General features: G+C 35.7%; 1 long non-coding RNA gene and 1 other non-coding gene across 2 annotated transcripts; both read right to left on the bottom strand.

The window, feature by feature from the left end:
* Positions 1–48097: 48097 nt before the first annotated feature.
* LOC125063784 lies at positions 48098–48605 on the bottom strand. Its single transcript, XR_007119567.1, has 2 exons — positions 48381–48605; positions 48098–48302 (listed from the first exon to the last, which is right to left on the bottom strand). It is a non-coding gene; the product is annotated as an uncharacterized LOC125063784 (long non-coding RNA).
* An 8889-nt stretch (positions 48606–57494) lies between these two features.
* Positions 57495–57567, bottom strand: Trnav-aac. Its single transcript has one exon. It is a non-coding gene; the product is annotated as a tRNA-Val (tRNA).
* Between the last annotated feature and the right edge of the window lie 14522 nt (positions 57568–72089).

The raw sequence follows: 72089 nt of genomic DNA, 5'->3' as shown, positions 1-72089 counted from the left end.
AATTTTGAAAGTTAATCCGTTATAAACAAACAGAAATGCAAATATTTCATCGTAATATTGAGAGATATTTTTTTTAAACAATCAGGGAGAAAATTTATGGAATACAAATACATATTATACAGTATAGGCATTAAAACTGCACACTAAATTCCACTTTAAACAACATTTTCCATTCTCCAAATATGTAGTATTTTTGTCGCAGTCACTTGAACTGATTATATTTACAACATAGTACGTCTCTTGTTCGTTTTATTAATCTAGATTATAGTATATAATAAGCGAAGAAAAACATTTACGAAATAATAATGTATTTGTCTGTGCGCTAGGTAAACAGTGGCGGGCAGTGAGCGGTGATCATTAACCCGTCATCGGGCGCCGTTAGCGTCATCATCTACTTGTTGCCACTCATACATACAACACTTTTTATTTATTTAAATTAATGAAAGACATTTGTGATGAATTAGCTGCATCTGATGCGTGATGGAAACGGAAATTGCAAATACGTGGAAAATTTTACTAAGAAAATGGATTGTTAGTAAAAACTATAAATAAATTTATTACCTACATTTTAGATTTTACATGATTTTATACCAGTAACTTGTCTTCGAACAAAACCTCCGTGCTGTTGTATTGGACTGTGTCGTGTTAGGGACTAGTAGGTAATTAAAGTTCATCAGCGGACGTCGAAATTCCACCCGTATCACCTCGACGTCCGCCGTTCCACAACTGAGCGGTTTTCAAGGCAGTTTCTGCCGCGCACCACCACTTTGTGGAACCAGCTGCCCACTGAAGAATCTCCGAACCAATTCGACTTAGGGTCCTGCAAGAAAAGTTCGTACCAATTCTTAAAAGGCCGGCAACGCACTCGCGAGCCCTCTGGCATTGAGAGTATCCATGGGCGGCGGTATCACTTAACATCAGGTGAGCCTCCTGCCCGTTTGCCCCTGTTCTATATAAAAAAAGTAAATGCAGTGCATCTTTTTAGTTTGATCCTAAACTAAGAGCTACTCTATTTATATTTACTTTTAGCCAAGTAAAGTCTAGTTGATACAAGGTCGGGAAAATAACCACGGCGAGCCAACCGGCATTTCTTAGTCACAGCCGTAGGAATCTCCGTACTATGTCCCATTGGGACTTCATATATTATATTTATATACCTATAGGGAATGCAATAAAAAAGCTAGCGTACTTATTGTAATTAAAATGGATTATTGAGCATAAAGATGTCATGCGTTTAGAAAAGCATGTTAAGTGATTCGTAGGCATGGTGCGGCGGTAGATTTACGAGTCGCGCTATAACCATAGTTATTAGTCGAGCGATACGCCATAATATTCCGAACGACTATATTTCACACATGTAAATCCGGTTGCCTCCGGGTCTCACTATATTTTTACGCGATTCTAGTCACAGAGTAAAACGAAACGGTCGCTAGAGACAAAAAAACAACTCATTGTAATAAACATTAAGCATATGTATTAAAATAACCTAGTAGTATTTGTGAATATTGCTTTGAAATAAAAAAAAACTGTTATTTAACTAGTAACGGAAAAATAAATAGCGCGTCATTTTCCTGTACACCAGCTATTTTCGTTATCCTGTGCCGCGCGTAGTTATCAGAGTGATATATTGTTTCTTAGCGTTTATTAGCGGAGTTATTTATCAGCCATACTTAAACGTATTGCCCGTCTGCCCGATCCAGTGTGAAAAAATGCTTAAGGATCGTAAATCAACGAGAATTTGGGCAACAATCTGCTAAATACAATCTGCTTAATAGAATGAGCTATAGAAAAGAGATGACAATAAATTGTAGGCGACTTATTGGAATCGGGCCCAACGCGATTGTGGACTCGATTACACTAACTATATCCCAGCTAAGGTTTACATTTGTTCATATTTAACTGCGGACACTAACCGGACCAAAAGTTCCGTCTCTAGTTTAGTTAGAAAGAAAGAAATAAAAGGCTTTATTATGCATTATAACAAAGGATGTTTAGTTAAAAAGAAAGTGCATTTTTTTGTTTATGTGTGTTGTTATTGACATAATATATGGTACATATAATTTTATAATTAAACTACTGTTGCACGATAAGAATACTTTCCGGCTCCGCAAAGGACAGATTGAGATATTGTTTAAAATTGTTAGTCAAGTTTTGAATCGTTAGTGAAAATTTTGTTTTTAAGATGAAAGGGACTCTGAAGGAGAAAAAACTTGAATATACTAATCCTTTTGTTTATACCGTCACCTCAACTACAAAGAATAATTAAGTAAATATCTCCACTAAAAACCATCTAACATTTAAGTAGAGATAAATTTTTGTCAGTCCCCTTTTGTATAACGACACATACCAATGACATACCAAGTTTACTAACCAGTATGTTTCCAGGTAGTCTAAACATAGGGCTACACCTATCTCGACAAAACTGTATAATAATTAATTTATCTAACAGGCCAGACTAATGCGCGTACATCCATTTCACCTTGCCGTTATAACGCGTTCTCAGAAATCTAATAGGAATATTATGTTATTTTAACACCAAATTAATAGCCCGAAGCTTGTTAGTATTTAGAACACTCCATAATTAAGATGTTTCAAGAATATAGGTATAGTAGCTTATTAGGGTACACACATTTGTGCAGTCACACAAACGCATTATGTAGTTAAACTTTTACAAAGGTTAATGCAAAATTGTAATTTAGAGCAATCTTCATACCAAAAGTGTAAATGTGGTTAAACGTTAATACATGTATAACAGACTAATAAAGAAATAAAAATCTAAACAAAGAACTCTTTCTTCTCATGGAACTTGACAAAAAAAAATTAAAAACCATAGAGAAACTTAGGTTTCCCTAAATTATCAAGAACTTATAAGTTTTTCACCTAAATAAAAATACCCCACAATAATTTTAAGGAATTTAAAATTACATTAATAACTGCAAAGTAATAAAATAAAGAACTTGTGAAATTTTGAAAATGATCACGAAAATCTGTAAAATTGCAAAATATTTGTAAACACTCGGTTTACTTTGATTCATCGCGCTTCGACATTTAAAATTATTTTGGCTCCGAATTCTGTCATTATAATTTGTTAACGTCTAATGATAGTTAAAAAACATTTTATATTGACTATGAATATCATTTGAAACAGCAAAATTCATTTTTTGATTTGAGATCCTAATAAATAAAACATTTAGGTATTCATAAAGAAAAGCGTTATCATTTTATTTGTTTTCCTAATGAAAATGTAATTAGTACGGTTTCCTATAATGTACCTACCTATAGATACATTTGCGAAGAAATTTAATTATAACTAGGATCAAATAACTGTAATGTTTTGTGTGCCTGTTGTATTCTTAACCAGCCCGCCAGGAAGTGCAACCACCTATCTTAAGCTAAGCAAAAATCGCGACCGCTCTAATCGCGACATAAAGAGCCTTTCATACGACATCCGCTGACTGCAAGCGCCGGACGCTGTCAAACTCCGCGCAGGCTATCACGTTACTGCCTACCAAATGTTTCATTCATATCAATCGTTAACTTATATTACAACTTATGTAATATATGTTATTTATTAAATATTTAAATTAATGGTCAAAGATACATTTAGGCCATTCGTCTTATATATTCAGAGGATTCGGAGGATTCTTATATATTTTTATATATTCAGAGGATCCGGACTAATCACAGGTATCAGGCGAATTAGTTTCTTCATCGGACGTCAAGGCAGAATACAAAATTCCATCCGTAACACCTCGACGTCCGTTGTTCCACAACTGAGCGTTTCTTAAGGTCGGCTTAGGGTCCTTCAAGAAAAAAGCGTACCAATTCTTAAAAGGCCGGTATCGCACTTGCGAGCCTTCTAGCAAAGTGTTTGTCTAAGCGCGGTGGTATCACTTAACATCAGGAGAGCCTCCTGCCCGTTTGCCTCCTATTACATAAGAAAAACATATTTCGAATTCATTTTTATTAAAAAAAACCCTTTCCCAAATCATTATATTATTTTTAAATTGGAATTACACAAAACGAACATAAGGTATTACAACCAATATATGTACCTATATATAATACAACTTGAGAATCTATAAAATCTAGAGATTAGTTTTGGCATTCTAATGCCAGTGTCAAAAAAGTATTTATTATGCTAAGATAAAGTCTTCATGTATTTAAATTCCTATAACCTCAATAACCTAGCTAACCTACATTCCATCTCGTAAAAATTCCGCGAAAACCCAGTCTCGGATAAATTAAATAAATACAGGTTTTTTAACTCAGATTTATTTGACGACAGAAATTGGATTTAGAACATTAATATTCAATTAATCTCTTTACTAGTAAACGTCTAGGCAATTAATGGTGTAATTATAGCTAGACACTTTCTTTTGGCCGACTGACAACAATGCGTACACCTTGATTCGTAAACAGTCCGTTGGTAATTGTTTGAATTGTTGTCTCTGGCCGGTTAACAACTAGATACTTCCTGTAGTTTTATAAAACTACATTAGACGTGTAAAAGCTTTTATGTGAAGCATTAAGGAATTAGTAATTAAAAAACAACTGTACTTTAAATATCATCTATAGTAATAGTAATAGTATAAACTACTATATATTATATACTACTACACTATACTCGTAGAGTCATAAACTTCAACCATTTATCCATTAACCTACAGCGCGGAGTGTTATCGTATCCAAGGAAGTTGGGCGCATCAAAATAAATTCCGTGAAGCATTGAATCTGCGACCAATTACGAAGCAAATGCGAGTGAGCTCGACCGGTCCATCCGGTGAGCGGTTCGAGGAAATCTCAAAATCGACGCGCCCCAGATATCTGACGGAGATTGAACGAACCTCACCTACATTCATAACTGTGTCGGATTCGATTTTTACACAACTAGTAATAAATGCCTCTGTTTATTAAACGCACAAGACTTCCACTCATGATTATGAACTGTTACTGAATAAAAATCATGTTTCAGGCTACTAGGTTCTGTATTAGTTTAAAACTAATTTATTACACTGATAATTCTAGTCTAGATAAGTATTTTTTATATTTATCTATAGCAGTGTAGTTCTGTAGATATGATCAACATAACAACAACTAAAATGGATATTGTCACTGTTATTGCATATATTATATTTTTCACAACGGCTTATTGTACCTACTGAGGATTCGGTTAAACAAAAATTAAAAGGCAAAAAACGATAAACAGATATTTTATATGATACCTAACTGAACTACTGTTAAATATAGGCTATATAACAAAATATCTGAAGAAAATAATATCTCAATTATAAAAAATCAAAGATTGAATAATGGAGTAACGCGGCATGAATGGCGCGTAACAAACTGCTCGCTGGTGTGATTAGTACGTCTACTTGTCACTAGATGACGGCACCAGCTTTCAAAATTATATTAGCGCTTCGGTCATAAATTATTTAGCCCTAAAACAATTAAATATTTTGAAAAGTTGCTTAAAAAAATAAATACAATAAATTATGTGCGAAGTGTTTTTATATTAATGTGTTCATGAATTAAACACAGTTATGAAGTTTTAGAAATTTTAAGAATTAGGGTAATTTACAAGACAATGCTAACACACCCAGTTGAGGTTCGCGGCCTGAAGTTCTGCACTTGAGAACCGCCTTTGCCACAGTGATTAATTCTTTCTTAGTGCATAATTACAACTTCTATATATGCGCGATATATAGAGCAGACATAGAAATATTTCCGCTCCATAGCCCGTTAGGAGAAGTACATACGTATTAGGGTGATTTTCGCTATTGGAATCACCTTTTTATTACGAAATATAATCTTAAATAATAGAAAAAATATATATAAAACTATACTTCCACTCAATTTTAATAACAAAGATAAATGTATAAACCTTTTAAATATAATCCCACTTCTAGTATTTCAAATGTTTAAATTTCTTATATACTTTAATCTTTAACCGCCACCGGTTTAGACAATATGTACTTATTAATTTAGTATAAAATAATAAAATTTGAACGAATACAAGTATGTATTATCAAAACTAATAAACAAATTTACAACGCGCCAAATGATCGGCATCTCAAAGAAACAGCTTTACCCCATCTCAATCATTAATAAGGTACTAAATTCTTCGAAACACACATGGGAAGAACAACGCTTTTTTATATTATTTCTACTTTGACCTAACCTAAATGAGTCAAACACGATCACGCCGAACTCGACCCTAAAAGCAGTACAATAAAACCGTTTTTAAAATGGCTTTAGTTTTTACATTGGTTTGAACGATTTTGGTTCTTGTACCTTGTTCATAGGGGCTTGTAGAACATGATGGACTGACTTTTATCAGCCGCAGTTACCTGAGGAGGTGAGGCACTTGTAGGTGGATACGGTTTCAAAATGGTTGAAACCACATTATGTTTCTAATAACAATAATTTCTTAAAATCTCAGATTTCATTTTTAGCCGACCTTAAAAAACTTTTTTTTAACTTTTGACGGTGTTCTCATTGCATTTACTTTAGAGTAGGGTTTGATTCTCAATTAAAAGTGAAAGTGTATATATACTCATATTATCTATAAGTAAGAATTTAGATTTAGTCTTAAGGACTATAAAAACAAAACTAAATTGGTAGAATTTAGTTTTGTATATTTATATACTGGATTTATTTAATTATTATACCACCGGTACTAATTAAAATACCTTAATTAAATTGAGGAAGGATATATTACTAAAACAATTTGAAAACTAAATAATTATACAGTGAGTTCTAGTAACACCTACAAGCGTGATAAGCGGTGACCTGGTTAACCTCGACTTCCTCTGAACATACCTACACACATATGAGTAACTTGAAATACCAACCAAACCAAAATAATTGTACCTTTTGTTATTAAACTAAATTGCTATTTACATGTTTTGAGGTTCACTTTTCGGTAGTACTTCGTGGCGTATTGAAATTGGTTAATTCTGTTAATAGAGCAGTGTTGGCCTAGTGGCTTCAGCATATGACTCACATCCCTGAGGTCGTAGGTTCGATTCCCGGCTGTACCGATGGACTTTCTGTTTATGTGCGTTATTTAACATACGTATTCGGTGAAGGAAAACATAGTGAGGAAACCAGCTCGACTTAGAACTAAAAAAATCGACGGCGTGTTTGATGTGTGTATATTGATAATATTTGGATTTAATCGACTCAATATATTATATATACTTTTGATGATGTCGTTTTTAGATTTATAATTCAGGTGTAACACTTTCTGTGTTATCTTCGAAATTACTTTTTTATATTAAGTAAGTGTTAGCTGCACGTTTCTATCACGACATTAAGGTTGAGAAACTCAGTCATTATTGTATGTAGATCAAAACAAATTACAATATATGTATATCAAATGTGTATATCTCTATATATAAAATTCTAGTGTCACAATGTTCGTTCCCTTACTCCTCCGAAACGGCTTGACCGATTCTTATGAAATTTTTATGCATATTCAGTTAGTCTGAGAATCGGCTACTATCTATATTTCAAAATGTTAAGAGTTAAGGTAATGTTAAGGGTGGTTAACCCCTAAATTTTACTTGATACAGCATGCAAAAATACAAACAACCCTTAATTGTTACCTCTCTACGATCAACACCTATTTTTTATTATAGTCGATTATTATATTATTTTTATTGAACTAAAAAGATGTTTCCTAGAAAATTATACATGGCAAAACGACATTTGCCGGGTCAGATAGTATTCTATATATTTCTATATACCTACCTCTGAACTAAAGCGAATTTAATTGAATCTAGAGCTAGGCTACGTGCGTGTCTGTACGTAGTTATCTACAACTTAGGTAATAGAAATAAATAATAGTTTATCGCTCCACATGTCACGCATTATCTGCTTTAATTTATTGAGGCTAAACAATATCAACCTGTTTTTGTAAGGTACCGGTCGCGACCTCAGATAATGGCTGACGATAACCGAGGGTGTTAGGGCCTACAGACATATGAGGACACCATATCGAGAGCTTAGTTTTTATATGTTTTAAATAGCCAAATAATTACACTGTGTCAATTAAACTATAATTGTGTCTAGTTGAACGATTTAGGATTTTTTTGAGAACATCGTACACATGTCTACGATTGTAGCGTTACGTACACGTGTTGAGAAAACAGTTAAATTATAAGCCGCGACACAAATGAAATATCTGTGGATAATGTGTGGAGGTACACATGCAGTGATGACGTCACGCGACAACCTGTCGCCCGCGACGTGTAATTAAACCCGCTCGAGGCCGCTAGTGATGTGCATGATGTCTCGATGTCGATGTTTTCGAGAACAATACCTAAAGATTATCAGAAGTATGTACAATCTGTCTATAGGTATCAAAAATGAGCATATTCACCATACATCTCACAGCTAGTAATAATAAAGATATTCGGAGTTCTAGATTACAAGTACAAGATTTGATAAGAGTCTTTTTTAATTTGAAATGTATCATTCAATACTTATAGGTATTCTTAATCTTTTCACTTGGTAGGTAATTTATAAAAATACTTTATGAGAAATATATGATTCCTTTCCAAACTAATCCTAAACCCTTAACACCGTAGCCATCGATCAGAGCTCATCACTAGCCCCCCGGCATCGTTTTATTAAGGCGTGTTTTTTGTGCGGACACACGTGCGGCCCACACCTCGGACTTATTGCACCGATGGCTCTCACGGTACAGCACTATTTATTTTCTTTGTTCAAGGTATCGGTTTAATTGATTTGAAATAGATTCTGGATTCATTCTCCTTTAGTTTCTACGTAATATTAAATTAGCTGGCTCATCTTTCCTATAAAATTGCTTCGTAAAGTATTCGACCGGTTATAATAAGTTAGTGCGAGGTAACGCCACGACAAATAGCTGAACTTAGGAAGCCATAAACGGAGCAAGTTTTCCAATCCGCAGTTCTCTCCTATTATTTTCTATTTTATTGCACTCCGCGATCAGACATTGTTACACTCGTAAACCATACTATTGAAAATTGTAATTTATTCCTCACAGACACCTCATCATTGTATAAACCTATTCCTAATAACAATACATTTTAGTTATAGCAAGCAAAAATGAACAACGGTTCGTTAAGTAAGTAGCCTTTAAATTTTTTGGACTTTATTTTAAAACGATTTCTGTTTTTTATATATAAAATTGATTTTTATAAACGTAAAGGTTTCGCAATATAGCGAGGAAATGCTGCCAGCGTTAATGGCCACAGGGACCAAACTATTTAAATTTGCCCGTTTATTATTATTACTGTGTAGGTTACGAATATTGTAAATTCTGTATATTGGTATGTAGGAAAACAAACATAGACATTAAATATAATAAATAATAAACGGCTCAAATATAATAGTTTTTACTCCTACTTTGATTTTGTTCCCTTTGGAGTAGAGTAGAGACTCCTGGGCCGTTGGGCAAAAGATTCCAGTTGGCGTCTGGTAGATAGTACCAGTGACCCCAGAGCTGGTGCTTTCCTCGCTCAACGAATAAGTATCGCAATACAGCGTTAAGGTAACACTGCCACAGGAACCAAACTTTTTAAATTTGTTTTAATTTCCTTTTTATTAGTTTTTAATTATTATTATTACTATGAAGGTTAAGAAAGTTGTAGATACTGTATATTTCATTGTTATGTTTAGGTTTTAATAAACTGAAATTTAAGAATTGAGAATAGAAGAACAAACAAATGTCAAGAATGACGTAATCGGGCATGATGGAAAACACAAAAACTATTATTGAGCAAATTAAACTATTCAATATTTATGAAATTAAGCGTAGTTATAAGATGGTGAAGGACTCTTTTTTCCACACATACGCCGAGTGTGCCCGTTTTCCATGATGTGAAAACTCTTGATATTTTTGAATGGAAATTCGTTAAAATAGGAAAGTTGGGAGCGAAGCGGTCTGCAGCGGCTGGCAAACCGGAAAATTAGATTTAGCGACACGTCCTAATAAGTCCGGCCTCGCCTTACTTCGAAGGTGATTTACGCAACATGCAAAAACGTCTCGTTTTTAAGAAATTAAATCAATATGTCCATAATGAAACGACAACTAAAATAATGTTGAAACAAAAAACCGTAGCTGTAAAGCACGCGAAACGTCGGATAAATTTAAAATTATGTTAAATAATTGTAAATTTATAGGTAAAAAGAAAAAAAAGAAAGTTTAAAAAGTTTTTTCTTTAAATATAACTCACTATTATTGTAAATTAGTTTTCGTTAGTTACATTATTATAGATATATAGATACATGATACTTACTCTTATGTTGTGTTTAATATTTACTTAAAACAAAACACATTTGGATTTTGTTTCTTAACTAAATACATATAACAATCACTAGCTATTCTGGCTATAGATACCTATTTTTATAGCACCATCGAACGTAATGTAGTCGTTTCGGGCCGTTACCTACGTCACAGTGATGACGTCACGCCACGTTAACTCGCCATCAAAGCCTTCATAGCGGCTTCCTGAGTAACACGTAATTTAATATGACTCCACCTACGAGAATTCATTTAGAGAAGCAGGCAGAATATTAACCGATTTCTAAGTAAAAAGAGGATTCCATATAATTTGCGGATAAAATTGTTTTTACTGTATTAGGTTTTTAGGTATTAGTTTTCCTTAGAATTAGATAAAACCTTAGTGATATAATAAAGGAAATGACTAAAGTATTAACCAAACGCCTACTTGTATACACTTTGCGGATTACCTATGACTACCTCATAATATGCAAAACATCTCCGACGTAAAGACGCCTGAGCGCACGGAACGTTACGTAACTAACTTGTTTACCTGAAAAATCCCGGATAAACTGGGAAAGTAAAAGGTCAATGGAGAGATAAATAGGTACAAAAGAGAGAAACTAATTAATATGATAGACTCAAAGATTAATAGGCAATTACAGTTTTTACAGTACTATTCAAGTTAAATATTCAACATATATACCAGTACCAATAGCCGTTAAAGCGTACTTTACAATATAGACTCGATATGACAGTGGTATTTTCCAAATTTTCAAGGTGATGGGACTCCGAACTGTCCCATATATGTTTACATATTAAATTATTTAAAATGTATCTTCACGATGAGTATCGTTACAGTCGGAGCAAGTAGTTTTTGGGCACTTGGGAAATTTCTCCACAGGGATCGAACGCAATATCTTGGAGCTTTCCTTGGAAAATACCATTGCCCGCTCTACGCCCTTGACTTGCGAACTGGTAGTAAATGTAAATTTATAATCAAATTAATATATTTTCTGTTGACGTTCATAAGTGGTTACCTACTAACATTGGTTCCCACGCTCACCTCATTAAACAGAATGGCAACTCAATGAGAAGAAGTTATACGTTTATTTTTTTTTCATTTTACTTAATAAGTTAAGTGTAAGTTATTTCCGTAAAAAATATCGAGGCGTATAAGTTGTAGCTGTTGGGAGCTGAAAGGTAAACAAGTTATAACAAGCGCGGATATAAAACTTGCAGCTTTTCTTGGAAAATTTTAAATTGCTTCAAATACCCATAAAATATATAATCATAATAGTTTTGAACAGTGTCAAATAGGCACAGTATGAGATCCTTCGTAATTCAAGAAAATGTTATATATATATGTATAATAATATAATATTACGGAAATATTAAACCATGGTTTAGGTTGTAGGTACCTATATATTGGTAATATTAGGTCAACATACATTCTAATTAGCTTTTTCTACAGTCTACTAATACAGGCCTACGATGATCTAGCAATCACTGCATTCAATGCATGCTGTATACCCAGCACATTGAATGCAGTTTCTCCTTGTTTTAGTAGTCCTAAGCTTTCTTTACAAAATCTGAAAAAAGTCTCATCTATATGTATAATCGTAAAGCTGTGATCATTTACTTGCGCCCGATCTCCCCCCCCCACCCGTCGCCACCCCCCATCCCGCCCGGTGTAATCAGCCCGCGGTATATACGACCTTAGGTGCTCTAGGTAGATATTTATGAGGCTCGGCGTTCTGCAGATTAATATTATGTTGCTATATAAAAATAATAGTTTTAAATTGCTATGACTTAGGCGTGTAGGGGAAGAATATAGTAAAATTCTTTAAGTACGTAATGAAAACATCCAATGGCTAATTGCTATTCTCACCCAGGCTAGAAGAAATGTACATTTAACGTAAAGTAGAATTTTCCTTGTTATTGAAGATAGATACGTTTTGCTAACGCAATATTTACTTTGCGTTAGATAACATTATTATCACTATGTACTGCGCACATAATATAAGCCACCTGTTTCAACTCACCTGTCAGGTGAGCACGGATTGGAAGATGGGCGACCAACCAGCTCACCTTGCCAGGTAACAGGTACCTCGGTGCGGAACCACGCCCATTTTATTGACCTGCGCAGGTGTGGTGCGCGGCGATTGGCTGAGGTGTGCTCAGGTGGCCACAGGTGACAAAGTGCCGAGCCGGGAAGCTCACCTGACGTGCCCACCGCACCACCCAACAGGTGGTCAATGATCATTTAAAGTGATGGTTTAAGGTTGTGGTTTTTGTGCGCATGTGTTGGAGCGATTGATGTTTTCTTGAGGTGTGCTAAATTTAGAGCGCCGCGCCCTGACGGCCTTGAGGTACGTTTTAATACAATATATTGCATTTTGGTAAATGCTTTATATATTATTACTATATAGTTTATCATAACCTTTTTTAATAAGGCAAAAATATAGCTAGAAGTTATTCCTAAAATTTTACTGAAAATAAGGACTGTACTTAACTGTAACTAAGTTTGATTAAGCGTAATTTTCTTTTAGTTTCACTTTCCTGTTAATAGATTTGTAGAAAACTTATATTTTCTTATCCTCGGTATGCTATTAAATATCTTGATGAAAATAATGTCTTAAATAGATGTATGTGAACTTAAAGTAGGCAATATTAATAATTATATTCAACAAAGCTTAGCACCGAACCTTTAAAATTCACCTCTCAGTGACATTATGGTGCCACTCCATCTCTTTCATAATTAGATGGAGGCGCTTTTACAGGGCCTCACTTCAGTCTAAAGACCTAGGTATTTCTGTAATATTTTAAGTCGAAACCTCTAAATATAAATGTTTGTGTAAGTACGTACTTCAAAACAAAACATCTTAAATAAAGTAGTACATTACTATATATAATATATTATTTTTAAATGTGAAATAAGAAAATTTCTTTACTAATATGCACATAAGACACAACAACGACAGCGTTCTTAAGATAATTGCTGGTAGCTGAACGTTTACTTTGAAAACTGTTTCTATTGCGTATACTAATATTCCTTACGTCGATTATTAGGGAAAATCGTCATTATATACCTACCAACAATATTTTACGTAGCTAGTAAATTCTTCCACAGCCAGGCTAATAGATAAAGTACAACTATATTTTAATGGGGGACTGATTAAAATTAAAAAACCAGATTCGTCTCTGTGCAGGCGTTCAGTGGGGGAGCCCCCCACGTTCGCCTCCCTCCATTGAGCGCCTCATTACCTAGGAGTTTAGGTAGTCTAGCTACGTTTTAGTGCTCGTAATTAGGTGCCTAGTTTTACCTAAGCTGCAATGCGATTACAGAGAGTCTAGGCACAATTACGCAAAACGCTTTACACAATGGTTAGCTAAAATGAGTAACTTGATGATAAGTAAAAATCAAATCTTGATGTAACTCAAGAGTTACGTCTTCCAGAAATGAAAGTGCCATTTCAAAGTAAGTGGTTGTGAGTAGTAAAAAATCAATCTAGTACAAAATTGCAGTACATGTGAGGTATAAAAGTGCGGTGCCAAGTTAATACCACCGTACCTCGCTGTGTTTGCGCGCTGCTTCATAAAACTACAAGGCTCAGTACATTGTCCCGAGCAGAGCGGATTTTTAATAAAACATACATTTTATATGAACAATGCATTATCTGCATTGGAAATTGTATAAGCACGAATAGCGGCATTGATATATTATGGTCCCAATGTCTACAAATTATTAGCTGGTGCTCTTAACTACTGACTAGTACGACTATATGATATTAAAACTAGGATATGATTGTTTTTATATAGCAGGAGGCTCACCTGGTGTTAAGTGATACCGACTCCCATGGACACTCACATTGCCAGAAGCCTCGCAAGTGCGTTGCCGGTCTTTTAAGAATTGGTACGTTCTTTTTTTGGAGGACCCTAAAAACGCAGAGTTGAAGACGAGAACGAGAAAGAGACACGGACGTCGAAATGATACAGATGGTATTTTGTATTTTGTCTTGATAGTACTGATGTCCTTTTCAGGAGTCCATCTTTTATATAAGATAGCTTTACTTCAGTGTAATTTGGAAATTATAACTGAAATTTATTATTAACTAAATCGACTCTGTTTTAAATTCCCGCTGCGCCCATGAATGTAACCACGCCCAAACGGCAGTAACTGTAACTTATTTCCAACTGTAAATGTTGCATGGCCTCGAGCACTTTCCACCTTTGCATAGCGATGTATTCCGAAGCATATTTTAAGCTATTTTTATCGAGGAAACGCAGTGCTTTGTTCTTAAAATTCTTTCGATTCGAATTTTACGATGTGTTCGAGAATTTTAGTTGAGTATGTTATTTGGAATAACCAAACGTAAAATTGGCTAGCAGGAGCATGAATGACTTCATCATTGTTCTCCAATGCGTTAGGTTTTAATGTTGTCTAACCTATTTTGTACCTTCATCGTCCCTATCTGGTCTAACCGCTAACGATCAGCAAAGCACTTGACGCTAAATACTTTTGCCCTTGTTTGTGCACCGTTTGCACTCAACGAACCCCGCTGTTTGATCTGCACCGGACATGATTGCGGTGAAATATAATATGGATTGTCAATATTTAACAAAAGTTTGCCGTGATTCGAGGTCAAAGGATTTTTTTACTCAAAGGAGTTAGCAATGTTGTTTGTTTACTTATATAATTATTTCTTGATTATAGAAAAGGAGAGTTTACAAAATAATCATTTTCACAGAACAAATTTGAAAGAAAGTCTCATTTGCTTTAGAGTAAACATGCTGAATACTTATTTAAATAGAATATTATAAGTTACCTCTGCATGTAAATATCAGGGACACGCATCTCCGGTCAGCTCTGTTTGCTCACGTAAAATGTTTGCCACAACACTCACGTATCGATCACTTTTACGGTTTGCACACGATTACCGGTATGTTTAACACGAAAGGCGAATTACTTGGTTACGTAATCATTCGGTACAGATGAGACACTTGTCGGCAGACATGATGAAATATATGACAGATTGTCGAAAGAGTCATATATTGGACACACGGAGCAAGGGGCCAATCGATTGAACGGCTAATACGATCTAAACATCCTCAGGCATAGCTGAGAAGACCTGCCTTTTTTTATGTAATAAGAGTCAAGAATTGATTGCTTTTAAGCCGAGTAAAGACACAAAATTTTTCGACAAAACTTATCGTAATACTAAAGCCAGTTATTAAAAAGATTTAAGCGTATTTCAGATGGGAAATGGCTGATACTGAGTAGTTGAATAAGTAGTGTTACACTTGTGAATTGTAGCAAAACAACACATACCAAGAGCCAAGATATTTATCATACAAGCTGCGGTACGTTTTGTAGCGGGAAAATCTTAACAACTATGTTATTATATGCAATAACTTTAATATTTATTATCATTACAATTAAATATAAACTATTCTGAATCATTTCGTATACTATTGTGTAGACTTAAAGAAGCACAACTAGTTTACTTTGGTGCAAAGTGCTCGAACAGTCGCACCACGCGTATCGTTAATGTGTACACATTAGGACAGTGTTCACTCGGAAAAATGTCTCATTATGAGTTTATTATACACCACAACGATAATTACAACTGCTCGCTACTTGTTTCTTTTGAACGCTTCTTGAGAACTCTCGAAATGTAGTTAGTATCCGCGGATACAGTTTTAGCAAAAAGTGTATTTTTTTTTACATGAAGATGGACAAATAAAAACAATAATAATGCAGTGGTAGGTCTTAGCTTCAGATTTATGCTTATGTTATTATCATATATCGTTTTTGTCAAATAACGAAACGTTTAAATTTCACACGTAAAATAAAAGATTTATAGATACACAGCCGGAGTTAGAACGCACGACTTCGGGCAAGGACCCGCACTCTTAATCATAATAATAATAAGCCTTTATTTATCCACTGTCTTATTTACATATAGGTATAGCTAAAAGTCGTATAAATACGTAGGTACTCCGTGATTGTAAACGGCGTTGTATTTTCAGCATAAAGCAATCCAATTAGGCACAATCCCATATTTAACTCCACGACAGTGCTCAAAAGAATTAGGTTTAACATCAAAAAGTGTGGGAATCTAATTTATTAGCGCGAGGATGACGAGTAATAAAAATAAGTGCACCTTCCACAACAACGTGACTTTGGCACGACGCTAACTACCGCCGTTCTAACAAATTATCTCAATTACATGGCATAAATAATATTTCTACTTGACAAGATTAAATTTACTAGACAATAATTGGGTTCCGTTAAATTCATTACATATTCCTACAAGTTGTAGTGACGTAACGCTACGAAGAGCATTCAAAAAAACAATTCAAACATTTAATACAGGATGACAAGTGTTTTAGGGCTGAGTTTTTAAGATAGTTTTTTTTTAGTGCCCAAATATATCTACTATATTTGACTTACTTAAAAATCTATATTTTTAAATTTTAGAGGAATATGAGGTTTTTCCCGATTTCGCCAAGGGAACCCTGAATGAGGCCGTTCCGCACCTATGAATACACATCAAAGAACCGGACACGATATTTTACTAGCGACGCAAAGAAAGTGGGGAATTGTATCGAGGAAACTGCCACTAAATTATAATTATCGTATTAACCTTGTGACCGGGTTTTGAGATTTGTTCATTATCAATTCAATGCTTGCCACATTCCGCTAAATTTAAACCTCCGCGGCGTTATTATAATTTTTTCGAGTGTATAAAGATTTAAAACATAGTTTAGAGCTGCAGTTTTCGCCTGGTCATTAAGGGTGTGACTCTGTTGAGCCTAGCGTCAAAGGTTTTTCTTCCAATATCCGTAATAAATACTTTGCTGTACGGTGTAGGAAGAGGTCGAATGGAAGTCAAAATTGTATATATAGTACCAAGAACGTCATGTAAAATTAGGTTTGGATTCTTGTCTTCCTGCAATTTACTCACAGTAAACGCAATATATGAATATGTGTTGACTGAGCAGCGCCCTATTATTGTATAATATTTTTATGAGTAAATAAAGTCTACAGTGCTGTTCATAATTAATCTATGGTTTGACTCAAAAACATCCGACTGTTGTAGACCAATCGAAAAGGCTCAACGTCATTTAATCCGTTCCCTCACGAAGTTCATTTCATAGGTAATGCTGATAAAAAATGGCCCGGACGATACCTCGCTTTATTACATTCCCAACGCTCAATATGTCGGCGTTTTTGCGACCGGTAATCGGGTTCTATTCCCGACGTAATAACTTTTTTGCTTGAGTTACGGTTATGTTTGGGTTTTAGATACGGTTGGTATGTTACACGAGGGGTCGAATTACACTTTAAGGAAGATTTTTTACAAACCCAACATATAGTAAGGCTAGTCCCGATACTATAGAATATATAGTAAATAGCATACGAAATGGTTTAAGTTATAAAAACAGTCTAGGAACTAAGTCCTTTACATCAAGTAGGCTTTGCAGCAACATGATATAAATAAAAGAGCATACAGCCTACTTGTTAAAATAGCCCACAGTAGGCGTTTGAGGACAATTCGCAAGAAAGGCTCGTGTGATAATCTCAGCTCGCCGCGGGCGCGTCATTACGCCCTGAGTGCCTTTAAAGCCTTAAGAGGTGCTAATGTGCTGCTTCTGGCAGAGATCAGCAATAGCTAGATACATTGCAATGAAACGAGAATAATTATTTTTATTTAATATCAATCTTCTTTAATTGGTAAAAGTAATGGTTCATACATGTAAATGAGCTTATTGCTTCGCATTTCAGAAGTGTTGACTGTAGAATTTTAATACTTCGAATCAACTGGAAATTCCTTTGTGTTTAACGTTTGTGTCTCTTGATATTTATTATCATAAAGCCTCGAAAGAGTAAATGTAAAAAAACACATTCTAAGTACATTACTGCTACGTAGAATGGAGCATCTATTGAGATAGTCTATGTGAGATTGGCGAGCGCTACTCATTAGGGCTGGGTAATGAATGCCCGCGCACGCCGCACATCCAACCTGCATATCAAACGATGGATAAACTAATCCAGACTTTTTGTATATTATTTTTGCGTGTTTTATAATTAATTATTAATTGTTAGCCCACCAAATTAATACGTTAAAGCTATGGTAATTACATAAATATTACACACATATAATAATTAACATTATTATGTCGTAATTATTGAAAATCGACAAGTTAAAACAATATTTTTATAGAGATAATGTAAACAGAATACCCTTCCCACACCTTATACATTACATCAAAAGAGCATAATGTTAGAAAACCTACATTAATCTCGCACCGGCCTTTAATAACAAAAATTAAATGTCCGACCTACGTCAAATTTGTATTGAGGCTTCAATTAATGCTACATCCTGTATTAATAAAGCTCGCTTAGGGCTTTCATTACACCATGTATAATGGCCCGTACAAATATTTTTAATCCAAACGCTCATACATCTTCCGTAGTTCATTTTGCTGCCTGATGCTTTTAATATGTCTCCACAACGTTCTGAAAAGTAAACCATGAGCTTTTCTGTTAAGGGTCACTTTTGCCTGATAATTATGATCTCAAAACTGACCACAGTATATTTAAGGAAAAATGAACGTTCTTTGACGGAGACAACGTCGGTTTTGGAATAAAACTTTCTCATTTCCAGCCACATTATTCGATGTGATATGATGGAGCTCCTTTTTTAAATTGCTTCGGTGGACTTGTTTTGATCATTGTGTACAGGTAGTCAAATATTTACTTTACATAATAAATTATCATTATATTTTCCAAAATAAACAGTTTGGCATCAGTTACCTTTCTCAGTTAAATAGATCTCTCAACCGATCCTTTTAATATAACTTTTGAAGTCAAACTAACGTCACCAGTTTTATCATTGAGCGATTTATAATATAAGTTAAGATAGATATTAAACTTTAAGTATTATATTAATAGTTTGTAAAATATGGATTCCGTCCAAAACGGAGCTACCCAATTTAAACAAAGCACTATGAAAAAGTAATAAACAAAATTTGAAAGAGCATAACTGTAATGAAAAGCTCAAACGTATAATACGTATTAGGGCGGTAGGTGGCCAGTTGCCAACACATCCATCAATATTGTATTGCCTATTCTAGTCATTACGCCAACCAACAATGACTATTACGAAGCACACCGCTTGACAGATGGTACTTACTTTCTGGCACACGGCGACCGGCGGCCTAATATCATAATGTAGCAGCTACTTTTAATGGCGAAGAGCCTCGAATTAGGAAATCGATTCATCTACGATACGGTTCGCGTAGTATTGTTTGTGAGAGCACGGCCCCTTCAGGTTTGGATTTTTCTTACAATAGACAACTATTACCAACGATTAATTCGTGCAATTCGTTTCCATCACGTTAAGTGCGTCGGATGCAGCGTGCGTCCTTCCGTCACGAAAGACGAGCCATGAATGAAACTAATTGTGACGATCGGCCGACACGTGGCAGCAGTGTGCCAATGTACCCGCGAAATAACGTATCTCTTAGTAATTTTTTAGAACAAATTCAACTTTGGGTCCTACATGTTACGAGATAAATTAGTATAAAACTATTTGAACGACGTAGAGACACATCAAGTTGAGCGGAAACTGTGACAAATGAACGTGAGTTTGAACTTTGAAGTACGTTCGAATGATTTTGAATTGAATCTGAAATCGTTTCTCAATGAGATTAAAATTTTAAGCATTTTGTGTTCCTATTATATAATCCACAAAATTTGTGTTAATAATGCTACTTTATTATAATATCTTTGAAATGAAATCTTAGAAACTTATTTATAAATTATTGCCATCGCCGTGCCGTACAACATTACTTAACATATATACATTTGTTATTCCTTATATTGAAACCTGAACAATAGATTTTAGCATATATCTTCGCGTGCCATTAGCTCCTCTTGTGGCATAACTCAGGGACGCGAATCAGCTATTGACGATATCGTAAACAGATCCATTAGGACCTAATGACGCGATCCTATAAACAGCTATTGATTGTAATGACTGTGAGGCCATAACACTCATTTTGGCAAATGGCTAAACATAATTTTGAATACAATAATTATCTTCAAGGGAGGAAATCGCCATTAAAAAACCTTTTATAAATTATATACAATACTTGGCCACTGCATCTTTATATGTAATTCGAAGCTACCAGGTAACAAACCTGCCGAGTAAACAAAAAAGGGACAAAAAGATGTCTGAGAACGATTAATATCACTCGTTGGGCTCATAACATGTGGACGGCCCTAAGTGAATTCGTGTGTCGACGCCACCTTCAATTTACCGAACCGGACCAATCATCATTACTGATCAAAATGGCTCTGGCGACTTAAGGACGCACCTTTATTGGATAGGGCAGGCGATACGTAGGTCCGAACGAAAGAAAGAGACAACGAATATCGTAAAGATGGAGCATAATGAAAGATTATGTTTATCGAATTAAGGTGTTCGTAGGCTCAAATAAAATTTCCTTCTTTATTGCGGTGGGGATAAGTTCTAGTTTATCGCCAGTTTTATTAGCACTGCTTCTTGAATACAAGTTACCGCGTAAGAGTATCGCGTACATAATATTTAATAATTTTTTTACGTAACAATAATAAAATCAATTTTTTTGTCTGGTTTGCGTGCGAAATTACTTATTGCGAAATATAATACCGTAAACCATATTGTCATTTCAATAATGAAAACGTAGGGCAATGTTAGATTAAACCGCACGGTCCCAGTATATTTAAAGTCTACGTTATTGTTTGGGTATTTTCATTTTATAAATTAAATTCGTCCGTCACGGACAGAGTGACCTTTTGCCACGTGAAACTACTGACTTTAAAAATTTACGTCTCAAGCGGAGATAGGCTTTAGAGTAAATTATATTTTAGTCCACTCAAGATAGAGTCTGTTTTAGAAATATCAAAATATGGTGCCTTATTCAACCATGATTTACGTGTGAAGACAATGCAATCTATTCTTCAAGTATCTTCGCAAGCTGAATTAGATTCTACCTCATAAACTGTAAAGTACAATATCGCTCGCAAGGTCCCGATTGGAACTGAAGAAGAGCTCGTATTTTACTGAAAAATGTGTAAGAAGTAAGGAAAGGAAAGCCGCGGGATCCGTTATAAAGACATATTATTCTTTAGAAAGAGAGGGGATATTGCAGGCGCAATAAGACCGTAATCCGAAGGTACTATCCAATTGTCATTGTTCGGTGGCTCTAATGAAAAATATTTTGTTTCTCTTTTAAAATGTTGCTTTGTACCGCTCGTAGAGATTGCTATCTTAACACTCGTGTTTTATCTCGCTTTGTTCGACTGTGAATGGGAACGGGTAGGTTTGTGTTCACAAAAGGTATCTATTGGACTTTTAGCAAATACATCTTCAACTATGGCTTTATCTTCAACACAGTATATGCTTGCATTATTTCACCTATCGTCATGGTATTTTTATGACATAATTTAATATAAAACAAAATTTAAAAATATTCATCATAAAATTGCCCAACGGTCAGGTTAAACAAATCCGTACAAAAGTCCTGCTTTTATTGGCCAACTTCCACACAACAAACATGCGCCAATACACTCCAATTGCCCGAATCGAACTGAAAATTTTCGAACTACCATTTCCCCGGTATAAGTAAAAGAGAAAAAAATTGGATTTCCTGCAAGTGTCGAAAGCATTTTGGCACAGTTCGAACAAATTCAAAACAACTATAAATCAGTGCACAAATAAAAAAGTAAGGTAAGCGCTCCTGTTGTGGGCCGGACCACCGCTCCGAGCCGCGTCCGGCCACCGGACGCTGCTCTATTGCCGTAAAAAACCTTTGAGTCAACTGCCCAGTTTGTTAGCTATTTTTTAACATCGGTCAGATTTTCGACCACATGTGGGCGTTGTTCGCGAACCTATTTACATTGTTACCCAAACATGGTGCACTAAGCAATTTGTTTTTTATTTCTAAGCGAAAGAAGAGCGTATATAAACTAGTACGATTTGTATAAACGATGTTTTTTCTCGTAATTCCAGAACCATAATCTTTATATACTTTCTACTTGTTGAAAGAGAAATCTCTAGAGGGCAGCATATTCTCTCAGAGTGTATACTCGATATACGGCGGCACGCGGCTACATTGGGACGCCGCGCGCGCACGTGTGCCGTAAATTAAAATCTTTGGCGTAGAGGAGCCGCTCTGCTCGCCGGTGGACGGTTATTGTTCGTGTACCCTCTCACCCGTGAGAAAGGCGCAATTAATGTTGATTATACTACATTTTAAATCGTGTATAATCAATTTATTTGTATTAATTGTTACACAACACAAATTCATACCAGCTTTTATTTGATGGGCATTTCAAACTTAACATGTGGGAAAATGAAAAATAACCTCAAAAATACTGTCCGAATATATTTAAAGTTTATGAAGAGTTACTCTTCGTTGGATAGGTTTGAAATTTCAAGCCTAATGTGTACTTTAACAAACTTAAATTGTCTGCGTAATATCGTTCAAATTCACTATAAAATAGTTATTGTAAGTCCAGATATTTTCAAAAACCATGAATCAAACATCATATGAATCGAACTGCGAACAGCATCTCCATAAGTGCACAATAAACACGTGTCGATTAAGATAACCTTAATGAGAAGATCCCGCGTTCGATACCGGGTTGGATATCGTGACGTCATCGCACACGACAGATGCACTCTCGCAGTAATTGCGAGGGAATTGAGCTCACTTGTACACTTCTGACAACTTTTATCGGGCATTTGATGTTATTGAGTTTTTAACTGCTTGTCATTTCACTTGGACCTGTTTAAGATTGCAATCAACTGTTGTAAGTTAACTGTTGGAACGATTTCTTAAAGATTATTAGGTAAGTCTCAAAAGAGTGGCGGAGAGTTTATTGCCGGTTCTTCTCTTCCATTCTACGCTCTTGAATTGAGGACTGGCAGTAAATGTAAAATTAGAAGCATTTAATGTACATTGTGTTACCGATATAAATAAATGATTTTTGACTTTCTAATGCCAACCATTTGGCTTAAAACAACCAGATTTTTTTATAATCCGACTTCAAAGAACTTATAGGAAAAGTCGACAATTCTATTTTGACTTAGTCATTCTGTGGAAAAAAATTGTTACAGTATTATGATTGACAAAAAGTTTATATTTTCACATCGGAGGTATTTTATTTGGAAAAAAGTCACAGGCATTAAATACAATATTATTAGAAACAAGTCTACTTAATGTTATAATTAATTACCACTGTGTACCGTATACGATGATAAAATTATTTTCATATTTTTTTTGTCCTCGAGTATGCGGAAGTGGCTTCATAGTCAAAAAACATATTTTAATTGTTCAATAAATATAAACTGGGCTTTTGATTGTTGAAGACAAAGTTAGAAGAAAACGTAAATGGTTTTCACAGCTGTGTTGGGTCTCAGTCAAAATTATAATGATATGAACGAAAAATTAAAGCAACATTTTGATTGCACGCCTCACGGTAAATCGAGCTAAAGCTGGGGTTACACCGTCGGATTGTTCGTGCGTGCGAAACGCGGCAGATACCATTGTTATGGGTATTAGCTTAGCCTTTGTTCGACGGGGGACGCGGACGCCACGCACTGCGTCTGATTCGCCATTTCGGATTATTTTTGAGAACCGGGGGACCGAAGGTGAATTTAATCAAACGGATTAAGCTCTTTATCGCATTGATGCAAATAGTGCATTCTTGGTTATGTTAGATCCTTAAAGTTGTTACTGTGAGTTCAATATTTGGGAAGGTGATTGAATCCTCTTCGTAATAATTAAGTCTATTTAATTAATATTTTAGGTATCTTCCTAATGTCAGCTAAAAGAAATCACAGATCATACGATCGGAAACTCGCATGGCTAGGCTAAATAATCCTGTTTAATTTTACTAACTCCGACTTCTCTCAAAATAACAAAGTTGTATCATTATTTTTATGGTAATAATAAAAGTTTCCCATAAAGTAACAACCGTTAGACCCTAGTAACGATAGAGGTAATTAACATAAAAATTATTTATGACATGAATTATGCGTCGCGGTACAACAATACGTGCAATTTTCCGTGCAATAAATCTCTTAATAATAATACTTAGTGAGGAACGCAAGGGCGACATCGGGCCGCACTATGGCTGATTTAAACTCGAAGTCAACAAAACTAAGTTTATTTAAACCGTTTATAAAATCGTGATAGTAAAACGGTATGTTACATTATTGTTAATATTTATGCGTATAAACCCCACAATTCATTTAGTTGTACTTGTTATTTCTATAAATCCAAAATAAGTTTATTCCCGATTGTCGTGTACATTGCTAGATTCGACGCGTGCGCCGGGTCACACGTCACTCGTGTGCACCTTGCTTTTATTCTCTCCCTCGTGCTGAGGTGAGGGTAGTCATAACTTATACAACCGTTAGTAATGTGGCTTATTGTCGTTATGATAACTTCTAACAATGAACGGTTGTCGTGAAATTTTAATTCTGTTGCGTAAGTCGCGTCGCTTTAATAAGAATGCAATCACACAAGACACGCACGACTGGATATACATTTTAAATACGCCAGAGATGATAAAGTATTCTAATGGTGAAATTGTTTTTGAGTATATTCGTTACATATATACAAAAATATTTCCTCTTCGTAATAATAAGTGTCTACAGATACAGATTGCGAAGTCTTCAAACAATATCTACGCCTTTTTAATTTGCTCGGAATTTGTATCTGTATAAGCAGTGTTGGCCTAGTGGATTTGCGTGCGACTTTCATCCCTAAGGTGGTAGGTATGATTCCCGGCTGTGCACCAATGGACTTTCATTTTAAGTGCGGTTGACAAATGATCAAAAAAACAGATAAAGAAATCTGAGGCTTTATTTATTTTATTTGTATTGTGTATATCGTGTCCTAGAAGTTGACAGTTTTTATTAAATAACTTCTCACTTGGGTTCGTAATAAATGCATTTATTTAACAACATGCACCCTTTCTCTGTTATTTAAACTGAAGTAATCGATTCAGCCGCGGTCCCTCGTGCAGCGCACGTTAAAAACTAAAATTAATGATATGTTCCCGATAGCGCTACTGACTAGCACCTAGTGTTATCGTATAACCAGTAATTGAAACTTTCTAAATATTTTAATATAATTCAGAAAATTATAAGGAACAGGTGGAAGACATGTTTGCGGCTGCTGAACCGACAATTTCTCATTTCTAAGTCGGACACAGTTTCTTGATTTTTGCTTTTTGAAACATCTGTTCCATATAACGTTTTCTTTCACCGTACATATAAAGAGCAACGTGAGAGTGGTCAGAGAAGTTTACCTGCAGCTGAGTTTCATCACCGGACGTCAAGGCAGAATACAAAATACCATCCGTTTCACCTCGACGTCGTTCAAAACTGACTTTTTCTTAACGCAGCGTTTGCTGCACACCACCACTATGAGGAACCAGCTGCCCACTGAAGTATTTCCGAACCAATCCGACTTTGAGTCCTTCAAGAAAAGAGTGTAACAAGTCTTAAAAGGCCAGCAACGTACTTGCGAGACTTCTGGCAATGTGAGTGTCCATAAGCGGCAGTATCACTTAACATCAGGTGCGACTCCTGTCCATTTGCCTCCTATTACATAAAAAAAAAAACACAGCCAGGCTTGAAACCCCAGGGCTCTGAATTAGTTAAGGCCGTGGCAAACAACAATCACTGTGAATTTGGTACAGAACAATCAGACTTTATATAAGTTTTGCGGCTTCAAATTTTTTTTTTAAATAATGTAAAGGCTCTCTAGTGCAACATTTAAATCAAAGATCAAGTCAAGGTCAGTCAGCACCAATGGGAAGAAAACTTCGGATCGGTCACCTTAACTCGCGTCAGACGGAGGGTCCGCTTAGGGGATGCTGCTTGATAATAATTCTTCATTGCTCTATTTAATAGTTTTTCGTGGAGTTATATGTTTACCACTTAAAATATGTTACAGACATGCTAAAATGAACACTATTCACATTTCAAGTTTAGTAAAAAAATTGTATAATAAACACAAAACAGGAGAAATGTAAAATAAAATAAATGACGACAAAGGATGTTTATGTCTTACCGTTAAAATCTGTTTCTTTCTGACAAACCAATCTTAAATAATAAAAAAAAATGTTTTTTTTTGTAACTAATAGGAGGCAAACGGGTAGAAGGCTCACCTGATGGTAAGTGATACCACCGCGCCGAGACACTCACTTTGCCAGAAGGCTCGCAAGTGTATTTATATACATAAAAATACAATACAGAACTTAGAACTACACTAAACTAATTACAATTACTACAAAACATTATGTTCGTACGCACTTTTTTTAGATGCTGGAGTATTATATGATACATATAGATATATAATTTATATTGTTGTTACGCACCAACGTAGATGTCTTTTTATTATTTTCTATTCACCCTTTCAGCCATTAGGCCGCGTTATAATAATTAAATTTCTAGCGTTACTTTATGTTCCGTTAAGAATACATTGAAGAGTAATTGAAATTTATGGACTGCATTTGATTACCACTACTCCCTTGTCACTGTTACTCGATAAATGTGATATGAAAATCATTTAAATTAAATATAAAACGTATTACTAAGATTTACAGAGCTTAAATAAAAAAGGTAACAACATAATTTTGCAAACGCATTTAAAATAATAAATGAAAGAACTATTTTTGAAATAAACCCTTTCATCATTTCTATATTTCAGTTAGTATACAACATTTCACCCCCGATCCCTATAAATAAAATGATTTATTGTATAGAATGCCGTGTCTGTTTATAACGAAATTACTTTCATCTGAAAGCACCTTAGATAAAGGCGCTAACACACTTACGTCCCTCCCTCTTCCGTCAGCGAATTAACGATCTCCAATAGATAGATTCGTCTCGATTTGATTCTCAATGTTTATGTTAATTTAATATTCGCATCGTAAGGGTGTGGTATTTTGAGAAAGGATTTCTGCGTCAAATTAAACAAGTATCTAAGTTTTGATTATTCTTATTCGTAATTTATTTTAATTGTTTGAATGAGTATTCCATGTTCCGAAATCTAAACTAGTCTAGTGACGTCACATTATCCACTCGACTCATGCCGTGTGCTCGTAAAGGTGGGAACTGACCAATGTTACGAAGTGTAATGTAACATGTAATGTAATGTTGTACAGCGAGCATTCGTGCAGTCAGTACGTCGTGTTACGTTGTTTTTCCCCGTAACACGACGTACTGACTGCACGGAATACTCGCTGTGTAACATTACATTACATGTTACATTACACCTCGTAACGTTGGTCAGTTCCCACCTTAACGCGAGTGATCTGGCTCGGACATTAGTGCTGTGACAAATGGGGATTTTATGCAAAACCCGCCGATCTGCGTCTGACGTACTCCTTTACTATGCTAGTGATGTACCCTCGCACTCACGCGATCGTATACAAAATTATGCGTTCAAAGTTTTTATGAGACAGGACAGAATACATACAACAGTCTTTACACGAACAGTTACTGAATTGAATAATATTTTTGGATTTAAATATGAATTAATAAACTAAAATATTTTAGTAGTTAGGCAAACATTATGTTTTCTTATGGAGCTGTGAATCTGTTTAAAAATCGCTGCACACTACTCATTTGATAGTTAACATAGTGCGACGGTCTGTTGTACATCGCGACATTGTAGTCGACACACATTTGACGGAATTCCACGGAAATGCTATGAAAGAGTCTCTTGTGTTCGGTCCATCAAACTAACATATTATGTCGCTTTACGATTTCTTTACTTATTAACATTGCCGGGCTTAATGTGTAGGTAAAGGTGTTCAAAATAATTTCAGATATAGGTTTAGCATTAGCACTAAATAACTGTAATATCCTGACTCATTACTTCTTAACTAGCAATTAAAAAAGCTACGTCACCGTCCGGAAACGTTAAAACCCCGAAATTAATGTAAAATGGCCGTCAATTACACACAAAAGGGCTATCGCAGGATCAGGGATGCGGGCGCGAAGGAAATTATTAATTTGTTTCATTAATACCTTGTGCTGGCCTGGTCTGAGGTGTGGCCATAGGAAGGGTGACTTATTGAAAGTTTACAGATATTTCTTATCTTATTTGACGACCGTTTACGATGTCATCTACTCTTTACCGGATAATTAATACAATTTCAGGTCTTTTCTGTATCTAAATATCTGATCTTTAAATGGTTAGTTAGTAGTCGATATATGTCTGCCCCATACAACAAATAATTTTTGCAATAGTCACTGTGAACTTTTAATTTATGTTACTTGTTAATGAATGATTATCACAATATTCTTAGTTGTAATTTAAGGATAAATTTTAGATTCAATACGGGATATGAATTAAGATTGTATTCTAAAAATAGATTTGGTACTCGATTTAATGAACGCCTCGCATGTGATCGATGATCGCCAAATTTTAATATCTGCAATCTCGTTACAGGCTGTTGTTTGATTTAGTTGCAAGATGGGCTACAGAAATGTTGTATATGTAGAATACACATTTGGTATAGAAAAGAAGGTTGCTATCACCTGTTCAAACTGAATCAAAACATGTGCTGTTTTACACAATATTTCTTTCATAATTAATAAAATATTACCCGTAGAAGAGGAAAACGGTGTTCATATCAAAGAAGATGTGCTGTGAATGATGGGAATGCTATTTAGGCTGTCAAAACCACATTTACCATATTACTTTGTAAATGCTCCCTGCCAATAACTCTAACTTAAAACTAGTTTCAACGAATGGACACTTAAAATGCATTCTGGAAAAAAGTAGCTACTTGAGAAGCGATCTGTTTTCAAATGTAGTTCAGGTGATCTGATCTGATCTGGATCTGATTCACGTTTTGAATAAGGACCACAGACCAAAAAAAAATATTTGATTCTCAGTACTTCAAGTTTTTATTGAGTCAATCAATTGACTATAAAGTTAAAGAGAAATTCAAAAATGCAGAGATCCGTACTCTTTTTGAGTGGGTCACAAAGTTCGCTAACGGTTGCGTTCAAATTAAAAAGCTTTGGAAAAAAATCAATGCTACTTATTGCACGATTTCATTGAGATTATCGCATGGGGTGACCGTGTGTGGGGGACAACAATGGCTCGTGACGTCACGTGTCACGTGTGCAGGGGGAGGGGGGTAATGCAATATTTGTTCGACGACGCACGAGTGACACGCGCAAGTCTCATTGTGCACCTAGACAGAGGTAGGAAACCTGTGGTCTAGATCATTCGTGTTCAAGTTTAAGGTCTAGCTCCATTATAGTTTTTTAATATAATATACGTCGAGTGCTTTTTATTAATGTTCTATGAAGATGAACTGAAGTGAAAGTTTTTGAAAACGAAAGTTGACTTAGCAGAAAATAAATTTACTCAAGGTAAGGTGTGTATACCTTGAGTAAATTTATTTTCTGTAATTCTCTTTTCAATTGCATACGCTTTAATTTAAGTTACAGTAAAAAACTCAGGCCGAATGTTATTTACCTCTGCAATTCTTAATCCCCGCTGGGGTTGCAGCGATAAAAAGATAATGCGGGCGAGAGTCGCGTGCGCATCAAAAAACCCGCTTTAATGACGCACCTATACAGGAGGGCTTATCGCGCCTGCGCGCCGCAACCGTCTGTGAGCAGAAATAACAAATGAGCTTAATTATAATACCTTGGCAAAGGGTGCCGTGCGAGCGGAGCCGTGTGACAAAATAAACATCCTCGCAGGAGGTCCCGACGTGTTTTTATTGGCGAGCCTGCTGAGCAGTCAATGTCGCGAAAGTAATGGCGAGTATTCAGATGCCCTTTTATTATCCTTAGATAACATTGAGTTATCTATTATTGTGAAATTGTGTTACAAAACTAACCTTTAGGTATACAGAGAAAGTATTAATAAAGCTTTTGCTAGCCAAATAAAACCTTTGTTTACCTATAGGATAAGAGTATAAAGGTTATGCAATGCCAATAAACTTAATAAATTCGATGACATTTTCTGTGCTTCTGGACTCAATTTCCGCACTTAGACGCTTATTTGGTCCGTTGTGCGTAAAGTCCTAGCTAACTAAGCCAGCCTAGCTCCTTCCAGAAGCTCAGAAGTTTCCTGGGCACTTCGCAGGCTTCACGGGGCGACCTGACCCTCCGAGGATTTCTGTTCGTTGGGAAGCCACAGCCACGCATTCCCGGACTACGTGTTTCTTTGCATGTATAAGTATACAAATTAGCAGATCAAACTTTAGATGCGTTTATAAAAAAAAGAGATGGAAGATGTTTAAAGCTACATAGTTAAAAACCCTAGTTAGAACAAACAATACTCATCAGCAAATAATGGGTCAACGTCCATGACACGACAAAACCCGTCCTATTCGAAACACCGTAACGAAACTACCGTGCCATATGCGTCAGCAATAATTACTGGCCGAAACAAAAAGCCGAGAGTAACGCCCGTGAGGGTTTCATAAGCGTACCGGCTCACATTGTTTGCGAGTGCTATAAATCACACGAATATGTCGCACGGACTAAAAATCATTGTGAAATGAGTTATAGAAGCGGGGGTGAGGCAAGGTGAGGGTAAGTTTTTGTTAGTGTAACGGCCGGACTGGCCGCTTTGTTGTCGCCCTACTGCGCGTAGACGTCACGCGTTTGACTGACAATAGTTCTGTCAGATTTATCGTGACTTTATGCGGTACATTGAGCTTCAATTGAACCTATATTACATTTTGTTTTAATATTAATACGTTATTATGAGATGTAGTAGCAGTTGACAGAACTTAATTATATTATATAAGATATATTTTTTAACCAAAGAAGCCAGCAGAAGTAATTCAATAATTTTATTATGAATCCCACGACACAACATAGTATGCACTAAATAACTCTTTCGTTTGATGGCGACGGGGCAGGTTAGGGCGACAATCCAATAAAGTGGGCAGTGTCCCGCTGGGGCTGTCTCATTACGTGTCGGAAATCTTGTTACCCTACACTGATTAATACTAAGGATACATATCCATTTTATAGAATTGAAAAGTAATTGAATCACGGCCCTTGTTGTGGATAACGATTTTTTAACTTAATTACTGTTTTCTGTCGCTTGCCAGCGCTACATGTGACTCTCGCTACCCCGTCTGTCCAACATATTATATATTTATGTATGTTATGCGGACTACACAAACGTTGAATGATAAAGCATTAGCAAAACCATTTCCTTTTTGATGTAGCTTTTAGTAGTTGATAGTTAGACTTGAGTTAAACGAGATAACCTCATTATGAACAAAGGTCCGACACGAGTAAAACGCGGGAAAATTAAATAAAACCTCTTTGTAAAGGTGTCCACCGTGCCTGACCCGTGGCCCGCATGACGCCCGTTTGATCTCGGATAATATTTGGTACTGTAGTTCGCACTAACTTAATTTGTAAATATTTTATTCTTAGCTTAAAACTAACGCTTTAAAAATTTAAATTTATCTTTAGAAACTGTTCGAAATGCATATTTTTTATTTCACAAATTTTAATTCCGCTGATCGTCACATTTGATCACATTCTCTAATGTTTTGCTCGGTTTATGCTAGACGCATTTTTATTTTTATTACCTTTTTGCCAATTATAATCATTATTAGTTACGTCCTCAATTTAATTTTGTTGGTGAGTGTGCGCATTGTGAACTAATTTAAAGGCGAAGTATTAATAGTATACTATCAGTCTAACCTCTCTTGTTCCCAAACTAATTTCCTCCTTATCCAATATCCATACGACTGACAATTGTGTGCCTTTCATGTTAAGAATATATGGTAACGCGATATGTACTCAGGGCTTACTCATTAATTATGCATTAATGAGCAGCTACTCTTAAAAAATATTGTTAATTATTTGTAAATAATTTGGTTATACATAATGTGTTTATCATCGACCAAGAATAACGTCATTCAAGGAACACAAATTAATGGTAATTACGTCAATTGGAGCCATACCTGGCTTTATCTCCTAAACTACTCAATTGCTGATCATGTGGGTCACATAGGACAGAGACGACCGTGGAGATGATGCTAAAATATTTTTCTGATTTGTTAGCTAATACATGCAGTTGCAACTCGTTATAAGGCGCCAAATTACGTTTCACTGAAAAAGTGCCATCATTTGAAATGAAACTACATAGGTAGTTAAACAAAAAGCATAGCAGTGAGTATAAACTCAACAACAATTCCCCAGCGCCGCGCCGTTTCAATATGATTTCCAAAAGCGATAGCCATAACGATCCAGTGGTCTTCGAATAAAATGTTCGTTATACATATTTTGGTAAATCTTACTCGCGTACAATGTGATTTGAGCTATACGATTTGGAATACAGGATTTGCACCCAACGCTACTCCACGAGTCCTGTATTCTGATATGATATTTATTAAGAAGTAAATTGACTGACGGCTGAGTCAACGGCCACCTGGTGGATGTCGGACGATCACCTCTGTTCATTTAGCTACAGTGGCATCCACAATATAGCCAATATTACTTCATAAGAGAATAATTTTTACAATTTTTTTATTCAAAATTGTTCCTTTATTTTATTAAAAGCTAAAACCTTTTTTGAGTGAAAAACTAAACAGTATAAGAATGGAATACATATGAAAAAAAAGACTCTACAATTTCTTACTATGCCTTGCTGCTCTGATCTCATTTTGGACCCTGTACCAAAATTTGAATCATGTTTTGAACAAACAATATATCGGGATAAAACTATGAAACGCAGCATGTTATTGGTCTGCGTGTGCGCTGATTGAGTTCAATTGCCGACCGCGAGTCAATGCGGGTTCGTGGAAACGGGTGTAACCAGGCGTTGTGCGGGCTTAGCGATGTAAGATAACAATAAATGCGAATTACACTGACTGACCTACCGGTTAATAAGCTTTGAGAAACATCTTAAAATAACATGCCTAGATGTCTTATACAAAACAAATAATAGCACGACTGATATTTGAAGAAGTTTACTTAAAGATTCAGTGTGTGTGTGTAGTTAGTGGCTTCAGCGTATGACTCTCATCCCTGAGGTCGTGCTATCTAACATTTGCTCGTACTTTGAAGGAAAACATCGTGAGGAAACCGGCCACAAAAAGCTGGCGTGTATCAGTCAGGCACATGAGGCTGATCGCCTACTTGCCTATTAGACTGACAAATGATCATTAAACAGATACAGAAATCTGAGGCCCAGACCTAAAAAGGTTGAAGCGCCATTGATATATTTTTTTTACTTAAAGATTGGTATAATCCCAAATATTGGTATATCCCAAATATATGCACCCGAATATTTCTTCCAAGTCCCGTCGCGCAGGCACTATACGCACTATGTACTTACAACAATATAGAGCAAAATAATGTCTAATTATGTAACACGTCAGAAGCTTACATCGAACAAAGGTTATCCGTAAAATAACAAGATGTTAAACAATAGTAATTTAAGTTAACCCGTATGATGCAGCTAGTGGTAACTTTATCCCGTGAGTTAACAAAGAGATCGCTCCAGGTGTCCCGATATTTAACCCTGCACGTGAGTTCTTCGACATATTGCACCGTTACTTTGTTCACTTCGAAGCGAAAATATGTTTTATATAAAGCAATTTACCCTTCCTGTTTTGGTTAGACGGTGGATTTAGGAAAAATGATACGAAAAATGTGCACAAATTAATGTTAATCCATAATAATTTACCTCAAACTCAAACAATTCAAAATTTATTAATCTGCCCCCGTGTTGCCCGTAAACAGCGAGCCCGGCTTAAGTAATTAACATCATGTCGATGTTTTAATAACTTGCCATCCTCAAAATTGTTTGCACACGTCGTTGTATAGGTAATTTTGGGTTAAGCTCGTACGTGATCCGCTTTTAAAGGGTTAAAAGGATTTCCTGTTACACTTAGTAGACTTTTGATTGTCGTTTTGGTTCCTCTATGTTCCAATTTGAATTACAAATCTTAAATACATTTACACCGTTTTGATACTCAAGGTGATGATGATCTGTTAGAAGGGGTAAGCAACAGCCTCAGGGCGTTCGAAATCCGGCTTCAATTTTACTACGTGGGCAATTAATACTTTGCCATGTGGTGAAGAAAACAACGCGGATAAACCAGCTCATCTAAGACTCATATGTGGATAAGTATCAGACACAGAAAGCACCTACTTGCGTGTATATAAAACTTGTCCAGGGGACCCTTCACCCCAGAATCCTGGGGTTTAAGAAAACTGTTTTAATTTTTCGACAATATTATCGAAGTGTTGTTATATTCCTACATTTAGTTAGAGCTTAAAAGATAAGGATTTTAATTAGCTGCTTCATCTGAGGGCAAAGCCGCGGGGCATGTGTAGTGTGCGGGTAAAGTTATTAGTTTCACCTGAGGGGCCAAACGATGTATCCAGAGTGTTTGCACTTCAAACAATACATTCAAATTATTATGAACCCCTCCAGACTAGCCTGTCCCATACAACTTATAATCACCGATACCACTTACGTAACATGTATCAAAATCCCGTGAACGGTCGATTCATTGTCTTGTTCAGATTAATAGAAGTATATTGACATAAGAGGTAGCTATTATTACCTTTAATATGAAGCATCGAAGAGAGGCTTGGTCATATTAAAATATGTTGAACGTATTAAAAAGTTCATTCCGTAGCTTTGTGCTCAATACATAGAATCTATTTAAAGTAATGTACCTAATTCATGTACCAAATTCATAACGCCAATGTTTTAATTGACATTATTCCTACTTTTAAAGTTTTGAAATTGTTTTTGTGTAGTTATTACCCACCTGCATGTACGCTTAAATCGATAACAAATAACAAAAGCAGCAATAATCGTGAAATGTTCCGTAAGTAATAAATAATTCCCTCGTATGACTGATTGATTTCATGAGAAGCCACAGAACTATTATATCGGGAACGGTGTGATTTTTCCCATCTCGCGTCGCTCACTTAATTGAATGTGCAGTGAAAGGGTTCTGCCCTTGTAACATTCACTCGAGGGCTTATTCCATAAACATTTCTAAGTCAGGTCTATTATTACTTATGAGACTTGAGTCACTGCGAATGAGACTTTTACCGAAATTAAATCATAATGTTATATTTATGCATTTAAGTTGTTCAATTTATTTTTGAATTACATCACAAGTTGTATATCCGCAATAAAATTACAAGTAGAAGTCTGAAGACAAAAATACCTGTTATTTTATTTCACTATTTTAGTGTTTATATACTTTTTAATATGATTAATGTATAACCTGATTAATAAAAGATGGACGTATTAATTGATTCAAATTACTTTTTATTCTTCAAAAACTAATCATTAATAGTAGAAAACTTAAACAAAACGATCTTGTTAACTATCCAGAATAGCACATTTCACCTCCACGTGCAAGACATCCCCGAGGTGGTGCCTCAGAGAATGGAGCAATGACAAAGGCTTGCTTAATATTATATTATCGAGCCGGGTCTATATTGAGATCGGTTCATGATATCTAGATCATACTAAGGAAGGCTTAATATCTATACTGTATGAGATGGAGCAGTGGTTTCAGCATGCGACTCTCATCCCTGAAGACGTAGGTTTGAAACTCGGCCTTAAACAATGAACCGAATGTTAAATGTGCACATACATATGCAATATGCAATTCATCATTCCTTTGGAAATGATCATGAAACAGAAACAGAAATCTGAGGCACAGAGCTTAAAAGGTTGTAGCGCCACGGTTTCTTTATGTTTGAGAAGACAGTGTTTCAAAATGGAAAACGACTTTATGGTTGACCATGGAGGTGCTGCGCGCAGCGTACCCCGAATAATCTTTAAGTTTAGAATATGAAATGAGTGAACTTCGTATATTCTTATTGCTACCCGTAATATTGTTGAGCGATACTAATTCGCCGTTTGTATTCATACGTGATGCGCATGGCTCCACTCCATCTCTTTATTACATTATAGTTGGCTGCTGCCCGAGATACGCGAAACACACGAGTAATGAAACATCCGAGATGCTGCCCTTAGCTATTATCCTTTTAATGGACGAATCCAGATAAATGTTCCTGAGCGTTACCAGAATTCAACTATTCATAAATTACAAAATATTAATGCACAAGAAATCATTGGCAGGCATCATCTACTACTGATACTAAATTATAAAGATAAATCTTAACACGAGAACAGACAATCAGTTACTCTATTTACATGTAATATAATAAAAAGACTCGTAATGTCTGGACTCCAGGACCGAAGGGGGTCTCGGCCACTATTAACTTATGAAAATAAGCTACAATAACACTTTGTTTATTTTGCGTTATGCCTTGCTAGGGAAATTTGCGATGGACGAAGGATTTTGGGCGGAGGTTCTCAAAGTTTTAGTCATTTAGGTGAAAGGGTTTTTAATCTAGTTTACAGTTTCGTTTAAAATAAGTTTGGGTTGAACTAAAATAATACTATTTCTATTAAGTTTTGTGGCATTTTGTCATCAAAATCACTGCAGCCTATTGGACTCGTGCGATTCTACTTAGAGGAAAATAGTAGTAGTTAATTGTAATACTACTATTTAGTTTAGACAAAATCATTGCGTAATTCTAGCAGGTTAATATTTAAGATGGAAAGAAACAGTTCTTAGCAAGAATGAAAGAGCGCGTGCAAATTATTTAATCTTAAAAACTTTTGATTCCAAGTAGTTTGAAAAGCTATGGCGTATTTTTTCAAATAAGAAATATGAGTAAGTCTCGCTGGGCGCCGCCCTACGCCGCCGCCCGCCCTGCGCTGGACAATGTTGTCAATATAAACAGACTGACATCACTCTTACTTAACATACACTTGTAAATGGTGTTCTTAAACTTTTTATTTTTCTGAATATTCTGTTTCAATTTGAGTTCCATCATATTAACATAGAACGTGTTATTATTTTATTAAAAAATTGGGTTATATTTCCAACACAAATATGCAGTATTTACAATATTCTTAACCTACATAGGTATAATAATAATAAGTAAACATTTATAAATACATAATACAACAAATATAAAAAGTTTGGTTCCTGTGGCAGTGTACCTTTAATGCTGGCAGCATTTCCTCGCCATATTGCGATACTTATTCGTTGAGCGAGGAAATCACCAGCCCTGGGGTCACCGCTACTATCTATCAGGCGCCAACTTAAATATTTAATTACTTACTTTTTTACCTATTATCTATATTTTACTTGGTATATAAGAGAGACAAAATATACTTCAATCAAAATGTTTATCATTTGATAAAACTCTTAAATGTATGATAAAGCATAATGAAAAAGCGATAAACAGTATTCGCTTTACATTCCCAGCGGGCATGAATTACAAGCAATCGAAGCCCCTCGCGGAAAACACTCAAAACGACTCGACAAGACCCCGTGAAATCCGGACCCACCTCATAAAGCACGTGAAACAATATCTCGACGGCAGTGCACCCACAACCTCGTCTTACACGCGGCGATGCCTAAGCCCTTGGCAATAAAGTCATATTTCCCATAAAGTATGAATGCCATATCGCGGCAAAGATTCGGCTTTTCCTGAACCATAAAAATATATTGTGCGTTTGTAAACGTAGGCGGCTGTTTGTCACCATTTGCATATAGATGTTTCTGCCGAGGAATAACAGGAATCATGGGTTTTGATTGCGAGGTGAAGCGAATATACCTATGTACTATGTACCCAACGTACAGAAATGAATTTATTCATATAGAATAACTTACATATTGAAAATCTTCTGCTATTAGAAATGACAGACAATTAGATAAGATGTCTTTCCCGTATCTTTATTCTTCGCACATACATTACTTTCATAAATAGCTCACCTTTTAATAATAATTAAAGTTTTAATGTATGTCGATTGCTGTACGCATTACTTGTATTAGCATAGCCTGAGCTAGTTGTGCGATATGTTATATGGTGCGGTGCACTTTGAATCGTGTCAAGAGCAGAGTTTCAGCCTGACCGGATATAACTGTTTCGGACAAACAGACAACTCGGCCTGTCCGGGATGTTGTTGTTTAAGCCTAGTTGCCTCCTCTTTGACTACGTGCTGATTATTATTATAAAAGGTACACATTGTTCAATTTAGAATTATTTCACAGTGGTATGTAAGAAATGAACAAATCTTTGTTCCCCTTATAGCGTCTATAATAGTAAATTATATTATTTAGTGTTTCAATAAGACAAATAATGTGACTTGTAAACCGGTCACGTCACAGAGACTGAAGAATATCATACAAATAGGTGATAAATATTTTTGGAATGATATGCTAATCCTGATTAAAATATGTCGGCGCCTAATTTGGGTTCGGTAGTTTGAGCCAAAAACGCTTGTATATAGTTTGATATTAGTATGTTTCGGAGCTATTCTGATTTTCAATTTTATATCATGCATGTCGAGTTATCTTCGATATAAAAGAAAGTGTTTTTAGTGTCTTGTTGTTATTCAGTAAATTGAGTTATATTTTGGTTTTCTCATTGGTTGATACAATGCCTTATTAAGATGTAATCCGAAAGAATGACGAAATCTATGGGCAAACATGCGTTGTCCCTTCTAATGTAGCGTCTTGCCAAATGCGGTTAATATTCCATGTTTTTTGTTCGTTATCAAGAATTAAGCGGGGCTAACGTTTTTTATTGCAGCATAACTCTCCTTAGTTATTATTGTTGGCCGACTTATCTCACTTGATTCATTTTATCTCAATGAGTAGCTTTTGCCATTATTATTTTATTTCATAGTAAATAGTCCAAATAATATTACTAGGGCTTTCTTAAAAACTTTATAAATTGCATTCCCTATTATTATAAACGTCGAGGGCCATTTTGGGATAGGGGAGATGATGTCATTGCAGCGTCCGCAGGGGAAAGTGATTTTTACACTCACTGCTCACGTCATAATCGAACAAAGTACCTCTTAGTTGTCCTAATGGAGAACTTTCGGGAGTAGAGGAATCTAACAATAACTGGAAATCGTCTTTATATCTAAAGACAATAAAAATAAGACAATAAACAATTGTTTTTGTTTTCCCAATAGTGAGGTCAATAAAAAAAATAAACCTAAGTTGGACATTACGTTCATTATTTTAGCATTCTCAGGCATTAATTAAAACAAACGTCATTAATTAAACCGTCTGGATAGTAAATGAAATGATTATATGTCTGCCGTTTGTGGAACGAGAGACGATCAAATGAGATTCCACCTTTAGAGAATATCATGCAGTTATTTGTATGTTATAAATTGGTTTTAGTTTTATGAAAAGTAAAGGATAAACATATAGCAAATGTTTTAAACGCTGGGATGATTAGGAATGCTATTCAAAAACTTGTTATGTAATTTCGAATGTTTGCTGAGTTGAAGAATAATACTGAATCCATATTATAATCCCTAATACAATATAAACGAACAGTGAATAATATAATGATGTTATAATTGGAACAGAATGACAGAATCATAGGCGGTGACAAGCGAACTGTGTGCGGAAGTAACGAGTCGTCAATTATATCATTCACCATTTGTTGTTAACACCTTGGAACATACATTTGCTAATAATTTTAACCCGCGTACTAATAAACGCAAAAAAGTTGAATGAACAAAGCACCTGGCAACTGATTATGTTCAATAAAGGGAGGTACGAAAAACATTTATTGATATTTATAGCATAAAATAGTATTGGGACACGTGACTCAAGAGACACGCGCTTTGACTAATGTTTACTTCCTTCCGAAACGCAGCCCGAGTCGTCCGCGTCATGCTGGGAACGACGCACTATTTTTTGCTAGAATAAAAATTTGTTAATTGTCAACATTTTCTTTATACATTTTCATTGCTAATCGAACATTTTGAAACATTAAAACTGATCTGCCATAATATCAAACGAAGCGTAAGCTACAAAACGCCAGCCTGAAAACTACATTCAAAGAGGCAGGTATTAAATAAATCCGGTTAAATCCAGTTATCACTTAACACACGTCGAAACCACGTAATCGGACGGGAAGTCGCCATGTGCACGGAATCGCTTGTCGAGCCTTCCGCACTGCTGCCTTCGTCCACTCATTATCCTATACGCTCGCACGCAATTAAAAATAGACTCTGCTACTTATGGATAAAACTCAAAATACTAAATTGGGAAGATCACGTTTGTTTCAGGATTTACTAATATATCAGAGAGAAAACGGTTCTATTGCAATTACATAGAGATCATTACGAATATCCGTATGTTCCAGGTGACAATTTGAATTATTTTCCATTTACGAAACAATGACTGACTGGCCAGTATTTACCACGTTCATGAAATCAATCAAATGCCAATTTTATGTGCTTGTTTAATACGGTAGCGGTATTTGCCAATTTAATGTCAATATCTAGCATTATTTTAGTCACGAAATAATCTCCAAGTTTTTTGTTTTAAACAACGTTTGTAAAGGTCTGCAATTACTTAAGTAATAAATAATAATAAAATAAATTAAAAACAAAGTTTTGTCCTCTATCAGCAGGAGGCATGGTGAAATAGGAGCACGCACTTACATTCTCGTGGGGACAACACGCAAATCAATAGTCGAAATAACTAACATTCGTTTGTCACTTCAGTCTACGATACAATCTATATAATGCAAGATCAACCTGCTATTAACAATAAACGTTAAATTCTCTGCAATTATCAGCGAATAAGCTAAAAATAACTTTATCCGGATAAAAAACTAGCTTCGTCAGCGGCATTCTCAAGTCATTGTGCACCTGCCACTCTGACGATAATTAATTATCACCCCTCTTCTCCCTGAACCACCCCCTACCTTGTGTCATGTCAAGGTAGCGTATTGTTTCGGCCTGATGTGAATGGCTGCGTACTCGATCGGCTAGGTCAAGCTTCAGAATCCCTTTTAACGCGACGTTATAGGTATAACAAGAGATTAGTAAAAAACTGTATTTTATAGACCTTAATATAACTTACTGGACTTAATGTATAATAAAAATTAAAATAATGAACTCTGGTTCCATTCTTTGGGCGTCCACAGTAAGCCTCCATCATTTTCTGTCTTGAGCTTCGCATTTTACACCGCTCCAAGTCTTTTCGGATCTCTTTGCTTCATCTGCAACTTTTCGTTGCCAGGTTTGTTTGTGACGACCACGTTTTCGCTTTCTTTGTGAGCTCCAATCAAGCACTTGCTTGGGGTTATAATTAGAATCACCTCGAAGTGTCGACCTCGAGTCTATTCAGATCCACATCACGTCACTTGTGAGATTAATATAACACCAAAATAAGCAAGAAATTTATAATAACCTGCTGTTGAATTTAACCGGTGTACAGTTCAGATTAAACAGCACTTTCTGAATGTTGGTGAACATGAGCCCGAAGGTGCGTCATTGATTAATGGCCTCCGTGACGTGTTTATTGTCGCGAATTGCGAGTCACCCTGTCAGTCACTCGTGTCACTAAAATTACGAAGTCAAACAAAAAACCTAAAGTTAGTCAAAATTGTTTGATTTTTGTATTGATGAAAATTTTAGTTTTTTTAGTCGGATTGTTGAACACAAACAAATACGTAGCTTAGGTTGTCTATTTGCAACTCTCCAATGTATCAGAGTGATAAGGTTAAATGAAATATATATGAAGGAAGGTAGTCAAAAGCACGCGGATGTCGCGAAAGTTCGCTAAACATCTCATTAAAGTTTACCTCGAGACCAAGCGACGTGTCAACTTCATGCTGACATTGTGCTTCATCTTATGTGCAAACTATAAGTCATCACTAATGTTATAAAATGTTTAAGACTTTAGAGAAAACAATAAATTTATATTAAAATGTACTATGAATTCTTTAACACAAATAGCTAATGAAACTGATATACCTAATACTCTTCAGCTTCATAGATAAAAGTTTTAAATTAGGTTATGTTACTGTAAAAGTGCGAACTACGGTTAATCTTAAGATTTAAATGTAAGTCTTAGGATTTACCGACATGAGTTGGTAAATGTAAGTATTTCTGAAAATACGACGATTTTTTCGAGCTTTTACCATTCGAATTCAGTATATGCTAGGTTTTACCACTGTCAGCTGGTAGATGTTGGAATAAAACAATGAGTAATTCTTAATTATTTACTTTAATGTACTATTAGACAAAACAGGTACATAATAAGTACAAACTAATACCAACTTATTTAAATTATTTTGAAAAAAAACACATAACGTATATCTCTGAATATCTCAATCTCTATCATATGTATCTAACTGAATCAGTAGTTCTCTCTTTGGAATTTAACAACGAAGTACAAACATAATGCTTACATAAGCTAGTCTAACTTAATAATTATTTTTGTTTTTCAACATTTACAGTGCCATTAATGTAAATTCTAAGATTTATCAACGAAATGGTGGTAAGAGTTCGAATTGCAAACCTCTTGGGACATTTACCATTAGGAATTAGGAGATCTTAGGTTTTACTGGAATATCTTAGGATTTACTGCAGTTCGAGCTTTTACAGTAACATATACACCTAATATACATACGCAAACGTACATAGTTGTTTTAGATATAGATACTACTTAAGAGTTCAAAAATGGTCTGACTTAAGAAGTTTGTTAGTAGACTCTAAGAGAATTCCCGCTATAAAGGTACAATTGAATAGTTAAGAATGTGTGCTCTTGTAACGGTGCAAGTTGGCGTAAACAGCTGTAGGTCGAGCAATTAAACAGTTGGACCTTCGCGAACTATTCGCATTCAGCCTCTTGAGGATGTGGCCACGAGCAGAGCGGATTCGAGCAGGAGATGAAAAGAAAATCATAGTAGACAAACAATTGAAATCCAAAAAAGTCCATGTTTGACTTATCGAATTGAAAGAAGTAATGACGGCATTGAAAGTAGCGGTAGACGTTTGGCCATAACCAATAACCAATGAAAATGAAGGTCTTATAAATCCAATTTTTTTCTTAACTGTAAAAATTTTTGTTTATTATGCTTTCCAAAATTTAAAACAGTACAAAATAACTATAGTATTTGTATTACAACATCATGTTATGGTTGCTATTATAGCAAAGCATCAAAATAAAAATGATATCTGTTAATGTCTTTTTATCAGTCTGCAGAAAATATGTTAGGGCTCCTGGCCCAACAGGGCTTCTTAATATTAACTTTTGTCAAGGTATTTACCGTCCCGAGGGCTCGATGTAATGTTACGCAGATATTTACTGAACCTTCCTTCCAACGGCTCTATTTGTTACAACTTTATACATTACTGAATTGTTCATATTATTAAATACCTCACATACGCAGTATTAATAAGATAAAAAAAAGTTAAAGCCATTTGAATTCGCCATTTTAAAGTTGACGTTTTGGCTAGAAACGGGCCGTTAACGAGATCCCCTTTAAACTAGTAATAAGCAAACAAGAAACAGTGATTACGTCTGAACATTATAAAAACAAGAGCAGTTGAAACTTTAAGCACCATAAAACCTTTTCATCGTCGATCCGTTTGTTTCGGCTGCCAAGAGTCACCATTACACTGAGGTGATCCGCCTTGCGCCAACATACTCTCCGCGTGAGGTGCTGCCACATTATTCTGCAACTTGCGAGTGCACTAACTTTTGCTTATGAAAAATACTTCAGTTTCTTAGCTATATTTGAGGAAGATTTAATTTTTGTATTATTTATTATTTACAAGTAACATACTAAAATTAACTTATTCAGCTGTAAGCACGCGGGCATGTTGTGTATATTCGCGAAGGCCTGAAGATGTAGTATGATGTGCGAGCACCCCATACGATCTTAATTGTGCACGAAAAGAATCCTTGACATAGAATACGTTTAAAGATTTAATATGGTCTTGGCGAGTTATACCGCCTGGCATGCGCCGGCCGAGCCCCTCAAGACAACGGCCAATTGCAGCTAACTTTTGATTAAATCCGTGATAATAGTCATTGTATGTCTCCTTACAATATATCGCCGAAAAAGCATTTCCTACCGGAGGTCGATAAGAATGAAATTGGCCAAAATAAACCTCAAATAAAGATAAGCGAAATCCTATAATTCTCGGAGTTGGAAGTGTCTTCCTCACACTTGTGACGTGGAGAAAGCAATTTTTTAAAGGTACCGCGTATATCCGTCCGAATGGCACTTTTAAATCAGGGATCCGTATATTTATTTACTAACACGCGACAATTTACATACAAGAACCAATTCAATTCCAGCACACCACGTTCGCAGGGATTAAGGCTGCCATAGTCTACTCTACGAACACAGTAACGAAAAGTGCCATCTCTATAATAATATCAATTATTTAAAAAATAATAATTTGTTATTCATAAAAACGTAACAGGAAACTTATTAACAACAACTGGAACAAATTCGCAAGTTAATGCAACAATAATTAATATAATAAGACAAATGTTCTTTAATCACTATAAATGCCGTACGCTGTTGTGTCATTCTCCACTTTCCTCCTCCACCTCACCAGCACCCTCTGAAGACCATCTCCGCATAATCCTTATAAATCCACTTTATATTCATCCACCTTAAAGGCCGCAATAAAAGTATCTAGAGTATACAAATTTCTACGTGATCTCATACTTAATGGACTTATTTTTTACGATGATTTAGAAAAAATAAATAAAAATTGTTTTACTTTTAATACTTATATTCCTCTAATACAATTAGTTAAAAAGTATTGCCAATTTAGCATTTTCAAAAACGTCAATTAAAGTTTATATTTATAGCTCTTTTATAATGAAATGGGATATGTATAGGTATATATACGTATATATATGGATATGTGGAACATTTGCTCCTCAGTATAATGCTGAGCCAGGGCCAATTACAGCCACAGCACACACGCATTACACACTTGAAACGAACATAATGGGAAATTGATTTTTTTTTATATCTCTCTTTATATTTTATATTTAATTTTTTTTCTTGGACTATTATTGTTACTTGTGTGTTTATGTTTGTAATAAATTATATGTATATCTGTGTCTAAGGATATATTATCATAAGAAAGTAATTCTGCCATTGATTTAATTTGATTAATTTGAGTAGTGCACACGAAGCCCCGTCGCTACGAGCTTCACGTCTCGAGGGGTTCGTCTTACACCTCATCCAATAGACGTAAGATCATGGAATAACGTCATTAGGCAGGTTTCGTCCGCAAAGTGAGTTAGCGGAGGAGTTGTCGTATAGATTGCGATATGATCGAGTTAGCAACGCCTAGTTTGGCTTAACCCAAGTTTCAAGATAACCGCGGCTCTCACATAATCAATATTATATATGCATTAAAGGTACGTGCTTAAGTTATGTGTGTGTGTCTCGGAACTGTTATAAGAGAATTCACTTATTTTCTTCATGGAATTTTACCTAAGAAACAACTCTAACAGACAGGCAAGCTTAAATTTTTTCTTCTTTGAGTGGGAACAAAAATGTAGTGGTGTATAAAAAAGGCCCAAATATATCTATGTAAGCGTCGTATTAGCAATCCCTGGTGAAAATAAAACATCGCCCGAAGCAATCTAATTCAGTTCCCCCACATAAAGTTGAATTCGCTCTAAAAAAGTTATCGTCCATTCTGGCGACATTACCATGAATTATGTAGCACTGTTAATCTGTCTATCACTCCTCATCTCAATTACGGCTAATTGAATATTAAGATTCTAACGAGTGTTCATAAAACCAAACCGTAGGGTCGTTATTTGAATGAATTAACCATAAAATCAACCATATGCCTATTACCTAATGCATATGCCTACATTGTATTTGCTTAAATGATATATGCTAGTCATTATAACATAGATATAATAAATGTTAATTAATAAAAAAATAGCAGCTCCAATAAAAACGTCAATAAAGAACACTGTTGCTGAACAATTTCAGGAGCAAAATGAAAATATTTGATTATTAAAGGAAGATATGAAAAGATCTATAAAAGCCACAATGAAATGGCAAAGAAAGAAACACAATGCAGCCGCAGAAGATGATGAACAAACATAACGACATCTGAATAGCACTCAACTCATTACGCTCCGATACACTGACAACGAGCTGAAATGGACCCTAATACTATTAAGTACGATTGTAAATTCTTTGGAGCGATTCAAAGCAAATATTTAATGAGAATACCTAGACTTCGTAAGGACAAGCAGTAAGGTCGAAATTCCCTTATTATTCAGCTAGCTCTCAGGAATGTATCGGTGCATTGTGGTTGAGATTGTACAAGGGTAATTAGTCATTAGCGACCGGGCAGATTGATCGCAGTAGGTGATTGGTTTATGGTGATCGCAACAAGGCGGTTACAGGTGTTAATGCCGAGCACGGCGGACAGATTTATGTACTGGACACTGTACTCACAAGATTAAAAGATAGATTGCAGCAATTAACTGCGGCTCGTCCTATCTAAACCTGCCATTTGGTAATCGTTTGTTGTGGTGTGTCGTAGAAATCGTTTGTTTGATTCTTATATATCAAAGGCAGGCGACACAATAAAAACTGTAATTCATAAAGAGACATACCTCCGATACATGGGCCGACATTTACGACGTATGCCGCGCTATCGGGCTTTTATCGTCAATAATTATTTTACATGTCTTCCTTCATTGCCACTTTGTAGACACGTACGAGTATGAATCTATTGGCAATATTCGCGTTTTATTAGCTTTTAGCTTTTCAAATGCTGTTTTATTTTCGTGATATATTTCCCCTGTCGTTATCAAATATTTAAATGAATCTAGCAAGTTTATGGGTGCTATATATTTTTTAAATGTTTCATAATATCCACTAGGAAATGGTTTCTCGGCTTAAACATTTTTATTAAGGTACTTTTATAAGTTGTGATTATACCAACATGTGATTTGTAATGTGTGTTTTATTTTTATTATAATTATAATCAATTATATTAATTTATGCAAGAATTGCTGAATCTGTTTTGATGTTTGGTATACAGAAACTACTGCACCTACTAGGTTATTAACATGGATATAAAAAAAGAGTGATTTTTACATGAATTTAGAAAACTGGAAGGTGTTTTAAAAAATTTAGACCAAAGCCAATAAATTGTTCCGTGCAAGAGAAATTTTGCCCTCCACAGCTAACTTTCGTAGTTTATTAGGAACATAGAATAGGACCCATTAGAACTTGATTTTATAAAGCAAAACGTGTTTACGCATCAATCAATAATTGGCCAGAGATATGATGGGTCCATTTATGGAAACGGTGCGATTAATATCGTCATAAAACGAATCGGCGACTTGTAACGACTTATCGGGCCAAGGTGTTTGTTTATGACCTTTGATGGTAATAGCTAGCGACGTTTGTTGACATTACCCCGTGTATTTGGAGCTAGTTATACCATTACCGGGTAAACAAATGGGTCAGAATAGATAATAACATGCTTATCTTAATTTTCCTTATTTTTATGTTCAATGCAGAAATAAAAATTCAATTATTGTTTTAATACTTTACAATAGAATTATATAAAACTTTCAACCAGAAAGAAAGTCTTTAGAAGTCCCTTCTATAAACATGAAACGCTCTTTCATAGTTAAATCTAAACTTACTAATTAAAGTTCTTCCCAAATCGTGTATTTTGCAAGTGGTTGGAGATTTTGTTGCTTATTTAATAAAAAATTATGTACCACAAAGGACGGTTCGGTGGCCGGTGGCCGTCGATACAAAATCTTATACTAGAATAAGTCCTGAGTACATACCTCGCTGTACTGCTCCTTAATAGGAAGAAAGGCACACAATTACGTTAGTCGTAAAGGGTAACAGTTTTGAATACCATCGCACTTTTTTGACGATACTAATTATTTAGGAGTCTCGGAGGACCTTCATTGGAACACCTCCAAGTGAGTTTTGCTCCGGAAAATGTGATCACTTCCTCACTATTCAAGTAACGATTCACAACGGACCCATCGTCCTCAAAATCATTTTCACGAGTAAAACTTGTAGACGCCATCACTATAAATCTGAAAATGATCGCGAGAAATCAGTGTTGATTATGTATGTAAAGCCAAGTTTCAAAAAATGCAAATAAAATAACGCACTTTCACGTGAAAATAAAAAAGAAACGGATTTATAAAGTAAACTTTGCACTGTAAAACTAATTACCGCTAGTCTAGCATAAACCACATTCAAAATGGCCGATTAAGTTTATAAAATTAATAGGGATGTGAAAAATAATCGATTTTTTTTAAAGTGAAAATCGATTTTTGTATTCGATTTTAATATTAAAAATAATTGAAAATTCGGCGACCAAATATTCATATACTAACTCTAACCTAACCAATCTAAATAATATTTGTTTTTGTGGACAGCTCCGATCTAAATAGTAATTGTTTATTCAAGCCTCGGCTTCTCGGCGTCCTGGTCGCCTCCGGCGACCAAATATTCATATACTAACTCTAACCTAACCAATCTAAATAATTTTTTTTTTTGTGGACAGCTCCGATCTAAATAGTAATTGTTTATTCAAGCCTCGGCTTCTCGGCGTCCAGGTCGCCTTCGGCGACCAAATATTCATATACTAACTCTAACCTAACCAATCTAAATAATATTTGTTTTTGTGGACAGCTCCGATCTAAATAGTAATTGTTTATTCAAGCCTCGGCTTCTCGGCGTCCAGGTCGCCTTCGGCGACCAAATATTCATATACTAACTCTAACCTAACCAATCTAAATAATATTTGTTTTTGTGGACAGCTCCGATCTAAATAGTAATTGTTTATTCAAGCCTCGGCTTCTCGGCGTCCAGGTCGCCTTCGGCGACCAAATATTCATATACTAACTCTAACCTAACCAATCTAAATAATATTTGTTTTTGTGGACAGCTCCGATCTAAATAGTAATTGTTTATTCAAGCCTCGGCTTCTCGGCGTCCAGGTCGCCTTCGGCGACCAAATATTCATATACTAACTCTAACCTAACCAATCTAAATAATATTTGTTTTTGTGGACAGCTCCGATCTAAATAGTAATTGTTTATTCAAGCCTCGGCTTCTCGGCGTCCTGGTCGCCTTCGGCGACCAAACATTCATATACTAACTCTAACCTAACCAATCTAAATAATATTTTTTTTTGTGGACAGCTCCGATCTAAATAGTAATTGTTTATTCAAGCCTCGGCTTCTCGGCGTCCTGGTCGCCTTCGGCGACCAAATATTCATATACTAACTCTAACCTAACCAATCTAAATAATATTTGTTTTTGTGGACAGCTCCGATCTAAATAGTAATTGTTTATTCAAGCCTCGGCTTCTCGGCGTCCTGGTCGCCTTCGGCGACCAAACATTCATATACTAACTCTAACCTAATCAATCTAAATAATATTTGTTTTTGTGGACAGCTCCGATCTAAATAGTAATTGTTTATTCAAGCCTCGGCTTCTCGGCGTCCTGGTCGCCTTCGGCGACCAAATATTCATATACTAACTCTAACCTAACCAATCTAAATAATATTTTTTTTTGTAGACAGCTCCGATCTAAATAGTAATTGTTTATTCAAGCCTCGGCTTCTCGGCGTCCTGGTCGCCTTCGGCGACCAAATATTCATATACTAACTCTAACCTAACCAATCTAAATAATATTTGTTTTTGTGGACAGCTCCGGCGCTACGGGAAATGCAGCCCCTCCACCCTTGCGTACCAAAGCACAGGCATTTTATTCAAGCCTCCGCAACCTCGGCTATTTGGTCGCCTTCGGCGACCAGCCTCAGCCGCTACAGCTTTCATAATGCCTGTGCTTTGTTACAGCGGGTGGGGGCTGCTCTTCCTCCGCGCCTCCGATTATTTATATACACTCTAGGGGTAAGACAGACAAGACCACGTGGATAGTGGGGTGCTCTGATTCGGTTTTGGGTACTTTTTGGATATTAAAGTAAACACTTTATTCTAGTAAAAATTAAATAATATAGAAAGTTGCAAACAATGAAATACAAGTACTAATTAGAAAATACAGACGAGTAGGTATCGATAATTTCAAAAAATTTCGGAACCCTATAATCTATCAACACGAAATTAGGTTAATTTCAATGTTGATTATTCTATAACTTTAAATTTCAAAAATGAGGAAATAATCGATAAATAAATAAAACGATTATTAACAATCGATAAATTAAAAACACGATTTTTTTAAGTGAACGTCACATCACTTATAACCAATAGAAAAGTAGAAAATGGCGGATTGTTTACAAATTTTAATACATTACACAAAACTTTAAATTTTTTATAAAAATATTAAGACGCGTTTCCGGAGCAAAACTCACTTGGAGGTGTTCCAATGAAGGTCCCCCGGACACTCCTAGATAATTAGTATCGTCAAAAACGTGAGGTGGTATTTAACACCCAACCCATAATAGTCCACGAACACGCACAAAACACTCACTAAAGCAGTCTAAATTTAGGACGTAACTATTGACAAGAAATTAACAAAAGTATATATAAAAATGCATCAAACGTTAACCGAGTGAATCTCAACAATGACTAATGGCAAAATGTGAGAGGATCGGCCGAGTAAAAATATTTTTGAGATTACCCTCATCAAAAATAATAAAATTAAAATAATGTATTTCGAACAGTTGCCTAATTAAAGTAATGAGTTATGTTTACATTGATAGCAAGAGGAGGAATCTGCCTTCGATTAGATAGATAGTATTCATCGTGTACGAGATAATGTCCGATAAAGTGGCCATCTCATCATTAATTACTGTCCTATAACCCGCGAGAGCGCGACTGACCGGCGACGCTTTAACAGCTCGCTTTAATGTTGCGAGCCCTCTGCAGGCCCTAACTTACCATTTTATGTGAAGAAACTAATTTATATAAGATTTATGCAATGTCATAAAAACGACCTTTCGTAGCATTGAATATATTTCAACCACTGCGTACTGTTTCATGTATGTATTGCAAGTTACATAAAAGCAAGAGTCGTTATTTAAGTATTTATGCTGTACCGGTGTAAGTGAAAGAGTGTCGGTGTAATAATTAAATAGTATTGGTACAAACGCGATTGTCAAGGTAAGCACTTCGCCGTCCACATACGTAAGACCCATAAATGCGAGCTCACGCATGTTTTTTAGGGACCGGCAAGACAACAGGAGGTAATCCAGGATAAGCTGTATTGATAACTATCATGTCCGAGCGTTTGTCACGGCTTCCGGCCACGCGGGGGGCATCAAAACAACTTACCTTTTCCGATAACTATTTTAGGCTTTGCACAAAAATATCGAGCAAGAGGGTCGGCGATATTTCTAACTAAATCATACCGATCTATTAATTTAAACGTTTGAATGAAACCTATGCGTTGATACTTATAAACTAAAGCAAAGAAAATAAATGGCATTGTACTCGTAGTGACGCGTCACCTGTTCGAGACGACAACGAGAATAAATTAGATCAATTAATTACAAGAATTTATGTAACTTCTATATATGTTGTTCCTATATAATTACTATTTTAGACTTATGTGTTTTACTAATTGTCAGTACCAATGGGTTTTATACTTTCAATAAATGTTATATATCTCGCAACAACATGTTGTGTGTTGCTTATTCATATTCCTTCGCCACAACCGTCCTATTTTAGTGCGAACTCTTTAAATAAATCAAATTTAGATAATAATTTACAATACTCATGACTTAAACGACATTCTACATAAGCGCGTGTCTCTCGGGCGACATTGGTATATACCTAGCAATAAATTAACGCGCCAGTTGCGATGCCCGTGTATGCGGTCACCTTTACGTGTCACCCTGCCAACAACTGTGTGATACATTCGCCAGTGAAGGTGTAAGGAACAAAACCCGTGTCTCCAGCGAGCCGTTGTTTCTTAGCGAGCTAACTCAATTACCGGCGACAGGTCCGCCCCGCGATGAATGCGTTCTTGCAACATTTTAACTCCAAGTTATAGAAGAAGGCGGTCTCTAGAACAAACTGTTTTAAATATCCTTTAATATATATAAAGAACGATTTACAATAGGAATATCAGTATTATTGTTTCTTTTTTTTTTTTTTTTTTTTTTTAATGAAGCGCATCGTGCCATCAGTCTTCTGACTATGAGCAGATGAGTTGTAGGATGGTTTGCGGGTGGAGATATTCCTCATTAGGAATATCTACCATAATAATATTAGCTCAGTCAATGCGGCTGAGCTCCAAGGTTCTTCGTCTTTTGAGTCGGTTTATATACTCCGGTAGGGTGAGTTGAACAGCTAGGTGGTTAGGATGATATTCCAGCCTAGTCTTGTACTTCTGAGCGTATACTTTTATTTCCTCCTTGACTGTAGGTATGCCTAGGTGTTCATGTACTTCAGCGTTTCTTATGAACCAAGGCGAGTTGCTTATTTGTTTAAGGATGTAGTTTTGTGTTCTTTGAATTTTAGTTTTGTTAGAGTCACATGTAGCTCCCCACAATTGTATCCCGTAGGTCCACACCGGTTTTATAACAGAATTGTAAATAAGGAGTTTGTTGTCGATGGACAATTTCGAGTTTCTACCCAGTAACCAGTACAGCCTCTTATATTTAATGTTGATCTCACGCCGTTTTGTTTCGATGTGTTTTTGCCATGTCAATCTACGGTCCAAGTGCAGTCCAAGATATTTAACTGTGTCACTCTGAGGCAGTTCCTTTCCTCCTAGGTTTACAGGGGGGCATGTCTTTCTTCGCAGTGTGAATGTCACCTGTACTGATTTGCTAGTGTTCACCCTAATTCTCCACCTATCGAACCAGTTGCTTATTTCATTAAGGCTTCGCTGCAGCTTTAACGTGGCTTCTTCGGGTTGTTTACTTGAAGCTAGGATTGCCGTATCGTCTGCATAGGTTGCAATGTTGACTTCAGAGGTACGCGGTAGATCTGAGGTATATATGGTGTACAGCACTGGGCCAAGTACAGAGCCTTGAGGTACCCCTGCAAGTATATCATGAAAACCTGATGTACAATCCATCTCTTTCACTTGGAATATTCTATCGGTGATATAAGACTCTAGGATTCCATAGAAAGTATGAGGCAGAAGTGACTTGATCTTGCATAAGAGCCCCTTGTGCCATACGCGATCGAATGCTTGTTGAACGTCCAGAAAAGCTGAGGAGCAGTACTCTTTTAGCTCAAGGCTATTGCTTATGAATTTACACACCCTGTGAGTTTGTTCGATAGTGCCATGTTGAGCTCTAAACCCGAATTGGTGATCTGGAATTATAGAATTTTCATGAATAGCTTGCGAGAGCCGTCGTAGTAGTACCTTCTCCAGTACTTTAGAGACGATCGGGAGAAGACTTATAGGTCGGTAAGATGAGACGTCATGTGGCGATTTTCCGGGCTTATGGACCATAATCACCTGAGAGACCTTCCATAGCGCTGGAAAGTATCCAACACTTATAATCCGGTTGAATAGGGTCGTCAAGTAAGTTATAGCCTTACGAGGTAATTCGGAGAGAACCTTTTTGTCAATGAGGTCAAAACCTGGTGCCTTCCTATTCTCCATTTGTAGTATGGTTCTTTGTACCTCCCTTGGTGTTACTATCTTCAAGGGCAAATGCAATTGGAAATCCTGCTGGAGAATGTCATCTATTTCTGCCTCATCCGACCCAGGAGTGGCTTCATTTGGAACAAATACTTTAGCCAGATGGTCAGCAAAAGCATTTGCTTTTTCTAGTTTAGATCTAGCCCACTTGTTTCTATCTAGTCTTATAGGTGGTTTAGGGTTTGTGGGTTGATTCAGATTTTTGCATGCCTTCCAGAGAGAGTAGTCGGTGTCTGTTGTAGCTGTTAACGACATCAGGTTTTCCTCAATAGTAGCATCTAGATTTTCTTTTATAGTCTGTTTAAGGTGTTTAGCGTAGCGGTTTAGTGCTGTTTTATCATCGGGATGACGACTATTATGCCACACTCTACGTAATCTTCTCTTCTCCAGGATCATGTCATGAATTTCGTGGGGTACAGAAAGCTGTCTGGTCTTTTTCTGAGCCATTCCCTCAGAACTCCTCCAGCATGCGTCCTGCACCACTCTAGTAAATGCCAAGACTGCACTATCTATTTCCTCCTTACTCTTTAGTGAAATCCGTAATTGTAGGGCGTCCTCTACGAGGTCACGAAACATTTGCCAATTTGTTCTCCTGTTGTACAGTTTTGGTTTCCGTTGGCACTCCAGAATATTGGTACTAATAGTTAATATCACCGGGATGTGAGCTGAAGAACCATCGAGAAAGCCATCAATGTGATAAAACAGTCGTGAGAGACCCTTCATTAAAAAGAAGTCCAGGACATCAGGCAATCTTTCAGGGTCGCTTGGCCAGTGAGTTGGCTCGGGGGTGGAGATTGTTGTTAAGTGGTTTTTATCAACGCATTTTTTAAGTTCTCTACCACGCGTGGTAATCAATCTCGACCCCCACTGCAGATGCTTTGAATTCCAATCTCCACCTGCTATGAAGCGTGGACCCAGACTGTTAATATATGTGGTGAAGTGTTCCTCAGTTATAACGTGCTTTGGAGGACAATAAACCGAGGAGATACAGAAATTCCCATTTTCATCCTGGATATTTATTGAGGTGGCTTGAATGGATTCCGATCGAAATTGTGGAAGTTCATAGTGTTCAATGGAGGATCTAATTATAATAGCTGTGCCTCCATGTGCAGTGCCATCGGGATGATTTGTTGTGTACACATTGTAGTTTTGTACATGTATTTGGCTGTTGGATGTAAGGTGCGCCTCAGAAATAAGCAAGGCATCCAGATTATGCATTTTTAGCAGGATTTCAGCTTCATTTTTCTTAGGCGATAGACCATCTATGTTCCATGTAGCAATTTTGAGTTTATTCATTTTTATGGTAATTTGTTAACTAGTGTAGTCAAGAGCCCCAGAATGGTGCTCATTTGTTGTAGGATTGTATCAATTTTTTGTGATTGTTTTATAAATATTTCCTCAATTCTATTATTCAGTGATTGTTGACTGGCTTCTGGTACAGATTGTTGGTTTGTACCTTGGACTAAATGATTACTTTTAGCCACTTCATTATATCCCTTAGGCGTATTTATTGTGGGTGGGTTCGGGGGTTGCTTTGTAGGTTGGGGGTTTGGGCTTATACCACTATTGGGAGAGCTTGACGTAGGAGCTTTTCTTGCGCTTAGAGACGAGCGCTGTGTTTTTCTGGCTAGAATTTCTTTATATACCTCGCAACCTTTATAATTCGCAGGGTGAGGGCCGAGACATAAGGCACATTTTGCTGGGGTACTGCGGTCCACTTTAGGACAATCTTTGGTTAAGTGTGATTCTGCGCATTTGAGGCATCGACCTGGTCTCATGCAGTAGTTTTTGGTGTGACCATACTGCTGGCATCTTTGACACTGTACTATAGTGGTCCTCTTTTTTGGGTCTTCTATAGTAACAATTTGGTGGAAAATATGTCTGATTTCCTTGGCTGCTTTATTATGCTGACTAGGTTGCAGGTTTACAAAAAAAGTTGAGGTAGGTTTTTTATCAGGCCCAAATCTGGCATTGATAATCTCTCCAACTACTATGTTTCCCGTTTTCTCAAATTCAGCTTTTATAACATGAAGTGGAGTAGTGTGGTGCAAGTTTCTTACTACCAGTCTGTAGTTTCTGTCTTCTTTTCGATTGAATGTATGGCCAATGAGACCCTTCTCTCTTACAGCTGTAATAAGTTTTTTGTAAACATCTATGTCTTCACTCATAATTCTTATTTGTGTTTTGTTTACTATCTTAAACTTGAATGTGGTTCTTTCAGTTGCAGATTCGAGAAATTCCGTCAGTTTATTGACATCTTGGATTCCATATAGTATGATTGGAGGTGGATTGCTGGGCTTCTTTCCTTTGGTTTGGGTAGGTTCTTCAACGAGAGTAAGTCCATCGAACATGTTCGAAGTAGCTACACTTTCGGGGGACTGATTTGAGAGTTTCCTTTTTTTATTCGGCTTTCTATTTACTGGAGCCGTTTGCCATTCAGGCAAGTTGGTGTCGCAGGCTACTTCTTGAGAGCTTTGTGGTTCCTTCTCCTCATTTCTGGTAGGCAGTAAACTCCCAACCGATACACTTCTCTGTCTTATAAACAGGCTTGGATGGAAGGCTTGTTGTACATATTTCTTACTTTGACCAGTAGCATTCACTGTCACGGGGGCCTGGGTACCCACCCTCGTGGAGTCTTCGGTAGCCAATTTCACACTTTCAGCTACCTCCATTCTGCATCTTGATGAATTAAACTAGTTAATATTCATTTTAATTAATAATGCAAAATTTGCGGGTAGATTCAAAAGTGTTCACTTTAATGTTCGACTAATATCTTGCGTTTAGACGTATAACAATAGATTATTTTAATAACTTAATAACGAACTCGTAGTGCACAATCACTGATTACAAGATTATGAGCAATTACACACGCAATTCTATAATAAAAGTTTATTGTTGACGGACGCGACGCGACGTTGTTCGCGCGAGTAGTAGTATTATTGTTTCTTAATGCATTTAAATTCATGATTTACAAGAGTATTATTGTAAGTTCTTCATAATGAATGGTATAAACGACTTTTTACTCCCATATAATGAAAAGGAATATTTCTTCTCAATGGACATGTTATGATAGCAAGTAATACAAAATCGCGTTGCTCGTATGCCTTAAAGAAGCCGCAACGAGTATGCGGTGGACATAACTCATACCCTCACACCTCGCAGTCGGGTAAGTTACAAACTTTGATATATAGCGCCTCTCCACCTGAAATGGCCCCGTCCTGGGACATTGATTATAATAACTTTAGAAACGTCTCACCCGAACATTTATCTGCCGTGCTAAATTAGCGCTGTGTTTCAAACCGCACTGTTCTTGTGTTGTTTGTTGTTCGATCTTTGGCTTGTATGAGATAGATTAGAATAAGAAAGGAGGAAGAAATGGCGGAATAGAAATGGGTATAAGGAATACTTTTACCTTCGACAAGTCCACCCGAAGCATAATACAGCGTCCATTTCACTGAAACGGATTGATATGTGATGGAGATATGTGAAAGGAAATCTGAAGGTAGTTTTAAATGAAAATTACATTTTATCGTGGACCTTTTTGCCAGTCACCATAATCTATTGTTATTATTTTTAATTAAAAATATTGGTTTAATTATTAAGAAAAATATGTCAACAATTGAAATTTAAAAAATAAAAAAATATGTAAAAATGTTTCCGCCCGGGATCGAACCGGGGGCCTTCTGCGTGTTAGGCAGATGTGATAACCGCTACACCACGGAAACTATAGAATCGTACGTGTAAAATTGTGTCGTTACGAATTAAGTGGAATATCTACTTTCACTTAATTCATAACTGGTACAATTTCATCATATTAACCAACATCTCCGATTAATAATGAACTGTTGCGTTATTTATAGCTTCTTATAACAGAATCACAGAATATTAAGATAAGACAATATTTTCTTTATAAAATTATAATTTAGCATTACCAACTAACTGAATGCAAAAATGAAATGATCAAAACAATCCGTTAATAACTAAAGTGATGTCAACTTCTTGGAAGCTCAACCCTCATCTCGGCACATCATAAAAGGAGCATCGAGCCGACCTGGCGCTCGTTAACACCAATTAACTGCTATCTCACGGGGAGGTGCTCTAATGATGACGTACGACTCCTCTTATCTAATCACTTCGATTTCATGTTGTGCCCATTATTGGTTTTACATAACATGTATAGTTCTGTTGCATCGAATTTTTTACTAAATAGAATGTTTTAAACCAAGACGTTTATGAATTCTCCATTATACGTTCGTGTACAGTCCGCGGCCCTCGACGATCGAGCAAAATTAAAAATAAATGACTCAGAAAAATACACGAGTCCACGCTTTGATTAAATTAAGAGGAAAATACCTCTACCTCTTCGAAGGGAGAGAATAATCGTTTTCTTTTTATTATAAAGCTGTTTTAACGTCAACGGCTTCCTTCGTAAATAAGTCGATTTGCATGAATTTACTTCTCTCTCGGTCCGATGAGTTTTAGTTATATTTTAATAACGCCTGAACTCTAAGAGAAACCCTCATTTGTATATGGAGTTGTGTATATTATGCACAAACAAAAACACATAGTTTGGTGAAATAATTAGAGGTTGCGACAATTTATGACGCGACACGTAATTCTAAACTTGGCCATGTGTTGGTCAATTCAAAGTTCAGTTACGATAACCCTAAATTGCGGCAGTAAAACTGACTCGTTAACGGTTAATTAGAGACGGGGTCCGATAGATCGCAATTTATAATAGATTGTAGGCAAAATTGCGCGTCCCGCGTGGTCACTATCGGATCGGATGACTGATAAAGGAGTGGCCACCCTTGCCGCGGGCCAATATTGCCCCCAAGAGGACACTTTCTTAAAGGACGATGGTAGAATACAGCCAATTGTGGCCTGTGCTCGGATTACTTACATGAATAGAATAGATATTTGTGCTCTTGTACGAATCTTATCAGCAATTTCTAAGCCGGTTTTTCTAAAATTTTGCGAAATCTACAATTATTACGAGCATTATGGTGAATAAAGATACTTTTAATTTCCAAACGGTTCGCTTGTCTCACTTAAAGCCGTCATTAATAACGTCTAATCGAAGAATTCAATTAATATAAATTGATAAATAGGACTGAAGAGTTATAAATAAGTAGGTATAAGAGAATTGGCTTAATTACAAGAACATCTCCACACATTCCCCTATCCATAGGCCAGTGGTATCACACCCGAGTCGTGTTCCAATAAATCACTGATCAAATCGTACACACAATTTGCGTCTCGGTCACTCAGACCCCGCAGACTGAGATACGGTTACAAGGATATGGTTTAAGATTCATTAAGAACCGAAAGCAATTAAGTGTGTTTCTATTATATCAAACTATTTATTGATTGGAATAGTTAACAAAGATAAAAATAAATAAATCAGTGGCGCTACAACCTCTTTAGGTCTTGGCCTCAGATTACTGAATCTGTTTCATAATCATTTTTAAATCTAATAAGGCAAGTAGGTGATCAGCCTCCAGTGCCTGCCACACGCCGTTGACTTTTTGGGTCTAAGACATGTCGGTTTCCTCACGATGTTTTCCTTCACCGTTCGAGCAAATGTTAAATACGCACATAGAAAGAAAGTCCATTGGTGCACAGCCGGGGATCGAACTACGACCTCAGGTATGAGAGTCGCAGGCTGACGCCACTAGGCCAACACTGCTCTTTAATTAACAAAGATACATATACAGAAATTTGCCTATCCCGTTCTGTACTGAAGAGTACAGGGCTTTATAAAAAAGCTTTACTGTGATGAAAACAATACGAAAGAATAAGCTTCCATTAAAAGTTACAGTTAAACAGTGAAATTGATACCTAAAACTCCGACCGCACATGACACATAGGTCCAGTGAACGACAATTATAATGAAACTCATTAATTTAGCACTTGGATAAAGCAATAAATACAGCGGCAGCAACAACGGGCGTCAGGGCGCGGCGCTGCGACAGCTATAAATCCGTACAACACTTTCAAAATATCAAATGTAAATTTAACTACCTAATACGGCCCGGAGTACGCTTTAAAGCGATGTTTATTTGAGAGTTCAGTGTTGTTTTTATGTCATTGTAGACAAATAAAAACGTCTACTAGTTACGAATTATGAATTGCTCATGGAATAGAGGCCATAGACTAAGCTTTGTTTCTTTTTCTTTCACAACTGTTTTAATTTTTCACTTAGGATTTTTATTATACACGCCACTAAATATGTGTAAACGACGACTGAAATACGGCCTGCCTCTATTTATTTATTAAAGTTCACCACGTTATATCTATATAATGCTTTATCTACGGTATATCTTACATGTTGTCTTTTCTATAATACATACCAATAATGGCAAACATAAATGTTAAAAATACTTTAAAACATTATAATTCCAATTTTAGATTTTAATAGTAATTTTTTGTTTATTGTTAAAAATTGCAAAATTAATCAGCCCACTACCGAATATATCAAGCTCTGAATAAGTACTGTTTATTTTGTTATGCCTCTAAGATAATTCTTTAATGTTTAGTTAGATTTCACAGCGCACTATGCATTTTACCATAAACACCCGCGAAACACTGCGAAATTCATAGTTTAAAATTAAAATTAAGACTATTGTAAAAATACTGAAATATACGTCGCAAGAAGTAAACTCTTTTAGATGAAGCTGAGCGTCGTAGTCTTACCGCAGCACAATAAAAGTGCAGTTAGAGTCTCGTGTCACGTCTGCGACGTATTTAATCTGTGCGGAGTGTCTCTGAGGTGGTGCATCGCAGGCAGTTTGCTTGATATAATGCACGCCGCGGCGTTATTGCTGCAACCTACTTATTTATAATTGTTACTGCCTCCCACTTTGCCCCCTGCCACCCTCGACCATGTTCACTTGAACTACAGGGACATATCGAAAAAATAAAAGAAAAATATGTCCCTAACACCTTTACTACTTACCTACTTTATGTTAAACTGATAAACATTGTTTCTTTGTCTCATTTTGTAACCAAAAAGTTAACTTAGTTTACAAACACCAATGTTTAAATTATGTTACGATTATTATAAAATCTCAATACAAATTGATTTAAAATATTTAAATAATCAAGTTATAATAGGTTCTTGAGCTTATTTCTGTCACCCTGTACAGCGGTCGTAAGCTGTCATAGGTCAAGTTAAGATGGCGTGGTGAGGTCGGCACGGGTAATTTAGTTTTCTTCCATGGTGCCCGCTAATGCGTCTCTTATTGTAGTTAACATTGTAGACATGAATCAGGAGCTTTGTGTATGAGCAAGTCTATTAAAACAAATAGGCGACGTTATTGAAAGCTCTCTTCAACCTGGTGCCACACAGTTACTATAATTCAAATAATTCACTTAGAAAATAATTACCTACCTAAACTCTTACTCATCACTTACTCATTCTGTATCATCTACGGATGATTTGTATGTATGTTTTCTAGTTTTTTTATAGAAATGAATTGATTAAAATGAAAACAATAAAAGTTAATTTGCCAAAGTCAAAGAGCTGTACATAATGTGGCACCGCATTAGAGCTGCGGGGAACCGATTAATTTTATTGCCTCGGCTAATTCTATCAAAGAGAGTTCCGTTTTAATAGCGCACAACAAAATAAGACCCTTAAAAACTAATGTTCAGCCTTAAGTCCACAAATACCTCTTTGTGGCTTCGAACGCTCGGCTCTTGTCTCAAACCTGCCTCTACAATTTCTTACTCGGCTAGCATCATAACCTATTTTGAACCTTCTCGCGAAGGCTGCAGATGCTACTGTCGCTTATCTTCTGAAGCCGAAGTGAGACGTTGAACAGATTAAAAAGTTGGGAGTCGGTCGCGCGATGTCATTGTAAGTAGAAAATGAGTAAAATAAGGCAATACATTTTAATTAGGAGGAAGGGAGCCCTTTATTCCTTACGCGATAACTCGCTCGTCCTCTATTAATTGAATTTCATGTTTAATTAACGCCAACCACCGCCAGATAATCCGGCGATCGCGATCCTTGCGCCTCGATTGAACTTAAATTTCGGAGTTTTTGACTATGCTTATCTCTCTGAGACCTCCCGAAATGTTTACTCAGCGTGATCCTTTGGGAGGTTTTAATCGGAATCCTTTTGGTTTGCTTTCGTTTTCGTTTATTTTAATAATTAACGAGTTTCGTTGTTACGACGACGCCTTGGAAGATGTAATTAACATTGGTACTTAATAAACTGCGATTATTTCAATATTACGGAGTTCAAAAATACGAAACTTTTGACATGGGAGTATGTCCGCCGTATACTAGGGTCACAATAGTTTATCAAAATTACATCATCTAGTAGGAATATACTTCATCAAGTGTATACTTCGAGGCCTCAATGTAAAATTAAATCTAAAGTAATTAAATAAATACCGAGAGTAAGTTTGGCAAGTAAAATTGGAAGCAATAACCAAGTAAAGTTAAATGTGGTAAGCTGATCTCCGCGCGCCATCTCACTCGATTGCCCTCAAGATTAAAAACTTTGCGCACCTTGCTTTATGGCGGGGATCGCGGACAGATTTTTGCTTAATGCAGGAGCTAAATTAAGGAAAAGTAATTGCTTGAATTAACATTTGTTTTAACGTAGTTTAGAAATATTTCAGTCTGCCTCTAACTTTACTTATACACTTTATATATATATATATTATATACTTTTATTATACTTATAAAAGAAAAGAGTTGTTTTTGAGTTATTTATATAGTTATTACGCGCAGTTACATAACCGGTAGCTGGTAATGTTGATATTAAATATCTTGCATCATAACTTTATTACAAACAGTACCTGCGTAAAGTTTAATGATTTGTTTACTCAGCGACTGCTCCAGAGCACTTATTGATTCATTCAAACGTCAGATCCACTTCTAAACAGCTCCAGTGACATTTACGAGCAATCGAGGAGGAAGTAATTAAAAATGCTGTAAAATTTAATAGTGAACCGAATAAATCAGCGGACAGCGACGGCACTAATATGTCAAACGATGGGACGCAGACGTTTTTACTTGATGAAAAACTAATCATACTCTTAATTTATGTCGCCACCTTGCTACTAGCGGCACGCGTAGGTACTACTTAGCAGATTTTCAAATGCCTAAATTAACTTAGTTTAGTTGCTTTGAATGTTTTATATTCTAATAGAAATGCAAAATTTTGTAAACTTCAAAAACTTTACGAAATACCTATTGATTATTGAATAATACTTTACATAGAACAGAAAAGCAAACTCCTGTACAGATAAAGCAGCTTATACAATTTATCTGTAGACATACCAGCATAAATAAAAATAACCTTAATGTTTAGTATTTAAAGTTTAGTCTAGTTTTGAAAATATTTACCACGATTTACGTATTCTATTTGCAGATTCGCCTATTAATTCCAGTGAGTGTGGGGTCCAAAGAACACTTATTATTGATACAGCTTTCAGTGATTTCCGAAAGTAACAAATAATTTTAAAACCTGATAATTACCGTGTTTATTTAAACTAACAAATGGTGAAGAAAAATCGCTCTTAATCGATAACATATAAGAGTGACATTTGGATGAAAGTAAGTTTTATTGCGATTTTATTGAGCACTTAAGTTTTACACAGTTGATGACTTGATGAATAACGTTTTGTGTTTGTTTCTTATCACACGTCACAATGCTCTTTTATGTAGAAATTTAAGATAAAACAATTCGGTTTAAATTTCTCATGATCAATGAGAACTTTGTATTTTGTTCTCCCTTTTCGTCGTCTCTTTTTCAAGTTAAAGTTAACATCACTATTACCCATAATATTTAAAACATAAACTTTGTTATGAAACACGAAATGCGGAGTAGCAATAGCGGTGCACTTAAGTTAATTATGAGAAATGAGAAATGATCAAGTGAATGACATTGCGCGATTAGCCAATAAGAGCGAGGGGATTTTTTTGTTTCTGTTTGTTTCTTGTTTGCGGCGAATTATTCATCCCTAATCCTTTGCTTATCCGAGGGATTAACACAACAAGGGAGGTGGTTTCTTCGGCATTTTTCAAGAAACGATATCGGGAACAAAGGCTGACGACACCATGTATTCGTAAAAATTGGGATATTTATTGAAAAAAAAAATTGTAGGTACTTTAATTTAGGGATAGAGAAGGACACTTGACATAACGATATGACAAAATCGGCCATGTTGGCATCTATAACCGTTTAACTTTACAAACCATACCATATCATAGATATTTGTTAGGAAAATTTGTTTAGGGCCGTTGGTCGCCTATTAATTGCAGAAATTGGAAATAAAATCAAATTATTATTCTGTAGCGATGGAAATCGTGGACGTCCTACTTTAGAGGCAATATTTCAAGCGGTCACAATAAAAGAAGAGGCAATTAGTAATGTTTTGTTTACGAGGAGTTGTGTCACGCTTTCATTTCTCACTGATAATCTTCTCCGCTAATCGTTCAGCTTCAAACTTTTGTCACAAAAAACACCGAAGAATGCTCAGACATTTCATTGTTTTGCAGATGAATTGATAAAATGGTGACAGCTACGCATTTCACAAAATATCATTTTAAGCTTTTTGTTTCCAAAAATCAAGAATAAACATTTTTTTAATTCCTTAAGAAATTCTAAAGTTACAACTACTGGCAGTGGATTCATCTCTTAACTATCGATACGTTAACCATAACATAACGGGTCAAATTAGATTAAGGTAGTATTATTTGACTTTATGTAGTGTTATGTTATCCGGAAGCATAGTTGGTTCAAGTTTCAGTATAAATCATAGTGAAACAAACAGTAGGTGAGTTTTCGGGGCGCGGTGAGACCCCACGTCTTAATATTCAATTGCTATCTGTTATGAGTTCTATCTCTTTCATACTCGACCTCAGTTTCGTCAGGATATTGTTTTATTTAATTGTAATATCAATAATAATAATATTTTAGCCAGCTTTAAAATCTTGCTTTGTCGGGTTGCATCAAACTACTACTCTGGTCAAATAAAATAAAACAGACGGTGGTTGAGCATATACGACACTAACACTTCCGTCTTAGCGGGTCGAGCTAATCTCCTGGTTATTGTCCAAGTTCCAAGTTACCGTTACAACTTTGACTGTTACCACCGACCCCATTAACCACTGATTACTACTTAGATCTCCTTTAGCCGGAAGGTGATCTAGTGAGAAAGTCTGAAATTCTCAAAATACACTCGTACAATGACTTTAAATACTATTTAACTACATACATAAATACTATAATCGTCTAGAGATAATTAAGTAAGTTACGAATTAATTTGAGATTCATACGATTTTGAACTTTAGTAAATATCGACATTAAAAGTTAGGTACGATCAAAACAAGCAGACAATGGCGAGTGAAGTTATAATGACGTCGGCGGAAGTATCGTAATGACTAGTACCTTTCTCCCCACCAATTGATTAGCCCCCGCAGTGGGGGAGACAATGCTCTACATAATGTGACTACCAACAAATGATCGCCAACTTTATGCTAAATTATAAGGCTTGTAGACGAGATACCATTGTTCCATGGTGCAATCAAATAAAACATGATGTCGGTAGTCAATGTTTTAGCAGAAGTTTCTTAGTTTCATAGTCTTAATTAAAACAATTTTTTATGTATTTCCTATTAAAGATATATATATACTGTCTTTTGAGTTTCGATTGTAACCTGTAAGTAACACCGTAACGATCTCAGCTCAACATTACTTCTTCAAAAACCGCCCGAAGCTAGGACAAGACTGGACACGGAGGGGTGTTGTAACACATGAGTGTTCGCGCGACCATATGTTGCTTTCCACTATAGATCTCGGCACTATTGTGTTTATATGTGTTGTATTCTTATATGTGTTTATTTAGAAGCACGAAAACAATCGTTTATTTTATAACAATATTTTTTTACTTCTTAAGTAAGTTATCGTACTTACATACGTACAATAATTGTAATTTTTTTCCTAATTAAAATAAAACTTAAAATCCATTTTCTATTTTATAAAGTGATATCGCAGCCGGGAATAGTTTAACCAGTAACACGGAGAGTTGGACAGTTAAAAAGCTTGGAACGTGTAGCGAAAACCGCACTAAGTTTTATGTCTTTTTGTTCAGCTCGCTGTTTAACTAGCGAGGCCTACGAGTGTGGTTGTATTGCGCTTAAATTCACTTGGGAATGTGGACATCGAGATAATTATAAGATAATTGGTCTTCTTATCGAAGAAGGAATTTTCTTTAAAAAGTGTGAATACTTAAGAAAATTTGCAGGGATCTCGTTTCGATTTCAGGCAAACCAATATTGTTACCCGATCACCATAAATAATATCAGTTAAACAGACTGCAAAACATGTCTCACACATACCCTATAGTATTTCTCATACGAAACTTGGATTTATTTACAAGGTACATTTCAGTTTCGTTATGATATAAAATCGAAAAGTATTTATAATAAAGTGAACAATTCGCCTCGAGCCCTCACCAGAAATAGCCAGCATACATTCTTGGGATTACTTACCTGAGTGTTCAGGGGATTGAATCAATATCTTCAGTTAACTAACTTTATCCTAAGATCCCGGGATCACGAGATCGGATGCCGTATCGTTGTTACACAGTGGGCGATATATTTAATTTTAATCATATTTCATTCTTAAGGTGAAAGAAAAAACAATACGTAATGATAATAAAGTATAGGTAAACACGTCTATTACTAGAGTAAAAATTGAGTTAAGTAAGTGAGGTCAAAATAGTATATATTTGTTATTCAAGTTAATATATAATGCAATGCAATTGACAATAAAAATCGATTTATGTACCTAATTATGGATTTAGAATAAATTGTTTTGGAGCAAACGTTATTTATTATTTCTATAAATTAAAAATCGTGTTAAGAATAAAATATAAAGCGTATATTGGAAAAAGCCGAAATAGCCGAGTGTGCGCGGAGATTAGATCCCTTGGCGCCGCGGGCAGTATCGCTGATACATAACTTGTATTGATTAAAAATATTTAACATACTTGCATAGGAATTAGGACTGATGTGATTTTCTCGGAATCTCATCGCCTGTTCTTACATGCACGGACGCGTTTTATTTTCTATACTGATCTTGTAATGAAATATCTTCGTTATGAAAATGTTTGAGTTTCATTTTGTTTTACATGTTGATATAATAAAGCAGTCGCTAAATATTATTTACAATTATTTTAAAACATATGGATCTTTTCAAAACTGCACCTGTTTATTTTTATAACCCAATTCTTTATCTATTTCAAACATAATAATAATAAAATTGTTTGTTTTCTAAACCCATATGGATAGAAGCTTTTTAGGAAAAAGGCAAAGTTGAGCAAACACTCTTCATAAATATTTAGTCGAGTGGTCGCGACCCACCATTCGTTTTCGACGTATGTTCGTCCTTATGGTAGGGGAGCCCAAGAGGGGATTTCGGGATTTACTAAAGCGCGGCAGATTAATATAAAGGGGGATACCTTGTACCCGGTTAAGTACCTCCACAAAATATGAGGCCCATATATAAGGCCGCCCGTGAAGGAGACAGGATCAGATTAGTAAAAAAAAATTGACCATCAGAAATTCCCGAGCGCGTCAGATTAAGGTAGGGTCAGTTAATTACATCCTAAAAAGTGTATATTCCACTAATCTGACAATTTGAGAGTGACGGAAAAAAAGGGGAGGGCAACAAAGTTGTAAAAAAAAACCGTCATCTCGACATTCTCGAGCGTAGCTAGTTTTTTTTTTATTTTGAAGGAAATAATTCAAGAATAATGAAAAACATATAATCTGACGATTTCCGCAAGCCGAAATAACAAAAAATCGTCGATAAAGTTAAATGCGTGCAGCTGCCTGATGCCTACATTTCCTTTAACCGATCGGAATCTACTAAACGGCGTTCTAAATATTTCCCTCAAAATTACATTTCCTGTGAATTTGAACCGATTCGGACCGATAGATTTTGAGAAATTTTGAAAAATCTTAAAAAAATAAGAAATATTTTTTTTTTAAAGTGGTTTCTTTATTGATCAACTTCAAAAACTAATCCGCCTTTGAGCTTGAAAAACCACGTCGATCGCCACCAAGCTCGTCAAAAGCGGTTGATTAGTTCGAGAGATATCGTGAACGAAAGAAACCCGAAAAAGTGTTTTTTCGGGATTACTCCGAAATTTGTGGTTCTATCAATTAAAATTGCAAAATTACTTATGATGATGATAAAACTGCGTCGAATGCCGCCAACCGCGTGAAAATTGTTTGATCCATTCAAAAGTTATTGCGGTTTGAAAATTCCAAAAATAGTGTTCTATGAAAATTCTATCAGACTTTCGAGCTGGGAGAGCTCAAATGCATAGACATGTTATTTCTTTGAACTCAGCGAGCTCAAAATATCAATTTTAAGCGCCCAGGAATGGAAGTAGCGGGAAGTTGCAGGAATGGCCCTTTCGGTGAATCGTTTTTCTAAATTTTTTTTGTCAGATCAGGCGAATCCCTCTAGATAATCGTCAGATTATGAGACAGTACGTTTAGAACATAAAGATAAACCACATATATCTTAATCTGACGCGCTTGAGTATTTCAAAATTGCGATTTTTTTTTGCATATTATGAAAATGGCCGTGGGTTTGCGTCCCATCGAAATCGTCAGATTAGTGAATGAGAGCTTTTTTTTGGTGCACTTAACACTCCCTTAGAAAATCTGACGCGCTCGATAATTTTTTTTTTTTTTTCATTTTCAACCCTTAAATACAACCACCCGCATCATGCAAACGATCAGATTAACATACGTACATTATTAAAAATACGTAGGGCATAGATGCTATCAATATCTGACGCGCTCGAGGATGTCCATGCAACAGTTTTTTTTTACATATTTAACTATCTATAGCCGCTTCCCCCACCGATGAAAAGGAATTTATCATATAACATTTTTTTCTTCTTTTTATCTAAGCTTTGCATCCCAATAGGTCTCTACGACGCTCGAGTAAATCCCCATTTAGCATCGTGGGCTCCCCTACCATAAGGCTACAGCAATACGTCTATTTGCTGAAAGTTCATGCACCATTAGAGCTCTACCTTGTCTCTGTTTATCTGTATCATTACTTGAGTCAAGCTCTGATACTTTGGCAATTCTCGTCAAATGTGGCATCTGATTTGCAGATGTCATTTTTTATACTAGACAAATAAATAATAAATTATATTAAATTTGGTAAACAGAACATTAACAAATATCTTCTAGTAAGAAATAGATGAAGGTTTGTATAATTAGTATAATGTGAGTTGAAAAATCTTCGTCGTATCGTGAGTTGTCCCCAAGTATTATGAATAATGCGATATTGTAGCGGAGTGGGTCGGAGTAAACACGGCGTTATTTATGTAACGACTGTTGTTGCAGGTGGTTAAGTGATTCTCGCGAAACAAGAACTTTTGTTTTTTCCTCAGAAAGGAAATTGTATCGCCAATACCTCCCACTCCTTCGTTGCTATAACGTCTCTTCTATCTTCACCATTTTCTCTTTTTTTTTCTAAATATATTTACCCCAAAGCTATGTAGGTAGTCTTACTGAAACGACACATTGACTATCAAACACACTCTTCAACTTTATAACGAATTGAAGTATGAAATAAGAGATTTTATTCTATGGTCCGTATTCAAAGACTGAATCAGATCAAAAACACCTGAGGCTAGATTTGAGAACAGATTGCTACTCGAGAAGTTACTTTATTCCAAAATGTGTTTTCAGCGTCGATGCGTTGAAACTAGTTTTAAGTGAAATTTGTTCAATGACCAATAAGATTTTGCTTTATTCTTGTGGTCAAGGTCAAGTTAGCATTCCATTGGGTTTTTAATACGAAGAAAGTTTTAATTTCAGTGCACAATGTGTAATCAGATTAAATAAATAATTACTTTTCCATCGAAATATGTATTTACTTATAATTTCGACATTATTATTTATAAAAAAATTCAAGAATTGATTAATAAACTCTTGCATTACGTTTTCATAAAAATTTTAAGCGATCTAAACAAGTATTTTTATTGAAAAAAATATTACTAAGAAACTACCTATAATAAAATAAAGTGTAATGTATGAACATTGCCACAGTCTGCAGTCACTTGCAACATTAAATTTAGATTTTAATTATATTTGTTACCTTTTTAAACTAACAACAAAAAATTACAAATTTATTAGTATTTCTACTAAAAAAAATATTTTTTGTTTTTAAAATGTATGTTTTATATGTTGATATTTTGATTTTGTTTAAACAGTTAACAGCAACCATCTCTTCTCATCCCAAATGTGTCTTAAATATTTACTTTTATCTATACTTCTATACTAATATTATAAAGAGGAAAGGTTTGATTTTTTGTTTGTTTGAAATGAATAGGCTCCGAAACTACTGACCCGATTTCAAAAATTCTTTCACCGTTGGCAAGCAACACTATTCCCGAGTGACATAGACTATGTTTCATTTTCAAAAAAAATAGGGATGCTTATTAAAACTTGAATAATCTAACCCAAGGTGTAAAAAAATAAACAAAAAACTTCCTTCAATCGTGTGCGCTGCGAAAACTATAAATGATAGAACAAAATGATGTATTACAATATTTTAGGACACATCACTATTTATAAAAATTTTCGCGACAGCATGTCTCTATCTTTTATAGTTACGTCACAATAAGCGTCCTTTTATTAATTTTTTTATTAAAATATCACCGCTAGAAAAGGCTCTTTATTCGTACCTAGGTAAAATAATTACCAACGTTTCACATAAGCTACAATTTAATTGCATAACCACCAAAAATGCATGGTGGATTAGTGTTCTCCTGCCTTTTCTCTTAAATAGTTTACTACTATGTAATATAACAAAAATCTTAGCCACAGCAACGCTTGGCCGAGTCCAATAGTTACAGATAAATATCAAAATGTACAATATTGATTCAGAGGGTGTTTTATATGAAACTTAAAACTGATATTTTTTATGTGAAAATAACTATAGTGTCTATTAATTATATTTTTAAATGTCCAATTTTAGAAATACTTTAAAAAAACTGAAATCATGAAAATTATGGGACAATTCTTTATACATTCATACATTTCTTAGTCCAATACCATACTTACAGTTTTTACATACATATTTTTTTTTGTAATATATAATCTATATACTTACTTAAAAAAAAGCCTGTTTCATAAAACTGCATACTGCGTATTTGCAACTCAGATGGTGCAGGCAGTACCCGTAATTAATTTAAAGTCTGATACAGTTAACTTTAAAGTGGTGTTTTATACCATCCTCTTTTTAAATCATGTAGATTATTGTCTTGCGAGTCCCTTAGAAACCTTCTCTGTATGCTAAAGTCTAACCCTTTATGATTCGTCATCAAAAATACCTTCTATCTAGCTAGGTAATGAAAATATCAGAAAAAATAAACTAACACATCGAAACTTAACAAAAATAAGAAAGATATCAAAACTTAACAGCAGAAACTAGAAAACAAATGAAAAAACAATAATGAATAATTGTCAAAAATCTCCTCTTCAGGAACCTATTCTCGTATTAAATCTACAATTTGGTTTTATTTGGTTTGACAGGTTAAAAGTTCTCACCTAAGTTAACTTTTAATTTAATTTTAGTATTCTTATTAATTTACTTGGTGACTACACGTAATGACTCATGATCAGTAAAATCATTTCATATCGACTATTTAGTCTGTGGATTAGATGAAAGACATTTGCAAGGCAGCCATTAGAGTTTCTAGTTTATGGTATTTACCGGCGATAATAACGCGGCAGGTGCGCCCAGCTTGCCGGAACCGGCTGGGCCGCGCTTTATGGCCGGGCAGACACTGTGATGTTGCCGGACCCAGGATGGGTTATGTAATGTAAATACTATTATATACACTGCTCATTTATTGGTTGCATTATTGGAACCCGTCTCGAAATATATCTTACGCACGTAGGATTATTTTCTTATAATAATATTTAATTGTAAACGAAATATTTCATGCAAAGAAAGTCAGTCTTCTGTCTCTTCCGTCAGATCCGATTCAGGAACAGGATGCTATGTGTGCATTTAATATTTCATCGTCGTTGGAATGTTAAAAAATAAAGTCAACGAGATTGTCTCCAATCTTGTCCAGGGATGATCTCATTCAAAGTTGGCTAGAGCAAGGTGTTAAAGGGATTTATAAAAGGCGATAAATCCGGCGGTGGATTGAAGTGGAAAGTTGGCAAATTGCACATTTA

Source organism: Pieris napi, chromosome 3 (assembly GCF_905475465.1).
Source record: "Pieris napi chromosome 3, ilPieNapi1.2, whole genome shotgun sequence".
Taxonomy (NCBI): Eukaryota; Metazoa; Arthropoda; class Insecta; order Lepidoptera; family Pieridae; genus Pieris; species Pieris napi.
This window is presented reverse-complemented; position numbering and strand designations above follow the sequence as displayed.